Source organism: Canis lupus, chromosome 27, assembly GCF_011100685.1.
Source record: "Canis lupus familiaris isolate Mischka breed German Shepherd chromosome 27, alternate assembly UU_Cfam_GSD_1.0, whole genome shotgun sequence".
In the NCBI taxonomy this organism is placed as follows: domain Eukaryota; kingdom Metazoa; phylum Chordata; class Mammalia; order Carnivora; family Canidae; genus Canis; species Canis lupus.
In genome coordinates, this window is record NC_049248.1 from 39,479,783 (window position 1) to 39,545,939 (window position 66,157).

At 38.9% G+C, this 66,157-nt stretch overlaps 1 protein-coding gene across 1 annotated transcript; it reads right to left on the reverse strand.

The window, feature by feature from the left end:
• Positions 1-11,462: 11,462 nt before the first annotated feature.
• Positions 11,463-59,445, reverse strand: RPAP3 (RNA polymerase II associated protein 3). The gene is made up of 17 exons (XM_038577453.1): positions 59,336-59,445; positions 56,117-56,296; positions 55,211-55,351; positions 51,609-51,731; positions 50,673-50,800; positions 32,914-33,035; positions 32,128-32,198; positions 30,869-30,994; positions 29,780-29,907; positions 27,508-27,629; positions 25,918-25,988; positions 25,700-25,801; positions 18,276-18,508; positions 16,876-17,062; positions 15,969-16,066; positions 15,394-15,494; positions 11,463-12,775 (listed from the first exon to the last, which is right to left on the reverse strand). Exons 2-17 carry the CDS (start codon positions 56,267-56,269, stop codon positions 12,690-12,692), a joined length of 1,992 nt encoding a protein of 663 aa, XP_038433381.1. The 5' UTR covers positions 56,270-56,296; positions 59,336-59,445; the 3' UTR covers positions 11,463-12,689.
• Positions 59,446-66,157: the final 6,712 nt, after the last annotated feature.

Genomic DNA, 66,157 nt, shown 5'->3' on the forward strand with positions numbered 1-66,157 from the left:
TTCCCAAAATGAATGATAGACACCTACCCTACCCTTTCCCTGGTCCAGAGCTTCTGAAGCATTCTGGAATACATTCCAGAACACATTCTGATTAATTTGCTAGGGCTACCATAACAAACTACCACAGACTATGTGCCTTAAACAACAGAAATTTATTTTCTCACAATTCCAGAGGCTAGAAGTTGGAGCCTGTAGGGTTGATTTCTTCTGGAGGACTCTCTCCTTGGCTTGCAGAAAGTTGTTTCTTCCATGTATCTTCATATCATCTTCCCTTTGTGTGTCCTAATCTTTTTTTTTTCATAAAGACAACAATCATATTGGATTCGAGTCCACCCTAATGACTGCATTTTAACTTAACTATCTTTTTAAAGACCCTATCTCCAAAGACAGAACATGAAGGGGGTTAGGACTTCAACATATGAATTTTGGGAGAACGCAATTCAGCCATAACACCTTCTTCATGCCCCTTCACACAAATTCTTTCTATAACTCCTTTCACCTTCAGCTTTCCAAAATGTGTTGATATCTCATTTCCTAATGCCCTGCTGCCTTTCTTTTTGCTGTTTATGGTTTATTCATTTGTAATCCTTTACTAGTATTTTAGTAAGATCTGAGGAGAGAGGGGAGGAAAAATGAATGTGCTTAAGCCATCATCTTCATCCGGAAGTTCCCACCCATCCTCTTAATTACCTCTAAGAAGTCTTCTTGCTGATATCAGGCAACATCAATCTCTCCTTCCTCTTAACTCCTAATCCATTTAATACAAAACTGTCATCTGCTTCAGTTATTAGCCTTGTGAGTCCACATCTAGGTTTTTTTTTTTTTTTTTTTTTTTTTATGATAGTCACAGAGAGAGAGAGAGAGAGGCAGAGACACAGGCCAGAGGGAGAAGCAGGCTCCATGCACCGGGAGCCTGATGTGGCCAGGATCACGCCCTGGGCCAAAGGCAGGCGCCAAACCGCTGTGCCACCCAGGGATCCCCACATCTAGGTTTTAAGCTTCTTACAGCGATGATGGCTTTTTATATTTCTATACTGAAAATCCTGCTCAGAGATTAAGTGTTCATTATTTGCCTGATTAAAAAAAAGATTAATTTTATGAATTTAAAATATGACCCTATTCCTATGACTCAGATTCAGTGTTTTACTATTGTTTTAATGTAGTGAATCAATGAATACATTACATCATGGATTTCACAACGCACCATCCTATTATACACACCAGCTTAAGGGAGGAGGTCGAAGAGTTCAAATCCAAGTCCCCCAAAACAAAAAGCACACTGCCATCTCCTGGATCAAAGTTAATAATGCAGCTCTTTAAAAAATGACAATAATCCAGCTCCAGCTGAGCAGCAGATCTACAAAAAGTAATTATACATGAAAATGAGACTCTGCTTTCCTTCTAACAAACATTATGGGCAATGTCATTAAGATCAATATTGGTCACTATAGTAACAAAAATCTTAGTCCCTGAATTCAGATCATTTACATCTAGTTAAGTTGACCTGTTAATATTATCATCCAAGTTCATCTAAAGAGCCTTATTCCTTTGTATGATTTATTCTTTTCCTGAATTTCCACCAGGTCTAGTCTCAAAATTCACCATGTGTTCAGTTAATGACAGCTTTGTTCTGCTTTGCTGTCAAAAGCAATGACAAATCAAGTGTGATGAAGAAAAGTATGGCAAACAGGCACTGACTTTGAAGCATTGCAGACTGCCAGTCTCCAGTTTACCTGACAGACTATACACTCAATTTGAACATTCTGACTTACTCTGGTTACCCAAACCAGGCTTTCTTGGATGCAAAATAAGGTAAGGAACGGTGAGTAAAAAGGGCTAAGGAAAATCCCAGGTTTTCCAGGTTCCCACTGTAAGACACAAAACTAACTAAAGCCAATAGCAACATTTGGGGAATCACAAGCATTCTCTGCATCCCATGTATACTGGGTTTTTTAATTCCTATAGGAAGGTTCTTCTATTGCTCTGAGAAAGACAATTCGTGTTTTGGTCAAGCAAATCTAAGGTTAAGCACCTACACATTCTTCCTGGGAAGTCCTGAAAGCAGGTGTGATCCAAGCACAGGAGCAGAGGCTGCAGACTCTGAGGCTGAGCCTTCAAATGTAAAAGCCACCTTCATGGAGTGAACCTGTGCAGAGGCTATTACAGGAGGATACCTGGTTTTTGCTTCATCTGGCATAGGCCAGCTGGGAGAGGAGAATTCTGGATTGAGGAAGGGCTGCTATGTAAGGAAGCAATGGACTCCCAGAGCTGGGATGCTTGATTGAAAGTTCCCTCTCTGTCCTCTAATGCTCTGATGCCAGCCTCAAGTGTTCCCACCGGGTCTGGTTGAACTTTTGCCTTCTAGTACCACCTCCATTTGGGAGGTTAACAGAGAGGTCTGTGCCTACACTTGGGGTTGAGCAGGCTTCAGGAGGAGCAAAAGCCAGAAAAAGCTACTAGGAAGCCATGGCCAGGAAGCCTGCAGCAGCTGCCCACAAAAAGGATGAATTTGCACGTGTGTGCACACTCCCTGGGGTGGGCTGTGATGGGAACCAGTGGAAGAGGATGCCTTCCAGGGACACAAGTAGGAGGCTCAGGCTATTGTTTGGGGCGGAGGGGGGGGGGTGGCGGGAATCAAAGAAATGGATGACCTACTAGAACTGGAGCCCTTGGAGGTCTTGTGGTGACAGTTACAGAAGTCTATCTGAAGCTGGATTCTGCAACTTGTGGGCTTCAGATGGCCTTGTGCTTTGGTTTGCAATAGGGCTGAAGGCAGATGGGGCCACTTACGGCATCCTACTGAACTTCACCTTCCACTAACCTCAATCTAGCTATTACTGGGGCAACAGAGTACCTAATATGGAACAGACTCAGGAGAATGCTTACCCTGGAGATCCATTATACGCACATCAAGGTTGTGAATCCACGACCTCAGTGTCTCCAGGCCCCAGGCAAAACTCTGAGCCTGAGGGAGGTGGACAGGATTCATTTGCCTTCCTCTTCTCCTCCTCCATTTCCCTAGTTAGATCACTCTCTTCACTTCTGGAACTTCACTTCGCTACTTGGAACTCCACCTGGGCTTTAGCCTCCCAAGCCTGTCTTTGGATTCCTTTAGCATCCTCTCTCCAAGGCCTGAGGGTAGTATGGATTTTATCAGTTAAAATCATCTCTGCCAAGGGACCAATTAGCTCTTTCATATTATAATGCCTGGGCCAAGAGGTCCAGGATAGGTTGTTCAAGCACTGCAGGAAGACAGTGGGGAGATGTATTTGGCAAAAGGGCCCCTCTGGTGCTTGTTGGTGACTGTCTAATCCAGGCCCAGGGCTGAGAACATGACCAAGCCTATAACCAAGCAGAGTTTGTACCACTTTTAGACTCTAGGGTTGATACTGCCCCAGGTCTTAGATGATAGGCTCTTAGGGCAAAAATCAGGTCAGTAGCAACTTCAACTGGAGAAATAGACTGGCACATCACTTAATTGCTAGGCAATAAATAGATGAGTCCTTCCTTCCCTTTGGTCCTCTTGCCATCCTAATAAGCTAATTCCTGCCCAGTGGACAGTGACTAATCACAAAGAACTCAAGGATGTTTAGCACTCACAAAAGGCTTGACACAAAGAGTAGAAAAGAGGATTGAACATGGTATAATCTTCAGGGTATTGAACCAATGACCACAAACTATGACAAGCTCTTCTCAACTTGGCCTTCTCCTGCGGCAAATGCACCACTTTACCACAAACTAAGATCTGCCCTGACTTCATAGTTATTATAGTTTTTGCTCTGATGTTCTAGAACATGCATATCCCAGTGCGAAATAAATACACAAATCATCATATATTTACTTACTTAAATGGACTCCTTAAAGCAAAAATCAAAACAATTCATTGGGGATCCCTGGTGGCGCAGCGGTTTGGCGCCTGCCTTTGGCCCAGGGCGCGATCCTGGAGACCAGGGATCGAATCCCACATCGGGCTCCCGGTGCATGGAGCCTGCTTCTCCCTCTGCCTATGTCTCTGTCTCTCTCTCTCTCTCTCTCTCTCTCTCTCTGTGACTATCATAAATAAATAAAAATAAAAAAAAAATTCATTGATGATGGAAAATGCGAGGCAAGGAAAGTAGAAGAGAAACGGACCTGAGTATCATATACAGCTCTTTAGCCATTTCCCACCACATGTACACACACATACATGCATGCACGCACATGTACCTCTCCCTTTTCTGTCCTAAGGACAAACATTTCTACACGCTCCTTTCTGATTGCGTTTTGTGACATCTCTTCCCTTCAAGTCTAGTCTGTTATTTATTTTAGATCCAGGTCCTGCGTGCTAAAGTATTGAAGGGGAGAATATCCCCTACACACACCCCACATCCTCCTAGTCCCTAGAAAGACTTCGTGACACTCTAGAAAAAGGGACTCTACTTGGGATAGGAAAGATGGAAGTTCTGATGTGGCCACAGTTGGACACTGACTCTGACATGTGCTCCCTGGCTGGACATTTATTTGTCCAGGGGCCTCACAGGCTCCCTGCATGACCAGACCCAGGGATGCCAGACAACTATGGCCAGGACAGAATGAAACCAATGGCTCATAACAGAACCAAATAAACACTAACATTCTTTCCTGTGTGCCAACTACCCAAGCCAACCACTATGGTGCCCAGCACAGAGGAGGTCTGCAGGACCTGTGTGTTAGTCAACAGAATGAACTGGAGAATGCATGCAGGACCAGACTTAACAAATTGTTGGCCATACTCCATTCCTTCACCATATCCTCCTCCCAGGTTCCAATACTGGACAACACCATCAAAGGTCAGACCCTTACTTTCGCTAGAAGTGCTAGGAGGAGACTTCTACAGACACTGAAGAGTCAACATCTTGCTAAGAAATTAAAATTCATTCATTTGGATTCCTGTCAGAAGCTGTCTGTCATGTTTGTGCTATTTTCTGAAGATACAGTGGGTGGCAGTGATACCAAAGAAATGCCAGCTGCCAGCCTACTTCTCCAGCCACCCTGCTTTTTGTGTCATCGTGAAGATTGCGTGGCCTTGACTATAAAGTAGAAGGAAGTGTTCAAGTGTCTAGGTCAGACTAACCTCCATGTGACTCCCAGCTTCACAGGACAACCTCTTTCTGAGCCGGTTTCTGACTGCGATAATATGTGCAAAGCCCCCAGTACAGTGCCTAGCACACACGAGTGCATATAAATGGCAGCTAATCTTATCACAAAGCCTGTTGGAACTGTGAAGACCAGTAAAACAGAGTTCCACATGAGAAACAAAATTCCTATTCCCTTTCCACACTCATTTAGAATTCAAAGAACACTGGAGGGGGGTTGTGGAGTTCTCTGAACATAATCCTACGAAATAGAATTAAAATAATCCCCATTGATGATGATGAAAAGGTCTTTAATGCTGAGGCAAGTGCTTTGAGCCAGTTAAAAGGCTATTCACCTGGGCACTTCATCTCATTCCATAGTCCTTGAATTCATTCATTTATTCAGCAAATATTTACTAACTTCATATTATGTGCCAAGTAATGTGCTTTGGAAGCCAGCCTTTTGAAAACACACTGCATGTCTATAATCCCTCTGATATGCAGACTAACTCTAGTTCCCAGCGAGTCCACACTCCATGGTTTGTAGCACTAAAAGTTGAGTCATAACATCGTTACTGGATTCCATGAGAGGGGACCTGATAGAAATTTCTAGAACCACCACAGCAGTTACATTGCTATTTACATGACTTTGGGCAAGTAATCTGACCTAAGAGCTGCCCTACATATAGTTTCAAGGGTCACAGAGGATCAACGGATTGTCAAGAAAACTACACCGCACCAGAGCACAATGTGATAAAACCTCTATCCTCTACTATGGCCTGATTCTTCAGGACAGAGTTCCAGATGTGTTCTAAATGGTATTGCCAATTCCATCCCGGTTCCTTATCAGTAGGATGAGTCTGAGTCATCCATCCTGGTGTGTTTCCACCACTCTGGCTCCAGAATGGCTATTTTTACAATTCTCCTTTTGTAAGACCAAATGAACAGGTTGGCTTCTCCCTGGTGTTGGTGGACAAGTCAGAGCAACAACTATCTGGAGCTTTCCTCACCTTTCATTTGATCAACGTTAATTGAGTGCCCACTCTGAGCTCTGCTCCATGCAGGGCTGTCTCCATCCCGAGGGAGGAAGCAAGCCTGGGTAACCAGAGACTCATTACTAGAAGAGCTAGATCGGGTCAGAGAAGCATTTGTTACATTTCAGAGACCTATTAGCAGCTGAGAATCTTTTATTATTGATGACATTTTTACATATTTTTCACTATTTCTTACAGTCTCTACCTCACCTTTATTAATCTTCTCATTTTATCCTGTTCACCGGCCCCACACCACCCAAAGGACACCCTAGTTTTATGAAACGACTTTTCCCCCACCATGAGCCTCAGGGTCATCGTCTGTGTGTTCATCAGCTTTGGTGATTTTAAAGGTCAGTCGGTAAGAGCAGCAAGGAGTAGATTAAAACAGAACTCAGACATATCTTCCTCCCTGAAGAGATAATAAATCAAAGGAAGGGTTCTAATGAGGTAGATTTATAGTTTTATCCATGTCGTTGGCATGACTGTCTGCTTCCTTTGATTTTTCTTCTCGGACTCCTCAGGCTGGTATCTCAAAAACGTGAAGTTCAAATGCTACAGTGTCCTCATAGGAAATACAAGAGCTTCCAGGACAACTACCGGCTGACAACTCTACTACTTACTGTTCACCCAAGGTATCTCCAGAGGGAACAGGACTGGACCTTGTTGTGCTTTCCGGGAACTGTCACAGCAGTTTCCATTCCACCACTTTATCGTCCATCTGCAACCCCTGGCAGCTAGGATGCTGTCACCCAGGACGCTGTCACCCCTCTTCCACCCGACCAGATCCTCTGTGCCCTTCCAGGCTGCTCAGAGCCCACCTCCTCCACCCAGTCTTCCCTGCTTTGCCCTGTACCTCCAGCTCCGGAATCATCAGGTCCCTCCGCTGGGTCTCTCATCACACACAGCCTCACTGGCTTTGCGGCCAACAACACAGTACCGGTCACTGCAAAATCACAGTCCTGAATCCGTGAGCGACAGGGAATTGTGTTTGACCTCCCAGGTTTGCCTAACTGGCTGCAATCAGAGGTGAACAACAACTAAAGGAGTGTCTTCTTAGATATGCTCCCCTTGGATGTGTGCCTGGGGTGGGGGTGGGGGCGGGGGAGGCGGGCACGGCAGCCAGACACACAGAGATCAAGCCCTCTGCACCTCGGATCTGCAGTGCCCTCCACAGCTGCATCCAGTGAGACACCAGGACAGGGCTGTTCACACATACAAGCTTTATTTGTGTTGTTGGCAGGGTGCGTGTGTGTGTCTTTTTGTCTCTGTTATTAAATATAGATATTTTAAGATAAATACAGATGAGTAATACTTACTGAATAAAATTACCCAAAGGTCTTTTTTGCTTAATTTCAAATTCATAGTGAGCATCAGCTAAAGAAGGTTTCCAGATACTTGAGGTGCTCCTACTTTAGGAGCAGCCATTTCCACGACAGGGATGTAGAATTCAGACCCCTCGCTAGCAGGTTTGAAACAGGAATGCGCACAGCCTGCTGTATAAACCTAAAAGTGCTCCATCTTGTTAAAAGTCTATGGCTAGACAGGCTGTTGTTAGGGCTCATTTAACGTGAAGCTTTCCAATTCCCATGCTTCAGGGGAATATAATTGAATTTTTAAACCCGTATATAACTCAAACAATCATGTTAAAAAGGATTACTGATCAAGTCCTTTGGTTGCCCCAAATTATTACTTGACAAAATATAACCAAACTGATTTTGGAATCCTATGTACAGCTTCATTTTCCTTCTCCTTTTCAACTGATTCCTCTAAGAAGTTGTGAATAGTGTAATTATCTAGTGAATCAGAAGTTTTGCTTCATTTTTTAATGCCACCTGCTTCGTAACTTTAGAAAAACTGAATCTCTCACATCTTTTTCAAAAGCAAAGCTCCTGAAAGTCAACTTTCCACACCATTTCAGCTTTTTAAAAGAAAACAAGGTTTCTTTACCTCTGAAAGATTAGCTGTTGTGAAACATTTGCCACCCAAGCCATAGCAGCAGCAGCCCCAAGAGAAAGGAGGAGATGACATACAATAAAACAAATCAAAAATTTCTTCATGGAGTTGTTTCAGTATCACTGAATCTTACTGAGAAACCCACCGCTTAGCAAATGGTATGATACATCTGTAGCTCCCTAGACCCAGGATTTGTGTGATTTGTGGGTCCTACATTAAATAATCACAGTGAGAAGAAATGCACCAATAACAACATAGATCCATCAAAAACATGAACTCAGCCTCTGTCTTAAACAAGGCCAATGCTTGCACCAACAACATATAAGACAACATCAGGACTTTCATTTAGCTTAAAATCTAGTATGGAGTCAGGATATGCTTGCATGAAAAATGGGTGAAAAATGAAAGGAAAACGTAGTCAATCAACTCAGACTCTTTCTCCCACTTGTCACCTCCCATAATGTATGGAATTGCTTAAAACCCCCAGGGCAAATCAAGGTGCTCCTGACCACGTCACATGATCTTCAGCTATGCCAATCCCTCTGCCTAGACACTTGCCCTCCCAGCTGTGCACCTGGACCATCGTTCTCGTACATCAAGTCTCCTATCACCCTCTGCGCCTCCTCCTACCCTGTCCCACCCTGATTCAGAGCTGTCCCCTCTGTCCCCTCGATGCCCTCTCCGAACCTCTACCAGGACACTCAGAACACTGTACTACAGCTGCTGGTTCACGACTCCCTAGCTACTACACTGGGAGTTACCCGAGGGTAGAAGCTCCATCTCACTTTCCTTAGTGCTTAGTCCCGTCACCCTCTGTGGTCTCTACCCAGTAAATGAAACCACCATCCCCTGGGAAAAAATTCTGGGCATGGTCTTTAATGCTTCCTTCTGCTTCTCAACTTGTGTATCACCCAAATACCCAGTCCACACCAGGTCAAGATGTTGCATTCTCTGGAAGCATTCACACAGTATCCAGGTGTGCCATTCACTAGACAGTGTGAACAGGTGCTCCCTGGAGGTAAGCCCTCTCCCTCTTATGGCTAGGTTCAGAATACTCTAGTTCAGAATATCATAATCTCTTACCTTAATTACCCAAAAAGGCTTCCACAAGATCCCGATTCCAGTGTCCCCATGCAGCTGTTCTTCCCACAGCAGCCAAAGTAAACTTGACAAAAATCATATTTGAGACTCACTCCTCTGTATCAACCATCACTAGTTTGCCAGCTCCCTCATGATAAATCCAGATGTCTATCATCTTGGCTCTGCATTTCTTACAACTATCTAAGCTCCCACTCCATGCTCCAAATTAAAGCTTGTCAAACATGTCTTGTATTTGGCATTGGCCATTCCTGCTATTTCCCATGACCCGCTGGCACTACCTGTCATAGCATTTATCATACTGTTTCTTTGTATCCTCCAATGCCACTTTAAGCTTTGTGAAGGTAAAATCCATTTTTAGTGCCTGGCATTACAAGTGCACTCAATAAATACTTGTTAAATTAATAAATGAATGAAAGAATCAAACAAAAGTTTCATTAACATCAAATTTTTTTAATGTCACTTTAAACAGAATTCTGACAAAGGTCAAACATTAAGAAAATGTAAAAATGTAATCTGAGCCTTGGTACGGTGTTCAGAAATGCCTTCTGTTAACACAGATTATAGATTTGTAGGTCGGGAGAAAAATCCTTCTCAAATGCATCAGCACGAATTACTGATAGTGAGGACTTGGGTATACTTTACCCATTTGTCGAAAGTAAAGCAAATAAAACAAAAGACTGGGAGGAAGCCAATAAATGGTAGGCATGGTATTTCTGTCAATCATGCAATAATGATTTAAATGATGCTATCAAGTATTACAGTGAAGAACTACATTTTTAGAAAGAGATCACTTGGGAAAGTCCTGCTTTTGTATCTTTACGTCAATTAATGACATTACTATTAACCAAAGTAACTCAGCGCTATGTACCAGGCACTGTAATAAATGCTTATATGTATTAGCACTTTTATCTTTCCAAGAATCTTTGAAGTAGGCACTTACTATTTTTCTAATTTTATGTAAGAGGAAACTGAGGCTTAAGGAGGTTGAGCAATGTGTCCAAAGTCACAAGCTAGTTCAGTGCAAATAGGATGTACACTCAGGTCATGTGAGTATACAAAATGATTCTCTTTACCATAGTGCTATTTTGCAGTAAGGCTACAATATGATATTCCCTAAAGACTATACTTTATTTCAACAACTTTTAGGACAGGAGGGTAACTGTAGTAATAATAACAAGAGTAACTTAGTAAGTGCTTACTATGTATCTGAGCGCTGTTGCAAACACAAAGGTGTCCATTCCTTTAATCCTCCCAGTCATCTGATGAGGTAGAAAGGATCAGTATGCCAACTCCCAGCTTAGGAAACCAAAGCACAAAGAAGTGATTGGTCCAAGGCCTAAAGCTATTTGACGCCAGAATTCAAATATAAGAAGTCTGATTCCAAATCCTTTTGTGTCTTAACCACTAATGTGAAATTGTCTCTGGGGAAAAATAGGTTAACAAGAAAAAACAGTAATAATAATTAATGCAAATTCTAAAGTATATCTTGGGATCTATACTTCTGTCCAGTCTTCACAGAAGTAATAAATACTGCAGCTTGGAGTAGTTCAAAGAGCTGCAGACTACAAGTAGAAGACAGCACATTCTGAACCTGTCTTGCTGTTTTTTAGCTCTGTAATGACCCTCTGAATCTCTTATGTTAAAAATAGCAATCAGTCAGCAATAGAATGGATAAAGGAGAGGTGGTATATGTATACACTGGAATACTACTGTTCAGCCATCTAAAAGAATAAAATCTTGCCATTTGAAGTGACAGATGGAGACAGCATTGTGCTAATAATAATGAATCAGAGAAAGACAAATAACAAATGACATATCTGATTCATATGTGGAATTTAAGAAACAAAATAAATGAGCAAGAGAAAAAAAAAAGAGAGAGAGAGACAAACCAAGAAACAGACTCTTAACTATAAAGAATAAACTGTTTACCAAAGGGGAGGTGGGTAGGAGGATGGGGGAGACAGGTAAAGGGAATCAAGAGTACACTAATCATGATGAGCACTGAGTAATGTACAGAAAAGCTGAACCTCTATATTATACTCCTGAAACTAATATAATACTATATGACGACTATACTGGAATTAAAACTAAAAACTTAAAAAAAATGGCAATCACACTACCTGCCCTGACTACTTTGTAAGTTTCTTCTAAGGATCACATAAGAAAATAGATGAAAGAACTTTCTTGCCTTTGGAAAGTTTTTCTGTATAAAATCAACTTAATGACTTGGGAAAAATTCAAGTCATTCAAAATTCAATACTTATAGCTCATGTATAAGCTATAGATAAAAGGCTCAATTTTATTACCTTTTCATATGCCATGATACATTTAGCAAAGCATAACACTAATAAACTCTATGCTAAGTGCATTGTAAAATACTGAAGCTATACAAGTTATGATCATTTCAATAATTTATACCATGAATTAGGGAAATTTTCTTTGTAAATAGATTATTACTCAAGCAATTCTAAGCATACATATGATGCAACAAAAATAACCAAGAGAATAAAATAAAAGTCTTAAATTTGACAGTCTTATTGATGCTGATAACAGCTAGAGGATTGTGACCTAATATTTTAACAACCTGGTAGCCTCTAAAATTAGCTTGGTTTTAACGACATTTACAGCAGCCCCAAAATTTGCAATGTGCTATTTTAGACATTTACTGAAGTTGATTCCTAAGGTAAAATTCAATTAAATTATATAAATATCAATTGAGCACCTAACTATGTGCAAAAAAGGGCTGTGCCAGGTACTATGCAAAACAAGAATGAGAAGAATTTTAGTTCTGCTTTCAAAAGTTTACACACACCACACTCATACACAATATATATCCATAAGCTATATGCTAATTACTACTTTAGACAGTCCTAGATTTAAAATTTTTTCCACTTTGCTTTAGATTATTATATGCCTTTAGATGACATATAATGTGAATATCATGAGGGAAAAAAACTGCAGGATGAAAATATAAGGATGCTATGACTCTTGAAGTAAGCCAATTTAAAGAGTATAGTTAGGTCTCCATTCAATGTAAATACTAAAAATACACATCCTGCAACTAAATAGTTCTATGTTAGTAAACTAGCCCAATGATATTATTTTTTAAAAAATCTGTTTATCTACTTAACAATCGCTATACAACTATAACTTTATTCATATGCTAATGAAGCAACCTTGTCCTGTGGCTACAAAAACTTATGAAAATATAAAAATAATGTTAAGATTACAGACACTGAAGAATGCATCTAGATTTAAAATTTGAAATGACATAAAATACTGAACGTTACAAGTATACATCATTATATTTTTATTTTTGGAAAATGACTTATAAATAGTTCACTTGAGTACATTTCTCATGACTTGACTCACTGTACAGTTAATTAAACTGTGCCTAAAGATAATCTTTTCCTGTATGATTCATTTTCTTAAAAAGCAAAATACTTTATTTTCAATTAAAAAATTTACATGAAAGTCAAAGACAGTAATTTCACAGTAAAAATGAAAATCAACCACCATATCTTTTCTTGAGTTCTTCAATAGATTTATCCTTCAATCCTGATTTGTCTATGTGATTGAACAATACATGTGCAACTGAAAAAAGAAAAAAATGTTATTTTAATCTTCATTGTATAAAAACTAAGTGAATCGAAATTTAAAGAGAGTAATCTGACTTGTCAAATAAAACCTTCTATATTAAAAAAAAAACTTTTGTATTTTAAAGCAATAACCATTAGGATTATTTATAAATTCTACTTCAGATATTTATTTATGCATTTATGTATTTATGTATTTATTTATTTATTTATTTACTTCAGATATTTAAATAGCTAATCTGAGAAAATTATACAGGAATCTAATGTTTCTTACCAAAATATTTTGTAAAAACATTTCCCCTACTTTCTCAATAACATTAATCTTGCAGATTAAACTTAATTCATTCTATACTACCTTAAACATTTTTGCCCTTTGTAACAGCTATATTTACTTAATATTTTAATTAACTGTTTTTCAAACTGAAACCATTTTATCTTAGAAGAAAATTTTGTACCCACTACTGTAAATGGAAACTTAGTAATAACATTTACAAAATCATGTTAGCTATACATTTTTATAATATCCAATAATATATATAACTATTAAAAATAAAACAAAACTTGCCTATAAAACACCTTTCCTACCACTGAATGGTCCACACTCAACACTTTGGGAAACTCTATAATTCAACATGAACACTGGCTACCGGTCGTTAATGATAAGGAAAGTAACAACAGCAAACAGCGACTGAATGCTTAGTTACAGTCCAGGAACCATTCCAGGTGCTCCCCCTGTTTAGCTCAGCTGATAATGGTCACCCCACCAAGACAGTACTGCTGTACGCCAGTCTAAAGAACCAATTCACATTCTTTAGTACATCTGCATTATCACATGACAGTAGCAAGAAATTCACTTATTCAGTGCATTTACACTGACAGGTTGCTATTCACTAAGCACTAAGAACAAGGTACACAAAGTTCCTGCTCTCATGGAGTTTTCATTCTATTAAGGGAAAGAAAAACAATAAACAAATACATGAAATATTTGCAGCTAGTTACATATTATGAAGAAAAATAAAGAAGGGTAATAAGCCAGAGGGTGATAAAGGGAGGCAGGCAGTTATTCTGAGTAGGTCTGTGGAGGAAAAGTATCTCCAAGGTGGTAACTCTTAGGTGGAAACTGAATGAAGTGAAGAAGCAGGCAAGGGGAAGAAGATATTCTAGGCTGAGGAAACGGCCAAATGCAAAGCACTGAAGGCCAATAAGTTTACCAGCTTGGTATACCAAAAAATATAAAGTCTGTGTGGTAGAGCAGAGTAATTGAAAAAAGGTAGTAGAAGTTGTTAAAATTGTAAGAGAAGCTAGTATTTTTCAGAAAGCTTCAGTATTTTCAGACTGTTTCCGAGTAAAGATAAAACATCTTTTAGTTTAAACTCTATTTTAAAAACTTATGTAAAATGACATGTCCACTTCTCTTAAGTATAATGTAGCATATATTTTTCTTAGTAATTCAGACTCATTCACTATTGCTGCTAGAAACATAAAGAAACAAGAGAAGGAGCCGGACCCGAGTATGTTTAGTCTAGGAGACAAATGAAAATGGTGCAGTTTCTGCTATTTTTAAGACTAAAAACCTGGTACTCTTGCATTCTAATAATTTTTATTTTTCCTAAAACTAGAGTAAAGCCCAAAACTCTTAGTAATTGAAGTTCCTGCACAGTTTGATTTTACCTAAGGTTTCCCTAAACTGACACTTCACGGGAAAGACCGTGCTGCAGAAATAAACAGGGAGTATAATTCTGCAGGCTCATCACTGCCAATTCTCCCCCCGACTCTACAATCCAGCTGCACTGTACTTCTTTTAATTTTCTTCTTTTTTTTTTTTTTTAAGATTTTATTTATTTATTCATGAGAAACACAGGGGGCGGGGGGGCAGAGACACAGGCAGAGGGAGAAGCAGGCTCCATGCAGGGAGCCCAATGTGGGACTTGATCCCGGGTCTCTAGGATCAGGCCCTTGGCTGAAGGTGGTGCTAAACCACTGAGCCACCCGGGCTGCCCTTCTTTTAATTTTCTGAAGTCAATCTGCTCTTTCCTGCCTCTGAACTTCTGCATACATCATTCCCAGGGTCTAAAACTCTTCCCTACTCCTTTCATTTAGCAGGCTCCTGTACTTCTTTGAGGATTCAGCTTCAATCAAATATACACAAGGAAATGGGTTCTCAAAGAATGGGGTAAACCTCCCTGCACCCATGCCCAGTGACATGCTTCTGTGGGAGGTACCCTTCACATGTTCCACGACAGCAAGCTCTCAACCATTACACTTTAAGGCATTGTCAAGCAGTAGAGTCCAGACTATAAAGCCAGAATGTATAAGTTTAAATCCTGGGTCTGGCTTCCTACCTAGGTGACCTTGGTCAGGTTCCTTACCTCTCTGTGCCTCAGTTTCCACCTTTGTAAAAGGGAATTGATAATCACACCTTTACCTCATAATGCTGCTGTCAAGATTCAAAGATTTGATTTTATGTAACTGTAATTCAATTTAACTTAATTGTAATTTAAATTTAACTGTATCTTATACACAGTAAATATTCAGTAAATGTCCACTATCATGTGCTGAGTAAATAAAGGAACATGTCATAAAGAGATCTGGAAAAGCTTTCTTCACAGAACTTACTTTTTTTCTCAGGTTCTGACATAAACATCACTGCCATATCAAACCTTTTTAGTTCAGAAAGTTTTTGTAAGATTTCAAAGATGAGTGATGGCTCTTCTTTCCTGAAATAATCCAAATATAAAACAAATGGTTAATTAAAAGTAGCTCACACAATTCTGTTTTTCTATCATAATATTTCTAATTATACATAAATAAGAAGTCTTCATTTATCCTTTTTCCCTGGATACTGTCTATATTTTAAGGGCTCAAATGAAGAGCTTTATCAAGTCAATTGAAGAAATTATAATATTCTTAAACATGAGGTTTATTAATTTGCTATCACATTTGTCACTTCACCTCCCTTTCTTTAAAAAAAAAAAAGTTGGAAAGTCCTTTTCCCTCCTACCTAATCATTTCCCTTTTTTTTGCTTGTACTTGTCACCTCTTCACAACTTCTGCAATGGTGAAATTTACTAGCAAGCTAATTTTGCTATACAGAAGGTAATAATAGGACATCAAGGAAAATGACTTTGCCAGATCACTAGAAATAGGATAACATTACAACACACAGGTATAACAAAAAAAATTCCACTTACTCAATGTAAAAGTCATGCAGAATTTTAATGATTTGGTTGAATACATCTGGATCTAGATTTTTCTGAAACAACTTAGGATACATGGATGGCTCAATTTGCTTGGAAAAGACATAAAGAGAAAATTACAACATGGCAACATTCACATATCACATATTATGTATGCAACAACTGCTTAGGGGAATATAGGGAAGAGTAACTATTATGCACTAGTCCTTACTGAATAATAATGAGGTCACACTGCAATGTAACTGTGATAGAAGAACGAAAGTCAGAGGAACTCTTAAGATAATCACTCTGTTCCAGGCAGAGAAAAATCTCATGTTTCCTGAGACAGGAAACTTCAGAGAGCTCTCAAGGAGCAATAAAAATAACTAGACAGTTTAAAAACCAGAATTACATAGGATAATGCAGTTAGAAGTAATTGTGTATTTTCTATGCAATAGAAAATTATAAGGGATTATTACTATAATCACACTTGAAAAAGATAATGCTAAGATCCATTATTTGGTAAATTTCATAAGATCTGATTCTTTTTCTTGGAGCAAATAAGAGCTCATTTTCAAAAGAATGATGGTCTAAATATTGCAAGTAGTGCTTGGGGCACATGGAAGGCACTCAGTGTATTTTAATTTCTTTCCCCATCTTGAAGAATGAAGAATTAAGTTTAAGTTCGGATTTTTGAAATGAGCATTTAGTTATTTTACCACAGATTTAACATAGAACCTATTTCCAAAGGTTTCCTGGTTGCAAATATTTCAAATGGTCTGGCCAAGGTTATACATGCAGCAGGCAAGGGTTCTACAATCATATTATTCAAAAAGCAAATACAGTACTATTATCATACAGTAACAAAAGAAGTTCTTTGATCTTTTACTTAAACTAGAACTACTAGCTTCCTCTTCCTTACCTTCAAATACTGATACAGCATATCTGGAGAATTTTTCAGTTGTCTGAAATCAGATTCAAGCTGGAAGGAGTTAGCAGGAACTGGAGGAAGAGCAGCAGTGACAAACTGAGCAGGTGTTCTGTCTATGTCTACAGGAATCTTCTCACGGAAAGACTGACATACACCCTGTTTCAACTTGACTTGAGGTCTAAAATATTTCAGAGGCATCAAACAGTTTAGAAAAGAACCATAAATAGATACAGCTTACATAAGGAAACATCAATAGTGAATTTTCAATTTCTGACTTTATTAATATATTTTTGTAACTGTTTATAGTCTATATGTAGTAAATTCTTTCAGCCGGTAATAACATATTTTCGGCAAGAATAGATTATGCTTTTGCCAATTTTCACATGCTGCCTATGTAATGACTATTCTCATCTGTTGGGACTAATTTAGCCTGGCCACCTTTTGAAGTATACCATTTCTACAACCTGCATTACAACATATCACAGATACAACTCAGCCTTTCAGAAATCTGAATTATCAAAGTTTGAAGATATTCCAAGATACCAAGAGATGCTTCCTCTTTTTAAAAGGTCTGCCCATTTAGTGTTTTCCCAAATTACTAAATATCACTATCACTTTAAATAAAATCACTAAAATTCAACATTAAAAAAAAAACTTTAGTAGGATTGCTGAGTGGCAATACAAGAATGTATGAATTAAGTTTCAACATCCCCAAATAAACCTAATTAATCTAGATCTTTTATATTCTCATCATTAACCAAAAACATGACTATTTCTAAAAATTCTACACATAAAGAGTTCACAAATAATCTGAAATATTAGTGGTTAGAATAATAATGAATAAATTCTACATTTATGAAGCTTCCTTTTAAAACCTTAAAGATTTTTGCTGAATTAAAAAGTGAAATGCATATATTGCAGTTCTAGAGTAAAAATGCACAAAATCAATTTGTTCAAGATACCTTCTTACCTCCAAATTCCCCACTCTGGTATAGGAACAGTGATCATACCTTAAGCAAAACCTCTCCTCCAGGTAAGTACAAATAAAAAAGAAAATCTAGAATGTGAAGTTGAGCAGTTCAAAGAATTACGGTAACACGTACAAACCAGAAGTCTCGGTAGTAGTATCAATTTTCTAGTGAACTATTACCATTCTCGATGAGTATCAAGAATTTTCTTCTGGGGCACCTGGGTGGCACAGTCAGTTAAGCGTCCAACTCTTAGATTAGGCTCAGGTTATGATCTAAGGGTCGTGAGACTGAGCTCCACATCAGGCTCATGCTTAGTGCAAAACCTGCATAAGACCCCCTTCTCCGTCTCCTGCTGCCCCTGTCCCTCACTCTCTCTCTTTAAAATAAATCAATCTTAAAAAGAGTGTTTCTTCTACTCACGGCTGGGTTGAAGTATCACTGATTTCTTCTACTTTCAATACTTTTGCTTTGGGAATATCACTTGTGGGCAAAAGGTCATCTTGGCTCGAATTCTTCTTACTTGGAGCACCTGCATTTGCTATTCCATTTGCCAGATTAGGATTACTCTGTGGAGCAGCAGTAGTGCTTTCTGGCACATCAATAGTCTGTATCAAATTACCAGTTTCTTCAATAATAACTTTCTTGAGTGGTTTCTAAAATAATTAAAATCAATTTTTTAAATCCACATATAAAGGTTTCCTATTTTAGGGTCACAAATTAAAAGGTTGCAGTGTTCTCACAATTACCATCTGCTTCATATTTAAAGAATGTACTTAGATTTTATTTTCATAGACTAACAGTTTTAAGTAAATTCAATCTGATGGCTAGACAGACAGGAGTCACACCGAGAATACAAAGAATAAAAAAGAGGCAGCCCAGGTGGCTCAGCGGTTTAGCGCCGCCTTCAGCCCAGGGCATGATCCTGGAGACCCAGGATCGAGTTCCACGTCGGGCTCCCTGCATGGAGCCTGCTTCTCCCTCTGCCTGTATCTCTTCTTCTCTCTCTCTGTCTCTCTCTGTCTCTGTCTCTCATGAATAAATAAATAAAATCTTTAAAAATAATAATAAAAAAGATGCCTAGCACCTACCATATGTTAAGTCTGAATGCAAGAAAGAAGAAATGTATGTATATATAATCACAAGGCAATGGGATGCATACTATAAAAGGTGAAAGCATAACATACTAAGAGAACACAGAGGAAGGAAGACAAACACTGGCATCAGGAGAGTCTTCACAGATAAAGTACAGATGAATGGTAATGTGGAAGGGCACAGCATGGTCAGTAGAAAGATGAGAAGTCCAATTGGACTAGTGCAAGGGGAGGAGTGGTGGGGATAAAGCCTGAAATGAAAGGCTGCTTAAAGGCACCTTATAAAAGAGCTATGCACCACGTCAAGGAGTTTGGGCTTTATCCCAGAGGCAACAAGGCCAAGAAAAATTATGGCCAAACCTACAGTGGGCTAACTCAAGGGAAGCAGAACAAGGTCTGGCAATAACCAGTATTCTGTAGGAAACAGACTAACATTAAAACCTAAATGGATTTAAAACAAAAAACACTTAAGCAGATTTTCTAAATATGTAGCTGCTGGATAAAACCAGCCTAAGATTAAAGATTTGCCAAATACATTCACAAAGTTGGTAAGACTTGACCATAATGGTTTCTAATTTAATAAAATAATTAGGGTTCACTGTTTATTTCAATCATTATAAATGTCAAACATGTTTAATTTCTTCTGAAGTTTACATATAATACTATTATTTTTAATAAACTTTTCTTCAATATACTCTAAGTGTTCATTCCAACTGTATGGTTGAATTTTAAATTAAGAAGTTATAAATATAAAAACTTTTGACATATATATCAAAATCAGTGTTAAATCCAGATATTGTATTAACATAGCTAAGAGAAGACCTAACAGTAACAATCGAGCGTTACTGGATGAATGAACATAAATTTTAAAAGCTATTAGCAAAACTGTTAACGGAATCCTACTAGCAGTTCTAGTTAAAGCACAATCATGTTAAGCGGAAGCCTTTGCCTTGCTGAGAACTCTCAACAGCAAGTTTCCTCTGAAGATATTAACCAAGAATGGGCATGTGTTAGTGCTGCACAACAGACTATAATTTCCGACAGGCAATAATCACTGGATTAAATCAATACAGTCCTATGTAAAACCAAACCCTTTTACTGACAACAGATATGTAAACATGATCTTAATCTAAAAATTTCCTAATCAGTGGTCTCTATTAAATGTAGACCAGTGGGTACTGGGAGCTACTGAGGGCTACCGAGGGATGGGAGGGATGAGGGGATGACAGTATGCTGGTTAGCAGGAATAAAACACAAAATGTATCACTACAGAAAGATTTAAGAAAATATGATGATTAATCCTTTTTCAAAATTAAAATTTAGATGCATAACATTTTATTTAGCTCTACGTTATGATCATTTCAAGAAAAGGAAGAGAAAAATAAACAGGGAGAAAGAGAAAGGAAAGGACTGAGGAGGAAGGTGAAGTTTTGCTATAGGAAAACAGAAAAATGAAAGTAAAACAAAATAAAGCATTTCAGCAGAGACTATAAGATAAGGAGACCCTTCATTTACTATCCCCTTCCCGGGAACCCCGGGTCCCGTGTGATCTACATCACTGTTCTCCTACACTCTCTCCAGAGAAGATTCACCAAAAGTACTCCCAGGATGTCAGCATCCTGGTCTTAAAACATAGACTTCCCTGGCCTAGGCTCTCAATTGACTCAAGTGCTCCTAGGACACTCTCCACTTCCTGGGCCTTCCTCCCTTTCCTAACCACTTTCCCCAGTGGTCAGGTTGTCTCACAAATGTGTGACTGAGACAGAAATTCATATTCATTTCACCTAAAACTTCCTTAGAATTAATGGATATCATTTCCTTTGATCGAAACTAACCTGTGAGTTATCCTCAAGGAGAAATGGTAAGGATCACACAGGGATTAGATAACTTGCCCAAAATTTCAAAGTTTATAAAGTGGGGCTCAAATCAACTCTTAAGAACATTATGTTCAATTGCATCTTCTATTTTTTAAATAATGCCCACATTTTTATTATAAAAATAAACAGCAATTTTCCCTCTTCCTGGTAAGATACTGATTTTGTTTGGGATCACTTACAGAATGGTTTGTGTCCCAGATCCTTCATTGCAGAGAGGTGTTCTATTTGAGATCTTGTCACGAAGACTTAAATAAATACATGTTGCATTTTCAAATTACTAACATTAATTGATTTTTAAAGTGAGGGAGAAGAGAAGCCAACAAATGAATAAAAGCTCCTAATTCTGGGCACAGGACATCACATATACAGATATTTGATTTACAACATGGCTGTGTTTTTATAATTACGGACAACAAGGTCCGTCAAAGCCTTTGTTAAAGGCTTTTCTAAACCTTGTGAATCATTCTTTTATGAAAACCTCTTACAAAGATGTAAAAGCTTAAGCCACTTTTTAAAAACCATTTTTAATTAAACACATAAACTTTATTGAAAAGAATAGCAGCACATTAACATAATCTATGAAAACAAATACAATATATAAAAACAACTAAATTTATGCCTGCTCCTGAAGTAAACATTGTCTCAGAAAATCCAATAAAGTCACAACAAGAACACTGGGGGGCATCTGGCTGGCTCAGTCGGTAGAGCATACAACTCTAGATCTCAGGGTCATGAGTTGGGAGTCCCTACGTTGGGTATTGGAGCCTATTTAATTTAAAAAGAAAAAAAAAGAACACTAGAAAAGCATTAAATTGGGCAGCCCCGGTGGCGCAGCCATTTAGCACCACCTGCAGCCTGGGGTGTGGTCCTGGAGACCTGGGATCAAGTCCCGCATTGGGCTCCCAGCATGGAGCCTGCTTTTCCCTCTGCCTATGTCTCTGCCTCTCTGCCTGCCTCTCTCTCCGCCTCTGAATAAATGAAAATTTTAAAAATTAAAAAAAAAAAAGAAAAGCATTAAATTAATAAATTCTGTTACTAACCTGAAATATGAACTTGACAAAAGACTTTGCCTTTCTTCCTTTGCAAAAGGAAGATAAAATATCTACTCTGACTTCCTTATAAAATTGTTAAGGCTCTCAAAGCATCCACCATGCATAAGTTACTTCCAGAAGACTGAGAGAGGATCATGACCAGTGAGGGGCACACAGGGAGATTCTGGAGCTGACACTTTTCAATTTTTTACCTAATTGGTGATTTCATGGGTGTTCACTTATAATTTTTAAATCTTAATTTGTCTCACTTACTCTTTTGTATACATTATATAAATGTTAGAAACTACCATTGATATCATATATCTAAGTATATATATAAAGTTAGGTAGTAACTTTAAAGATTCAGCAGAACACAAATTGCTAAATTCATGCCAGCTACTTTCTGTTCTAACATTTTTGCAGGGAAAAAAAACTGGCTTTGTTGGACTTAATGAAAAATAATACAGTGTACAAAAACAATGTGCAATGTATATTTTTAAAGACAATTTGCTTATATTAGAGTTTTGCCTTAGGTGCTAATTATTTTAAAAAAAGAAAAAGATGTAGATATGGTATTGAGTGTTTTATAATGTAAGGATAAACCTGGCTGAGGATACTGTAACCATCCTCAAGTTTCTCAGGACACACATATGATGGGCTGTGTCATTTCCCCATACTGAGCTGGAAAGCAGGGGTTTCTTGCAGAGAAAGAATGAGGTGGTTTACAGAAAGACAGATGTACACCACTCCTGCAGATGTGCATTGTACAAAGACCATATGCTGGGTTCTCTGAGCCAAGAGGCACACCTCTGACTTTCTCCCCAGCTGACTGAGCCCCAAGCAGCCCGCAGTTGTTTGATGAGTTAGGAAACACCTAAGCCAGGGTCCTGTGGTGTCTTCACCAAGTATAGGACAGGTGTCCCCCTTATCCTTGGGGATCACCTCAGCATGTGGGAAATGCTCTGCTGCCAGTCAGGGACCTGAGAGTAGGAGAGAGTTTAAAGCAGTGGAGAAATGAAAGGAGGGTCTGTTTTATTTCTGCATAGTCTATGCAAATCAAAATAAACCTCCATCTCTTCCAGGGCCTTTATGAGATCCAAAAGCTGGTGCCTCTCCCCTGGGAACAGTAGCTCTGTCTCTACCAAGGACACAGAGAAGGACAAGGTAAATGCTGTGGCCATTTTTAGTTGTACTTCTTCTGGGAAATCATCTTTTTTATACATCCCTCTCTCCTGGTTTTACCTCTGTTTTGTGGGTTGTGTGAGATGTCTGCTATGTTATTTATTTTTAAAGTGCAAACTCAACCCTACAGGCTTCTCGATTTTCAGCTTGTCATCTCGGTTATGCTTCCAAAAGCCAAAAGTACTTAAAGCCTGAGGACCTTAGGGAGTTGATTATATATTTCTAGGAATAACACAAACAAGACGAAACCACCCTCGACGCTGAAGCCTCCTGGCCTGGCTGACTCCTTCCAGAACTCCTCTATGCAGGATTGTTGTTGTTGTTTCCACCTTTCCTGTTTCCAGTGAGGTGGCCGACCTGTTTAGAATGTCTGCGGTAATCCTCACCACTGGAAAAGGTGAGATGCCATCCCTCCAACTTTACAGTGTGTGCTTTGTGCAATTTTGAATGGTCTCAGGTAAGGGAAATTTCCTAACTCATCACTGCTCCACCTCCTTGGTAAATGTGCTATACAGAATCCCACCAGTTGTACCCTAGGTAAAAATATTCTGAATTGTTAGAGGTGACATATTTGTAGAAAACATACATTAGAAATGAAGTCATGAAGAGAGAAAAATCAGTTAACTGCAGGGCCAGATGCACACAAAGTCCTTCGGCTGTGTTCATATGAGCAGTTTCTGCTGTGCCCTGAGTCACTGTTAGAACTGATACTGCCTCTCATAATACATCATTAGGGTTTAATACTAGAAATCAAAACACATTTGTGTTATTTATTCTGTTGTTCTGTTATTTAGAATTTTTGCCTCCTTTTTCCATAAAACGTAATTACTATGTGTCTCATGGTGTATTTAAAATAAGACCTACCTACCTATGAATTAATAAGACAAACATAGGGGATCCCTGGGTGGCGCAGCGGTTTGGCGCCTGCCTTTGGCCCAGGGCACGATTCTGGAGACCCAGGATCGAATCCCACATCGGGCTCCCAGTGCATGGAGCCTGCTTCTCCCTCTGCCTGTGTCTCTGCCTCTCTCTCTCTCTCTCTGTGACTATCATAAATAAATAAAAAAAATTTAAAAAAAAAAAAAAAAAAAAAAAAAAAGACAAACATAGCTGAGCTTAGCTGACATTTATAAGTAACATATTCCTCTCAGAAAACACTCAGTTTCCCTCCAAAACTCTAGGAATCTCCATCTCCCAGAGGTCTCTGAGGCCACAGAACTCCCAGAGAAAGTCCCCTTTATCAAGAAGGGAAGCAAAAGGTGGTCATGGGCTAGCAGGTAGAACTTTTCCATAGCAGTGATTATGATTCCACGTGTGGAGAATGGGCTTTTTATTCTCATTCTTTTTGTTCTCAACAAATAACCATCTCCTGCAGCCACGGAGGAGGAGGGACGTAGGGTTATCCTAAACACAGATGCCTGCCTGTCTGGAATATGCTACCTTATTAGTTTATAACTTCTGTTAATCCTCTAGGATGGAACCCTTGCCATTCTACATTTGCACACATGGGCAGTGACTTGTAGTGACAGTAATTTAGCCTCTTGGTGTCTATTCCCTCAAGCTGTATGTGGCACCCAGTGGGATGGAGTGCTTTCTGGCGTGATCCTGCTCTCTTGGAATCTGGTGGGGTAGGAAAGGTGGCAGGTCACACCTGCTCTTTTGGGTTTCAGCTGTTGTTGGTATTAGTGGCTCTTTTGTCTCTCATATCAACACAGCTTTCACTTCTGCTCTGCAAGTCAATATGGTTACAAGAGGACCTCCTCCTTTACCAAGGCCATCCTGCGCGTCCTACTGCATGGGCCCCTTCCTTCATCACCACCCAGGGCTATGAACCATCTCTGCCTCCTGCACCTTGGTGGTGCTGGGGACGCACCTACCACCTCCACCTGATAAATGATCTGAGCAGTGGATCACATTCATCCTTATTTCTGTTGTTGTTAACCTTAGGTACTGATTTTAGATCTAACCCCACATAGGATGCAAGGCTATTGTAATAAAGTCATAATCCTATATGAAAATGGTACTAGAAATTAAAAATAATTATTATAAAATGTAAAGCTACCTCAAATTCCTTTAATATCAGAAAATATATAGGAATGTTTAAATTCGGGCAGCCCGGGTGGCTCAGCGGTTTAGCGCTGCCTTCAGCCCAGGGCCTGATCCTGGAGACCCAGGATTAAGTCCCATGTCAGGCTCCCTACATGGAGCCTGCTTCTCCCTCTGCCTGTGTCTCTGCCTCTCTGTGTGTCTCTCATGAATAAATAAATAAAATCTTAAAAAATATATATATTTAAATTCATAGTGCTAAATTAAGTCACTGAAAAAGTCATCCCAGAATTCTAAAGAGCTGAATTTCCCCCAATTTTATTATGTCAATAATCCTAAGAGTATTTTTTAAAGATTCTAAAACGAGTTTATTAATTCAACAGTTTGCTTCCAACTCTTATTAATATAACACTGATATAGGGGCACCTGGGTGGCTCAGTGATTGAGTGTCTACCTTTGGCTCAGGGGTCCTGGGATCGATCAGGCTCCCCACAGGGAGCCTGCTTCTCACTCTACCTATATCTCTGCCTATATCTCTCATGAATAAATAAAATCTTTAAAAAAAAAAAAACTGATATTAAAAGGAAAAAAAAATGAAAGAAAAGTGCTTTACTTACAGTTGACCCAAGATGAGATGGATTATCAATAGGTTTTATCACATTTTGCCTTTGTGTAGAATCAAGAAAAACATCATCCCAGTGTCCTTTCTCAATTAAGTCCTTGAAAATAAATATGTAAGCATTGACTACCAAATATTCTCAAGTTAATTATATAACAGATAACGTGTTTCTGTTTCAGAAAATAAGGCCATATTTTGGTGAAGAGAATACATTACCTTTTTAATTTTGGAAAGTTCAGTTACTGCTTGCTTATTCCCAGGTTCCAAAAGTAAAACAGTCTCAAAATCTAAAGTGAATTTTTAAGTAGAATGAATTAGTGAAAATACTTTACAGAGTTCAAGACATGACACATTTAGTTAATAACCCAGATTAATCTCTAGAAGTTTTAACTCGGGACACTAGGAAACAGGTGAGCAATAATAAGAGCTAAACATTGAGTGCTCTTCTAGTTACTTTATGCAACTTTTCATGTCACCCTCATCACAACCCCACTTTCCAAATGATACAACTGAAGCCTAGAGGTCCTCTAACTTACCAAAGTTCACACTATTAATAAATGACAGGGTTACTCACCGAATGTAAGTCAGCATCTAAGAGAGATATTCCATGTAATGGAATATCATCTGGCCTTAAACCTTAGACATTATGCTAAGTGAAAGACACCAGACACAAAAGGACAAATACTGCATGATTCTATTTATATGGGGAATCTAGAATAGTCAAATTTATAGAAACAGAAAGTAGAATAGTGGCTACCAGGGGCTAAAGGAGAGGGGAATGGGGACTTCTTAATCAGCAGATTTTCACAATTGGATGATGACAAAGTTCTGAAGATGTTTGGTGGTGACGGGTGCAAACAGTGTGAATGTACTTAATGCCACTGAATTGTATACTTAAAAATGATTAAGATGATAAATTTTATAGTATGTTTATTTTGCTACCATTTTTTAGATGCACACACTACAGCTGAAGCCAGGCTTACAGAGAAATTCTCAGATTTAAATGCACATATCATTAAGAAGGAAGGCTGAATATCAATTATCTAAGTACTGAATGCAAGATATTAGAAAAACAGCAAATTAAACCTAGTAAAATAGGGGCGCCTTGGTGGCTTAGTTGGCTAAGTGTCTGCCTTCCATTTAGGTCATGATCCCAGGGTCCTGGGATGGAGCCCCAGAGTTGGGCTCCCTGCTCAGTGCGAAGCTTGCTTCTCCTGCTCCCTCTGCCCCTTCCCCTTCTCATGCATACATGCACACGCTCTCTCTCAAATAAATAAAATTGTTAAAAAAAAAAGTAAAATAAAATAACATAAACCTAAACACAATTGAAGGAAAGAAATAAACAGCAGAAATAAATGAAACAGAAAACACACACAATAAAACCAAGCTGGTTCTTCAAAAAGACTAATAGAATGAGTACTTAAAAGACAGGTCCTGGAAAAATAAAATAACTAGTACTGAGACTAAAAAGGAGCATCCTTGTAGATTTCACATTATCCTCTAATCCTTAATGGCTGATTCTTTCTTTTTGCCTTTTCCTTCTCACCTCTAATTCAAATTACTCATTAACTCTGATTGACAGCTAGCCAGATGAGACCACACACCATTCAAGTAAAAGATAATCTGGTCCACCACGGAAGCTACATTCCTTCAAATATGCAAACTACCCTCCATCTGAACCGTGAAAGAAAATTTACTTCTGCGAGTTCTATATCCTTGAACTATGGAAAAGCTACACAAGTCCCTGCTTCTGTAACTTGGGAGTCTCATGAGGACAAGTGATAGCAGTTATAAAAATAGTCATACCTTGTTTGGCCTCATTTAACTTTCCCAAAAATGTTCTTGCTGTTCCTCTTCTGGCAAAAGCTTTAGAGTATGAGCCATCTAATAATATAGCTTGTGTGCAGTCCTTTTCAGCTTCTTCATATCTATCCAACATGACAAAATTAACAACTAGAAAATGCAGTTTATAGAGAAACTTCACATAAACTGAGTCTCTAATGTAAAAAGCAGTCACAGTGTTTTAATTAAAAACTCCCAAATCTGTCTTTGACCCTCCTATATGTCAAAATGACATTAATGAATTACTGTTAATTTATTTGGCATGGTAATGGTATTGTGGTTATCCTTTAGGGATAAGATGTCATAATGTCTCTGATATGCTTTGTAATGACTCAGACAGGGGGATAAATACTAATTATAATGACAAAAGTATGGCTTGTTAAAATTAGATGATTTGGTTCATGGGGCTTATTATATTACATTTATGAAATCTACAAAACTTTCATAATAAAAAAATCCCAAAAAAAGAGAATCACCTATGATTACATTCTCCCCCAAAGCCTAGATGAATGCCATCCTATCCTCAAAACAAAGACCTTATAAGAATGAAGTAAAAATTTCTAGTGAACTTAAACATGTCTTAATTCTCTTTAATTCTTTAATTCACTTTTCAACAAAAGAAAGGATATGTATCTGTGCAAATATGTGTGCATATGTTCCACCAATATATTTTCTACTTTGCTGATTATATCATTCTCTCATTCAAGACATGTGCATGCCCCCCCCCCCCCAGTTTTCAGGGTAAAATACTTTACTGACTCTCCAGCACTGTACCCTGGGTAATAGCCATAATTATCACTTGCCTTTTCCAGAAGTTACATTAACTTTTCTACTATTGTGCCTTTAAATCTGTACTAGAACATTCAACCTTTCATCTCACTTACCCTAACCAACAGAATATATCGCTAATTGTGTCTGTTAGTTTAAGTGAGGATAAATATACAGACAAAATTTACTTCTATGACAGGAATTCCTAACCTGAAGTCCTTTGAGAGATCTGAAAAGTTGGATGGGAAAAATATTACATCCTTATTTTCACTAACTTTTAAATAGGATTTAGCTCTTCTTTCAATTATAACTGTAGACAACAAACCACAGTACCAAAAGTAGTAGCTATGACTTTGCCCCAATAAATATCATAGATACTTTCATATCACATTACAACTATTACAGACATCTCAAAATATTACAGTAGTAATTAAACCTGTTATTTGTATATGATCACAGTATCCCTGTCTATAAATGCTCCTAGGACCTAACTGTCCAACCATAAACAACTAACTCTACCCCTTCTAGTCATTCAGATACCAAAAAGTAAAGTCATATGCTATCACATTGGTAACACAATCATCTGTGTTACCTTTTTATTTCCTATCCACACTTATTGGTTCATCACCAGGTGGAAGATGTCATGGATCAGCCCAAATTTAAATTTTCATATTATGAAAAAAAAAAGAAAAAAAGAAATTTTCATATTATGTCTTCAAAACAAATTTAGCTTTAAATCAGCCTCTATTTTAAATGTAGTTTCTCATTTTGTTGTGTCAATGAAGTATATATACCACTAGATATAGTGTGCAAACTGTAATATTTTACATTTGTAATTTCAAATGTATAATTATGCATTCAAATATATTATTGAGAAAGGTTCCCCATCAGCCAAATGGGTCAATGGCACCAAAAAAAGTTCAGAATCCCTATTTTAAATAATTACAGGTTTTTTTTTCTTAAATCCTGTCACTAGTATATAAAATATTATTACAACAGATATAAAGAACTGTGAGACAGTTTCTGCCATCAGATATTACCCTGCTGATTGTCCAACTTAGAACCCCTAAGAGTGCAGCCAGAAACAGCTGATTAGTATCACAGGACCAAGTTTTAGCTGTATATATAATCAACCAGCTGATCTCAATGGCAATAACTCTCTTTTGTTATGTATGTATGGATATGCATATATAAAATACTGCCAGATAAGAACTTGAAAATAATTTTTAAATCACTCATAAAACTATTAAAGAAATGTTAAATTGTGTAATGCCATACTATTACAAGTGGAAAAATAATAACAAGAGCAAACATTTACTAAATATGTGCTGATGATACTCAGTTCTTCGTTTAAATTTAATGCTCAAGAGTAAATAAATTATATTTTAATTTATTATTTATCTAATATGCCAACTTATGGTAAATTTCATTTTCATCCTAAAAAACATTAACTATAACGGAGACTTACTTCTGAATCTTTAGATAGGCCATTGCTCTGTTAGCTGGAAGAAGGGCATTAGTGCCATCTGCTGCTATCCCTCGAGTATAGCATTCAATTGCTCTTTCATATTTTCCCTCTTTGAAAAATCCATTCCCCTATCATTTTGGAGAGAAGTGTAAAAAAGAAAAAAAATATATACAAAAAATTAGCTGAATTCAAATCTTAAGTAAACACTACAAGAATACCCATCAATATTATATCAGTAACTAAAATATATTTTAATGTTAATAATCTAGTCCATGATACATGTTCTAGAATCTGTTTAGGTTGTTTTTTTATAATGGCATTATTCTCTTTTCAGTACTAAAAAAAAAAAAAAAAAAAGAAAGAAAAAAAAAGGTATACCTCTATACTACTTTGCACTATTAACCATTTTTCTACTAATTATTATACAAAGCCCTAAATTTAAAAACACACTCAATAAATACAGACCCAAATATTATACTCTTTAGTTATAATGGAAGCTGTACAATAGAATTTCATAACTCAAATAATTTTTGGGAAAGAACAGAGTACCAGAATTGTACAGCTCATTCTTTGGTTAACATCAACAGGGCTAAAATAGGATAAATTAAACCATACTGGAATGTGTATACCAGATTTCACTCTAACATTTATAATCAGTCAGGTTTATCACAATTAATGTCATTCCAAAAAAAAATCTTCTGTGGGTCCAAGAAAAGCTAAAAATATGTTAAACTGAATCTTGACTTGGGATTTCTAAAGGAATTTTGATCAGAAATAGTCCAGTGTGAATGGAAAAAAATTCTCTATCAAAATGAACTGTAACTTATCTCTGTGTTAAATGTATAACCACCTACATGTAAATATGTTAAAATACTCAAAAGTAATTTGCTCCCTAAACTATGTTATTTTTTTAAATTATGTGTTAAGTCACCAATTACTCAAATTTTGAATTAGTAAGCTCCGGAGGTTTTTAGTATAACTTTCAGTGCCTACTGAAGAATTTTAATATTACAGAAGATAGAAACAGGATACAAGAAATGAAGAGTAAACTCAACAAAACATGTATAGCTTGAAATCCCTCTGATTTACCAGATCTTTCTCTGAAATGGCTTGCTGCTTATTCTGTTGCTCTTCAATTTGCTTTTCCTCTCTTTCAGTTGATTTAATCATTGTATCAGCTTCCTTTGGATATAAATTTTCTTTGGATGTTAAAGCCTAGGAGACACAGTAGTTAGCTAAAATAAAACAAGTAACGCAAGATGCATATATATTTAACTTTAAAAAACTAAATTACTCAGGTGTATTAGAATTTGTCAGTTCAAATTAATATTGAAATAATAGTTTTTACTCTAATTCAAAGTCTAATTCAAGTTAAAAAACAAAATAGTGAATCTAATATACATCTTATTCCAAATAAAATAAATCATATCCACTAGTGGTAGTTGTTCATTTATTTATTCAAGAAATATTGATTGAATTTCTACACAGGCCAGGCACTATTCAGGTAACTATTTTCAAAAATAAACAGATAATTAAGACCACATCACCAAATTTCTCAAATTTAGCATAGTCATTATTTAACCAAATACAAAAATACAAAAATATATAACAATTCCTAATTATAAGCAAGCTGATAGATTTGTCAGATTTTACTGCAATAAATCATGGCAATATTTAAAAGCACATTTTTCCCAGTCATTGTCATTTTTTTCTCAGTTTCAATGGATGGCAAAATGATTGTAACTGACTCAACAGCAAAATGAAAGGAATATGTAACTGTACAGTATCATTTAACAGCAAATTTTATAGCTAAATTATAACTATTTTCTCACTGTTAAAAATTAGCAGTTTTTTCTAAAACATTAAGGATGGAGCAACTTAAAAATTACAAAATCAAAGAAATATATGAAAGTTTAGTACAGAAATCAAAGCACTAGCCAAAAAAGAAAACTTAGTGGGATAAAGAGAAATAATTCTATCATCTGGGAAAATATAAAGCAGCAGCAGTTCACAGACCTCAGATGACTTTTTTTTAAGATATTATTTTAAGTAATCTCTACCTCAATGTGGGGCTCAAACTTACAACCCCAGGATCAAGAGTTGCATGTGCTACTGACTGAGCCAGCCAGGTGCCCCTCAGACGACTTTTTAAGAGGACTCCTAAGGATCTTTAAATACCATTCTACTTCCTCTAGCTTGCAAATCTGTTTAGTAAAACTATACGGTACAAAGAATTAAAATTAGAAAAAGTCTCTATTAAGTCATCTATAGTACAAAGACTACACAAAAACCTCTACTTCGTCAAATAAAGGTAAGTAATGCACTTTATTTAAGTAACTGTGATTTACCTGATTAATTTTCCTGAGTTCATTCGTTGCTTCAAAGTTATTTGGTTCCAGTTCTAATACTTTTTCATAATCTAAGTAAATTTAGAAGATAAATATTTGAAAGATAGGGTATTAAAAAAATTCTATAAAACAATAATCATTTGCTACATGTGACAAAGAGGCAAGTGTTTTACAGAAAAATTCAGAGTAAGAACTGCTAATCAATAGTATCTCTGTTCTCCCCCAGGACAAGCAAAACCCTACAGAATCCGTGACCAATCACCTTCACCCACCAGCCCCAGGAAGGATACTTGCTATCGTTAAGTTGCATGTCATAAACCCAAGAAGTAGCAGAATCCTATCAGGTTATCAACTTTATTCAGATTTTGTAATTTATAGTATATAAATCTATTTTATGGAATAATAAAAGGCTTAGAATTTACAAAGAAAAATGTGTTAAAAACTTTATGTGCAGTGCCTCTGCCTCAAAAGATCCAACAAGATGTTTTAATCCTTATTTTACAGGTAAGAAACTGAAAATCATAGGAGATCCATAACTTTCCCTTTGGTCACACAGCTAAATACATGGTGGAATGAGAATTTGAACGGAAGTCTGACTGGTGGCAAATAACGCATTCTGTCACAAAGTATCAAGATATTTTTATATAGCAAAAATGAGCCTTATTCAAATACACAAAGCTCTTAAGGTAGTAATGGTGATTGTCTAGTATCTATGATTCTTTGTATAACATCTGTTAAACTGTTAAAGAATTTTTTAGATAATAAGGACTTGGAAAATATTAATACCTTTTTTGGCATCTTCTAATTTTTGCAATGCAAATCGAGCAGCACCTCGTCTTGTGTAAGCCTTCGTATAACTTCTATTCAAGGCAATTGCTAAATTACAATCTGACTCAGCAACAGCAAATCTGCAATTTAAAAATATTAAAGTTAAAAAATAAATTAATTAATTAAAAATTAAAAATAAAAATATTAAAGTTAATAAAATTCAATTGTTAAACTAGAACTTCATAATTTGTTTCTGAAAATCCCAGAAGGGGATTAAGTTCCCAATTAAAGGTGTGTTTCCCATCTTTTTTTATTTACTTAAAGCTACGAAAGGCATTAATTAGTGATGGTGAGATGTTAAGTAATGTTCCTTTAAAGCAAGGAACAAGAATGTCCACTATTACTGCTTTTCTGTCAGTATTGTGCTAGAGGTCCTGACTAATGTAGTTTCACAAAGAAAGAAATATAGCCAAGGGAGGAGCAAGATGGCGGAGGAGTAGGGTCTCCAAATCACCTGTCTCCACCAAACTACCTAGAAAACCTTCAAATTATCCTGAAAATCTATGAATTCGGGCTGAGATTCAAAGAGAGACCAGCTGGAATGCTACAGTGAGAAGAGTTCGCGCATCTATCAAGGTAGGAAGACGGGGAAAAAGAAATAAAGGAACAAGGCCTCCGAGGGGGAGGGGCCCCGCGAGGAGCCGGGCCGAGGCCGGGGCGAGTGTCCCCAGGACAGGAGAGCCCCGTCCCGGAGGAGCAGGAGCTGCACCGACCTTCCCGGGCGGAAAGGGGCTCGCAGGGAGGTGGAGCAGGACCCAGGAGGGCGAGGATGCCCTCGGGTTCCCGGGGACACTGACAGGCACCTGCGCGCCCAGGAGAGTGCGCCGAGCTCCCTAAGGGCTGCAGCGCGCACGGCGGGACCCGGCGGGACCCGGAGCAGCTGAAGGGGCTCGGGCGGCGGCTCCGCGGAGGGGGCTGCGGGGCCCCGGGAGCAGCTCGGAGGGGCTCGGGCAGAAGAAGAGGCTCCGTGCGGAGGGGGCTGCGCGGTTCCAGGAGCAGCTCGGAGGGGCTCGGGCGGCAGCTCCGCGGAGGGGGTTGCGCGGCCCGGGAGCGCGAATCCACCAGCGCAGGCTCCGGAGCACAGGGCGCCGGGACACAGCCCAGGATCCGGCCTCCCCCCGGACAGGCAGAGGCCGGGAGGGCCCAGGACAGCAAGGACGCTCCTGCCCCAGCTGAGCAGAGCAGCGGCCCCGCCCCGGAGCCTCCAGGCCCTGCAGACGGAGTTCCTGCCGGAGCTGAATCCAGGTTTCCAGAGCTGCCCCGCCACTGGGGCTGTTCCTCCTGCGGCCTCACGGGGTAAACAACCCCCACCGAGCCCTGCACCAGGCAGGTGCACAGCAGCTCCCCCAACTGCTAACACCTGAAAATCAGCACAACAGGCCCCTCCCCCAGAACACCAGCTAGACTGACAACTTCCAGGAGAAGCCAAGGGACTTAAAGAACACAGAATCAGAAGATACTCCCCGGTGGTTCTTTTTTGTTTGTTTGTTTTTGTTTTTGTTTTTGTTTTTGTTTTGTTTTGCTTTTTGATTTGTTTCCTTCCCCCACCCCCTTTTTTTCTCCTTTCTTTTTCTTTCTCTTTTTCTTTTTTTTTTTTTTTCGTTTTTTTTTCTTTTTCTTCCCTTTTTTTTTCTCTTTCTCTTTTCTTTCCTTCTTTCTCTCCTCTCTTTTTCTCTTTTTCCCAATACAACTTGCTTTTGGCCACTCTGCACTGAGCAAAATGACTAGAAGGAAAACCTCACCTCAAAAGAAAGAATCAGAAACAGTCCTCTCTCCCACAGAGTTACAAAATCTGGATTACAATTCAATGTCAGAAAGCCAATTCAGAAGCACTATTATACAGCTACTGGTGGCTCTAGAAAAAAGTATAAAGGACTCAAGAGACTTCATGACTGCAGAATTTAGAGCTAATCAGGCAGAAATTAAAAACCAATTGAATGAGATGCAATCCAAACTAGAAGTCCTAACGACGAGGGTTAACGAGGTGGAAGAACGAGTGAGTGACCTAGAAGACAAGTTGACAGCAAAGAGGGAAACTGAGGAAAAAAGAGACAAACAATTAAAAGACCATGAAGATAGATTAAGGGAAATAAACGACAGCCTGAGGAAGAAAAACCTACGTTTAATTGGGGTTCCCGAGGGCGCCGAAAGGGACAGAGGGCCAGAATATGTATTTGAACAAATTCTAGCTGAAAACTTTCCTAATCTGGGAAGGGAAACAGGCATTCAGATCCAGGAAATAGAGAGATCCCCCCCTAAAATCAATAAAAACCGTTCAACACCTCGACATTTAATTGTGAAGCTTGCAAATTCCAAAGATAAGGAGAAGATCCTTAAAGCAGCAAGAGACAAGAAATCCCTGACTTTTATGGGGAGGAGTATTAGGGTAACAGCAGACCTCTCCACAGAGACCTGGCAGGCCAGAAAGGGCTGGCAGGATATATTCAGGGTCCTAAATGAGAAGAACATGCACCCAAGAATACTTTATCCAGCAAGGCTCTCATTCAAAATGGAAGGAGAGATAAAGAGCTTCCAAGACAGGCAGCAACTAAAAGAATATGTGACCTCCAAACCAGCTCTGCAAGAAATTTTAAGGGGGCCTCTTAAAATTCCCCTTTAAGAAGAAGTTCAGTGGAACAGTCCACAAAAACAAAGACTGAATAGATATCATGATGACACTAAACTCATATCTCTCAATAGTAACTCTGAATGTGAACGGGCTTAATGACCCCATCAAAAGGCGCAGGGTTTCAGACTGGATAAAAAAGCAGGACCCATCTATTTGCTGTCTACAAGAGACTCATTTTAGACAGAAGGACACCTACAGCCTGAAAATAAAAGGTTGGAGAACCATTTACCATTCGAATGGTCCTCAAAAGAAAGCAGGGGTAGCCATCCTTATATCAGATAAACTAAAATTTACCCCAAAGACTGTAGTGAGAGATGAAGAGGGACACTATATCATACTTAAAGGATCTATTCAACAAGAGGACTTAACAATCCTCAATATATATGCTCCGAATGTGGGAGCTGCCAAATATATAAATCAATTATTAACCAAAGTGAAGAAATACTTAGATAATAATACACTTATACTTGGTGACTTCAATCTAGCTCTTTCTATACTCGATAGGTCTTCTAAGCAAAACATCTCCAAAGAAACGAGAGCTTTAAATGATACACTGGACCAGATGGATTTCACAGATATCTACAGAACTTTACATCCAAACTCAACTGAATACACATTCTTCTCAAGCGCACATGGAACTTTCTCCAGAATAGACCACATATTGGGTCACAAATCGGGTCTGAACCGATACCAAAAGATTGGGATTGTCCCCTGCATATTCTCGGACCATAATGCCTTGAAATTAGAACTAAATCACAACAAGAAGTTTGGAAGGACCTCAAACACATGGAGGTTAAGGACCATCCTGCTAAAAGATAAAAGGGTCAACCAGGAAATTAAGGAAGAATTAAAAAGATTCATGGAAACTAATGAGAATGAAGATACAACCGTTCAAAATCTTTGGGATGCAGCGAAAGCTGTCCTAAGGGGGAAATACATCGCAATACAAGCATCCATTCAAAAACTGGAAAGAACTCAAATACAAAAGCTAACCTTACACATAAAGGAGCTAGAGAAAAAACAGCAAATAGATCCTACACCCAAGAGAAGAAGGGAGCTAATAAAGATTCGAGCAGAACTCAACGAAATCGAGACCAGAAGAACTGTGGAACAGATCAACAGAACCAGGAGTTGGTTCTTTGAAAGAATTAATAAGATAGATAAACCATTAGCCAGCCTTATTAAAAAGAAGAGAGAGAAGACTCAAATTAATAAAATCATGAATGAGAAAGGAGAGATCACTACCAACACCAAGGAAATACAAACGATTTTAAAAACATATTATGAACAGCTATACGCCAATAAATTAGGCAATCTAGAAGAAATGGACGCATTCCTGGAAAGCCACAAACTACCAAAACTGGAACAGGAAGAAATAGAAAACCTGAACAGGCCAATAACCAGGGAGGAAATTGAAGCAGTCATCAAAAACCTCCCAAGACACAAGAGTCCAGGGCCAGATGGCTTCCCAGGAGAATTTTATCAAACGTTTAAAGAAGAAATCATACCTATTCTCCTAAAGCTGTTTGGAAAGATAGAAAGAGATGGAGTACTTCCAAATTCGTTCTATGAAGCCAGCATCACCTTAATTCCAAAGCCAGACAAAGACCCCGCCAAAAAGGAGAATTACAGACCAATATCCCTGATGAACATGGATGCAAAAATTCTCAACAAGATACTGGCCAATAGGATCCAACAGTACATTAAGAAAATTATTCACCATGACCAAGTAGGATTTATCCCTGGGACACAAGGCTGGTTCAACACCCGTAAAACAATCAATGTGATTCATCATATCAGCAAGAGAAAAACCAAGAACCATATGATCCTCTCATTGGATGCAGAGAAAGCATTTGACAAAATACAGCATCCATTCCTGATCAAAACTCTTCAGAGTGTAGGGATAGAGGGAACATTCCTCGACATCTTAAAAGCCATCTATGAAAAGCCCACAGCAAATATCATTCTCAATGGGGAAGCACTGGGAGCCTTTCCCCTAAGATCAGGAACAAGACAGGGATGTCCACTCTCACCACTGCTATTCAACATAGTACTGGAAGTCCTAGCCTCAGCAATCAGACAACAAAAAGACATTAAAGGCATTCAAATTGGCAAAGAAGAAGTCAAACTCTCCCTCTTCGCCGATGACATGATACTCTACATAGAAAACCCAAAAGTCTCCACCCCAAGATTGCTAGAACTCATACAGCAATTCGGTAGCGTGGCAGGATACAAAATCAATGCCCAGAAGTCAGTGGCATTTCTATACACTAACAATGAGACTGAAGAAAGAGAAATTAAGGAGTCAATCCCATTTACAATTGCACCCAAAAGCATAAGATACCTAGGAATAAACCTCACCAAAGATGTAAAGGATCTATACCCTCAAAACTATAGAACACTTCTGAAAGAAATTGAGGAAGACACAAAGAGATGGAAAAATATTCCATGCTCATGGATTGGCAGAATTAATATTGTGAAAATGTCAATGTTACCCAGGGCAATATACACGTTTAATGCAATCCCTATCAAAATACCATGGACTTTCTTCAGAGAGTTAGAACAAATTATTTTAAGATTTGTGTGGAATCAGAAAAGACCCCGAATAGCCAGAGGAATTTTAAAAAAGAAAACCATATCTGGGGGCATCACAATGCCAGATTTCAGGTTGTACTACAAAGCTGTGGTCATCAAGACAGTGTGGTACTGGCACAAAAACAGACACATAGATCAGTGGAACAGAATAGAGAATCCAGAAGTGGACCCTGAACTTTATGGGCAACTAATATTCAATAAAGGAGGAAAGACTATCCATTGGAAGAAAGACAGTCTCTTCAATAAATGGTGCTGGGAAAATTGGACATCCACATGCAGAAGAATGAAACTAGACCACTCTCTTTCACCATACACAAAGATAAACTCAAAATGGATGAAAGATCTAAATGTGAGACAAGATTCCATCAAAATCCTAGAGAAGAACACAGGCAACACCCTTTTTGAACTCGGCCATAGTAACTTCTTGCAAGATACATCCACGAAGGCAAAAGAAACAAAAGCAAAAATGAACTATTGGGACTTCATCAAGATAAGAAGCTTTTGCACAGCAAAGGATACAGTCAACAAAACTCAAAGACAACCTACAGAATGGGAGAAGATATTTGCAAATGACATATCAGATAAAGGGCTAGTTTCCAAGATCTATAAAGAACTTATTAAACTCAACACCAAAGAAACAAACAATCCAATCATGAAATGGGCAAAAGACATGAACAGAAATCTCACAGAAGAAGACATAGACATGGCCAACATGCACATGAGAAAATGCTCTGCATCACTTGCCATCAGGGAAATACAAATCAAAACCACAATGAGATACCACCTCACACCAGTGAGAATGGGGAAAATTAACAAGGCAGGAAACAACAAATGTTGGAGAGGATGTGGAAAAAAGGGAACCCTCTTACACTGTTGGTGGGAATGTGAACTGGTGCAGCCACTGTGGAAAACTGTGTGGAGGTTCCTCAAACAGTTAAAAATATACCTGCCCTACGACCCAGCAATTGCACTGTTGGGGATTTACCCCAAAGATACAAATGCAATGAAACGCTGGGACACCTGCACCCCGATGTTTCTAGCAGCAATGGCCACGATAGCCAAACTGTGGAAGGAGCCTCGGTGTCCAACGAAAGATGAATGGATAAAGAAGATGTGGTTTATGTATACAATGGAATATTACTCAGCTATTAGAAATGACAAATACCCACCATTTGCTTCAACGTGGATGGAACTGGAGGGTATTATGCTGAGTGAAGTAAGTCAGTCGGAGAAGGACAAACATTATATGTTCTCATTCATTTGGGGAATATAAATAATAGTGAAAGGGAAAATAAGGGAAGGGAGAAGAAATGTGTGGGAAATATCAGAAAGGGAGACAGAACATAAAGACTGCTAACTCTGGGAAACGAACTAGGGGTGGTAGAAGGGGAGGAGGGCGGGGGGTGGGAGTGAATGGGTGACGGGCACTGGGTGTTATTCTGTATGTTAGTAAATTGAACACCAATAAAAAAAAAAAAAAAAAAAAAAAAAAAAAAAAAAAGAAATATAGCCAAAAAGACTGGAAAGGAAGGAATAAAACTGACATTCTCGGATGATATAATCATCTACCTAAAATAACTCAAAACAATCTAGAGACACTTAGAAATAATGAAAGTTTGCAAGCTGGCTGCTTTACTTGAGATAAGCAATAAAAAACAGAAATAAATCTAACAAAAGATACGTAAGACTCATACACAGAAAATTTGAAGCCTGTCCTCACAAACATTAAAGAAGACTTAAGCGGAGATATATAGCACATTCATGATCTATAATAAGTCAGAGACATAGCAATATAATTCTCTCCAAACTGAGCTATAAATCCAAAGCAATTATAATCATATTCCCAACATAATTTTTCAAAGAATTTGACAAGATGATTCCAAAATTTACACTGATAAGCAAAAGTCTAAGAATACCCAAGACACTCCTGAAAAATAATAAGGTAAGAAAACAAGCCCAATGCCAAATATCAAGACTTTTAATGCTTTAGCAATTAAAGATAGTATGGAAAAGGCATAGGGATAAGCAACAGATCAATTGGAAAACAGGGATTAAAAAAGAGATCAGTGCAAACTTGACATAGAAAAATGGTGGCACTGCAGATCCATGGGAAAAGCATAGATATTCAATAAAAAGACTGAAACGATTGAAATATTCATATGAAAAGATATGAAACTGGAATTCTACCTTCAGCATATATAAAGATTTAACCGTGAAAAGTAAAACATAAAAACTTAGAAGAAAATACAGAAGACTATTAGCTCAGAGAAGGAAACGTTTTTTTAACAAATCATATTTTTAGAAGTGCTATCCTTTAAAAAAAAATCAATAAATTGAATATATTAAAAATTAAGAATTTCTGTTCACTGAGACTTCACAGAGAGAAAAAAAGCAAAGACACAAATTGAGAGAAAATAATCAGTATCCAGAATAAAGAATTCTTAAAAATCAAGAGAAAAAGAGCCTAAAAGAAAAATGACCAAAGACAAAACAGACATTTCACAGGAAAAAAAGAAAAAAATACAAGTGGTGAATAGATAAGATGTTCAGCTTTATTAGCAATTGTGGGTATGCAAATGAAGACCACAATGAATTACCATTTTATATCCAGTAGATTGAAAACAGTTACGAAGCCCGATTCTACCAGTGTTGGGAAAGATATGGAACAAGCATTCTTACACAGTTCTAATGGGAATAAAAACTTATACAACCACCTTTGTACTATTTGTACAATTGGTCATCACCATCTGAAGTCAAACGTACATACATCCTGTGACCTAACCCCAAGAAACATACAAAAATGTTGACAGTATCTCTATTTTAAATCAAGAAGAAGGGATCCCTGGGTGGCGCAGCGGTTTAGCGCCTGCCTTTGGCCCAGGGCGTGATCCTGGAGACCCGGGATCGAATCCCACGTCGGGCTCCCGGTGCATGGAGCCTGCTTCTCCCTCTGCCTGTGTCTCTGCCTCTCTCTCTCTCTCTGTGTGACTATCATAAATTTAAAAAAAAAAAAAAAAATTTAAACCAAGAAGAAAAGAAGGGTGTGAATGGTGGCGGGGGCACAGGTAGGAAAGGAGAGGCAACCAAAAACCCAGCAACAGGAGAATGGATACAGAATAGTACCTCCCTAAAAAGGAATTATATGTAACAGTAGAAATGAAAGATCTATTTTTTTTTTAATTTTTATTTATTTATGGTAGTCACAGAGAGAGAGAGAGAGAGAGAGAGAGGCAAAGACATAGGCAGAGGGAGAAGCAGGCTCCATGCACCGGGAGCCTGACGTGGGATTTGATCCCGGGTCTCCAGGATCAGCGCCCTGGGCCAAAGGCAGGCGCTAAACCACTGCGCCACCTAGGGATCCCAGAAATGAAAGATCTATAGTTACATGCAAAAGATGAACAAATCTTAGGATTATAATATTCAAAGAAATATGCAAGCCACAGAAGACAACATTACATATATCAAAGCTCAAAAATAAACAGTTACACTATATTATTTAGGAATATATACATATACAATGAATTTTTTTAAACCAAAAGAATGATAAATAGGCAATTTAAAACATCTCAGTTATTAACCAGAGAGAAGCAAGGGTCAGGATATGGAAAGGAACCTAAGGTAGCTTCAGAAATAGTAACAGTAATGTTCTAATTCCTAAGTTGGGTGGTAGGGGCATGTGGGTTTATTTAAAATTATTTTCCATAACTTACACGTACTAAATTGTAGATATATTACAAAATGTAAATATTATAATTTGTCAGGATATTCAAAGACTTAAAAATGTCATTTAAACAGTAAAAACTCAGATACCAATATAATTTGTGTTTTGAAATAATAACAGATAAAAATTTTAACATTCAAGAAACATCTTGATGGTATTTGCCTTTTTTTTTATTTTTTTTTTTAATTCTCATGATAAGTCAGTTCTCTGGTTATCATAAGACCATAACTCAGTCATGTTCTTCAACATTAAGAAAGTATTTAAAGGGTCAGTATGATGTAAGGATAAAAATTAAAACATATTTTAAGTTCACTATAATGAAAAGTCTCTAGGTTAAAGAGTGGATAAATGATTTTTCAAAATAAGGCAATTAATACCTAAAAGTTTTTACCCAGCTAACTTTCCTTTCTTTTGTGAATTAGGTAAGAATAGCATAACTCAAATTTTTATTGGAGGAACATCTTGGTAACATGAACTACAGAAGCATGGTCTGAGCCTCTGAAACCATTTGAACCATTAAAATGGTTTGAACAAAATAACTCAATAAAAAGAAGTGAGCTGTGAGAATTTACAGTTGAAAAGAAATATATGTTTAATCTTTTACAGATACTTTATCATGAAAGATTTTTTATTCAAATTTTTTTTATTAAGACAAATTTTCTAGAGTAGTTTTAGGGTCACAGCAGTACTGAGGGTAAGGTACAGGTATTTCTCATCTGTACTCTCTGCCTCCACATATCATAGTTACCAATATCCCACATCAGAGTGGTACATTTGGAAAAGTGATGAGCCCATGCTGGCGTATCATTATTATCCCAACTCCACAGTTTACATTCCAATTTATTCTTGATATTGTACATTCTATAGGTTTGAAAGAGTATAAAAGGGCATGTATCTATCATTATATTACCACAGGGTATTTTCATTGCCCTAAAAATCTTCTGTGCTGTCTATTCATTCCTCTACCACCCCTAACCCTTGACAACCACTCATCTTTTTACTGTCGTTACTTTGCCCCTTCCAGAATGTCATACAATTGAAATCATGAAATCATACAGTATATAGACTTTTCAGATTAGCTTCTTTCACAAAGAAATATGCATCTAAGTGGGGAGCTAAGATGGCAGTGTAGGCTTGCCTCATCCTTCCAACTCAGCTAGATAAATATCAAATCATTCCGAATACCCACGAAATCAACCTGAGGACTGACAACTAGACAGACAGAAGAGGCTACATCGAGGAAGGTAAGAAGTCCAGAGATGTGGTTTGGAAGAGAAACGGATGATCTTGGGTGCTGTGGAGGGGAGACAGCCCTGGTTGGGGTGGCGAGGAGAGAAAGAGAGAAAGAGGAGAGTGCTCAGGGATACGCACAGAGAGAACAGGTCCCCAAAGCCATTGGTTTTAAAAATGAGAGGAGCCGATTTTTATGTTTTCGCAACCAGCAGTGCTCAAAGACTGGAGTTTCAGAGGTCAGGCTTGGCTGGGATACAGCCCTGAGGGTGCTGCCCTACTCCTGGAAAGAAGGCAGGAAAACCAACCACCCCCAACCCCCCCACAGAAAGCATCATCTGTGGTTCCCTTAAGGCACATAGGGAGAGACTGTTCACTCTTCTTGGAGCACATTTGAGAGATGGCATTCGCAGAGATGCCTGTCGAGGGACAAAAGAACCAGCAGGCACCATTTCCCTCCCCCCGCCCCTTAGCATAGTTGCAGAGATACCAGCTGAGGGCTGCTAACCTGGACATTGACTGTTTAGCCTGCTTTGCTCCAAATCCCATGTCCCTGCACTCTGGCATGACTACCTTTCTTGGTCAAATCTGCATTTGTCCCAGCACAGCAAGACCATCCCCAGGAGATGAGCGCAGGCCCTTGCCACTGCAGTCTCTAAAGTTTGGAGTTATAAAAGTCAGCAGGCTTGGCTGGGACAGAACATAAAGTATACTGCCCTGCTCTAGACAGTCAAGCAACCGGGAGACAAGACAGCATGAAAACATCCAAGGGGAAACTGTTTGCACTTCTAGGAGTATTCCCTGAGGGTAACAAGGACAGAGACCCCACTCAGGGACAAAGGTGCCATTTCCCTCCCTATCTTTAGCATAAATCAACTTCAGTAAACAGCACAGCACCAATATTGTCTGCCTAACCTGCTTAAACCAATCCCGCCCCCCTGCATTCCACTGGTACTGCTTTTCTCAGGCAAGTGTGCCTAAGTCCCAGCACAGGAGGCTCCTTCCCCAGAACACCAGCAGAAACCCCCATACATACCACATCTACCAATTATAGGCTTCAGTTCTTGTGGAAGTAGCATCAGGTCTCATTTAACAAGCAGACCAGAGCACACCAAGTTAAAACTTGCCTCTCTCTGGCCAAGGTTCAAACACTGCCCACAGCAACCAAGGAGAACCTCTGCAGGAGACTAACCTGAGGGATAGAGCAGCCCAAACACAGCAGCAGAGTGCACGTATCACACACCAGAGATACTCCCTGAGCACCACACCCTGGACACTATATGACCTCTTCTCCATAAAGCCATTACTCTCAGGAACAAAAACACATAACAGGCTTTTCTAACACACAGAAGATAGAGTCTTAGACAAAATTCCAACACAGAGGAATACATCCCAAAAGAGAATGAGAACAGGTTATGGCTAGAGATCTAATCGAAACAGACATAAGTAATATGCCTGACGAAGCATATAAAGCAACAATCAAGGATACTTGCCGGGCTTGAGAAAAGCATAGAAGAAATCAGGGAGACCCCTACCACAGAGATAAAAGAGTTAAAAAACAATCAGAATGAAAAATGCAATAATTGAGATTTGAAAAAGACTGGATATAATGACCCCAAAGATGGAAGAAGCAGAGGAACAAATAAGTGATACAGAAGACAGAGTGGAAAATAATGAAGCTGAAAAAAAGCGAGAAAGAAGAGTTATGGATCACAAGAAAAGGCTTAGGGAACTCACTGACTCCTTCAAATATAATAACATTCATATCACAAGAGTGTCAGATGAAGAAAAGAGAGAAAAGAGAAACTATTTTAGTAAATAATCACTGAAAACTTCCCTAATCAGAGAAAGGAACAGACATCTGAATCCAGGAGGCACAGAGGACTCCCAGCAAAATCAACAGAAACAGGCCAACGCCAAGACATACTGTAGTTAAATTTGCAAAACATAGTGAGAAAGAAAAAGCCTAAAAGCAGCAAGACAAATAAAGGTCCCTAATCTCCAAAGGAAGACCCATAAGGCTAGCTGCAGATCTCTCCACAAAAACCTGGCAAGACAGAAGGGAGTGGCATGATACATTCAATGTGCTGAATGGGAAGAATATGTGGTCAAAAAGACTCTATTCAGCAAGGCTGTCATTCAGAATAGGAGAAATAGTATTTCCCAGACAAATAAAAACTGAAGGAGTTCATGACCACTAAACTAGCCCTGCAAAAAATATCCCACTCTTTGAGTGGGAAAAAAGACCAAAATTGACAAAGACTAGAAAGGAACAGAGAAAATCTCCAGAAACACAACAGAAAATGACACTAAATTCCTATCTATCAATAATTACTCTGAAAGTAAAATGAACTAAATACTCCATCAAAAGACAAAGGGTGTCAGGATGGATAAAAAAAAAACAATACCCATCTATGTGCTGCTTACAAGAGACTCATTTTAGACTTAAAGACACCTGCAGATTGAAAGTTGAGGGGATGGAGAAACATTTACCATGCAAATGGAAATCAAAAGAAAGCTGGAGTAGCCATACCTATACCAGACAAACTAGATTTTAAATCAAAGACTGTAACAAGAGATGAAGAAGGGCACTATATCATAATAAAGTAGACTATTCAACAAGAAGATCTAACAACTAAAAATATATTTATGCTCCCAACATGGGAGTGCCCAAACATATAAGATAATTAATAATATAAAGGAACTCGATAATAATACAATAATGGTAAGGGACTTTAACACCCCACTTACAGCCATGGACAGATCATCTAAGCAGATAATCAATAAGGAAACAAAGGCTTTGAATGACACAGTGGACCAGGTGGACTTAACAGACATATGTAAAACATTCCATGCTAAGGCAGTAGAATACACATTCTTTTCAAGGGAACAGATCACATACTAGGTCACAAATCAGGCCTCAACAAGTAAAAAAAGACTGAGGTCATACCACACATATTTTCCAACCACAACACTATGAAACCTGAAGTCAACCACAAGAAAACATTTGGAAAGAACACAAATATATGGAGGTTAAACACCATGCTACTAAAGTATGAATGGATCAACCAGGAAATCACAGAAGAAATAAAAGAATACATGGAAACAAATGAAAATGAGAACATAACAGTCCAAAACCTTGGGGTACAGAAAAAGCAGTCCTGCAATATAGGCCTACCTTAAAAAGCAAGAAAAATATCAAATACACAACCTTACTTTACACCTAGAAAGGTGCTAGAAAAAGAAAAAAAAAATAAATAAAACCAAAAAAATAAAAAAAAAAAAACAAAAATGAAGCCTAAAGCCAGCAGAAGAAGGGAAATAATAAAGATTAGAGCAGGAATAAATGATATAGAAACAAACAACAACAACAACAAAAAAAAAAAACCAGTAGATCAATGAACCAGTAGTTCTTTGAAAGAATTAATAAAATTGATAAACTCCTAGCCAGACTTATCAAAAAGAAAAGTTTTGAAAGGACCCGAATAAATAAAACAGTAGACATAACAACCAAGACCACAGAAATACAAACAATTATAACAGAATGTTATGAAAAATTACATGCCAACAAATTGGACAACCTGGAAGAATGGATAATATAAAACTGAAACAGGAAGAAAGAAAAAACTTGAATAGACTGATAGCCAACAAAGAAACTGAACTAGTAATCAAAAATCTCCCAACAAACAAAAATCAAGGGCCAGGTCATTTCACAGGTGAATTCTACCAAACATTTAAAGAAAAGTTAATACCTGTTCTTCTCAAACTATTCCAAAAGAACAGAAATGGAAGGAAAACTTTCAAACTTATTCTGAGGCCAGAATTACCCTAATTCTAAAACCAAAGAGTCCACTAGAAAAGAGCACTACAGACATCCCTGGGTGGCTCAGCAGTTTAGCACCTGCCTTCTGCCCAGGGCGTGATCCTGGAGTCCCAGGATCGAGTCCCACATCGGGCTCCCTGCATGAAACCTGCTTCTCCCTCTGCCTGTGTCTGTGCCTCTCTCTGTCTCTGTGTCTCTCATGAATGAATGAATAAAATCTTTAAAAAAAAAAAAAAAAAAAAAAGCACTACAAGTCAATAACCCCGAAGAACATGGATGCAAAAATTCTCAACAAAATACTACCAAATTGAATCCAACAGTACATTAAAAGAATCATTCACCATGAAAACGTGGGAATTATTCCTGGGCTGCAAGGGTGATTCAATATATGCAAATCAATCAATGTGATACATCACATTAATAAAAAAAAAAGGATAAGATCCTCTCAATAGGTGCAGAAAAAAACATCTGACAAAGTACAAAATCAATTCATGATAAAAATCCTCAATAAAAAAAATCCTCGGGATCCCTGGGTGGCACAGCGGTTTGGCGCCTGCCTTTGGCCCAGGGCGCGATCCTGGAGACCCGGGATCGAATCCCACGTCGGGCTCCCGGTGCATGGAGCCTGCTTCTCCCTCTGCCTGTGTCTCTGCCTCTCTCTCTCTCTCTCTGTGTGACTATCATAAATAAATAAAAATTAATAAAAAAAAATCCTCAATAAAATAGGAATAGAGGGAACATGCCTCAAAATCACAAAGGACATACATGAAAACCCACAGCTGACATCATCCTCAAGGGGGAAAAACAGATTTTCCCCTACAGTCAAGAAGAAGTGAGCGATGTCCACTCTCACCACTTTACATAGTACTACAAGTCCTAGCCTCAATAATCGACAACAAAAAAGAAATAAAAGGCATTCAAATCAGCCACTCCTGCAGATGACATGATACTCTCCACAGAACACCTAAAAGCCTCCACCAAAAAGTTGCTAGAATTGACACACAAATTCAGTGAAGCCGCAGGATACAAAATCACTGTACAGAAACTTGCTGCATTTCTATAAACCAATAATGAAGCAGCAGAAGGAGAAATCAAGGAATTAACCACATTTACAACTGCACCAAAACCCATAAGATATCAGCAATACACCTAAACAAGAAATGAAAGATCTGTACTCTGATAACTAGAGAACACTCATGAAAGAAACTGAAGAGGACAAAAGAAATTGAAAAACATTCCTGCTCGTAGATTGAAAAACAGCTATTGCTAAAATGTCTCTACTACCCAAAGCAATCCACACATTTAATGCATCCCTATCAAAATACCATCAGATCTTACAATCCTAAAATCTGTATGGAACCACAAAAGACCCAGAAGAACCAAAGCTATCTTAAAAAAAGAAAAGCAAAGCTGGAGCATCACAATTCCAGACTTCAAGCTATATTACAAAGTTGTAGTCATCAAGACAGTATAGTACTGGCACAAAAACAGACACATAAATCAATGGAACAGAATAGAAAACCCAGAAATGAACCCACAACTATATGGTCAATTAAACCGATAAAGCAGGAGAGAAAGAATATCCAATGTAAAAAAAAGAGAGTCTTTTCAACAAATGGTGTTGGAAGACTGGACAGTAACATGCAAAAAAATGAAATTGGATCACTTTCTTACACCATACACAAAAATAAAATCAAAATGGATGAAAGACCTAAATAAAATAAAAAGCTTCTGCACAGCGAAGGAAACAATCAACAGAACTAAAAGGCAACCCACAGAATGGAAGAAGATATTTGCAAATGACATATCTTATTAAGGGTTAGTATCCAAAATATATTAAGAACTTCCGGGACACCGGGGTGGCTCAGCGGTTGAGCATCTGCCTTTGGCCCAGGGCGTGATCCTGGAGTTCTGGGATCGAGTCCCACATGGGGCTCCCTGCATGGAGCCTGCTCCTCCCTCTGCCTATGTCTCTGCCTCTCTCTCTATGTGTCTCTCATGAATAAGTAAATAAAATCTTAAAAAAAAAAAGAACTTCTCAAACTCCACACCCAAAACCAAATAATCCAGTTAAGAAATGGGCAGAAGACATGAGAAGACATTTCTCCAAAGAAAACATACAAATGGCCAACAGACACATGAAAAAATGCTCAGCATCACACATCGTCAGGGAAATACAAATCAAAACTGCAATGAGACACCACCTTACACCAGTCAGAATGGCTAAAATTAGCAACACAGGAAATAACAGGTGTTGCTGAAAATGTGCAGCAAAGAGAACCCTCTTGCACTGTTTGTGGGAATGCAAATTGGTATAGCCCCCTTGGAAAACAATATGGAGGTTCCTCAGAAAGTGAAAAATAGAACTACCCTACATTCCAGCAACTGCACTACTAGGTATTTACCTAAAAGAAACAAAAATATTGATTTGAAGGGGTACAAGCACCCCGATGTGTACAGCAGCATTATCACAACAGCCAAATTATTGAAAGAGCCCAAATGCCCATCCACTGATAAATGGATAAAGAAAATGTGGTATATATGCAATGGAGTATTACTCAGCCACCAAAAAGAATGAAATCTTGCCATTTGCATCGATATGGGTGGAGCTAGAGTATATTATGCTAAATGAAATCAGAAAGAGAAGGACAAATACTGTATGACTTCACTCACATGTAGAATTTAAGAAACAAAACAAATGAACATGGTGCCGGCGGGGGGGGAGGGGAGACAAACCAAGAAGCAGAACCTTAAATATAGACACAAACTGAGGGTACTGGAGGGGAAGTAGGTGGGGGGATAGGTTAAGCAGGTTGGGTATTAAGGACACTTGTGATGAACAGTGAATGTTGTATGTAAGCAATGAATCACTAAATTCGACACCTGAAACTAATATTACACTGTATGTTAACTGAAATTTAAATTAAAATTTGGAGGGAAAAATATGAAGATCCCGTCCCCATTTTCAAGGAAAGAAGAAAGTTATCTTTTTATGATGTATGATTCCCAAATGCTAGTCTGTATGCAAGTGCTGGAATCTGGGACAAGTTTTTACCACTTTCTGATAAAAACTGGGAAAAGACAGGCCATGTAGTAAATTCTTATAAAGCCAAACTGATTTCACTTAAAAGACTGTTCAAAGATTATGTCCTTAATACTTCCAAATAGGGGATGCCTGGGTGGCTCAGCCGTTGAGCCCCTGCCTGAGTCCCAAGGATCAAGTCCCACATCGGGCTCCCTGCATGGAGCCTGCTTCTCCCTCTGCCTGTGTCTCTGCCTCTCTCTCTCTGTCTCTCATGAATGAATAAATAAAATCTTTAAAAAAAATAAAAAATACTTCCAAATAGCCTTTTGTTCAAGAAATTAATGACAGCCAATGGCTCTATGTTTTACTATGCTTAGTTACGAAAATAAAAAAGAACACAAAAAGAAAGAAAGAAGAAAGAAAGAAAGAAAGAAAGAAAGAAAGAAAGAAAGAAAGAAAGAAAGAAAGAAAGAAAAAGGAAAAGGAAAAGGAAAAGGAAAAGGAAGAAAGAAAAGGCAAAGAGAGAAAAAAGAAATATGCACCTGAAGGTTCCTCCATGACTTTTCATGGCTTAATAACTCATGCCTTTTGATCACTGAATATTCTGTCATTGTGTGGACATATGAGATTTTTTTTTTTAAATCAGTCTCCATATACATATAAAATAGTCACATACGTTATGGGAATCCCTTACTTTTTCAGTCTAAAGTATGCTGATGCTCTGTTTGTTGGCAACACAGGATTATAGGGATCAGCATCCATGCCTTTGGTATAGCATTCGATTGCTTCATCGTATTTTCCTTGTTTGAAGTATTTATTGCCCTGAAAAAACATATGAGTCAGATATATAATGACAGAGAACTGCAGAGCCATTTTCTTTCAATATTATGCATCTCTTTCTAACTCGTTAGCTCAAGTGTTCAAGGTTAACAGGAAAGAAGAGAGAATTAAGCAAAATGGTCTTTCAACAAATGCTGAAATTCAGTAGTCATTGTATGAGCACAATCCAAAAGCCCTGGTAGGAAAATGAGTAACATACCTAGCATTATGTACTTCTGACTAACAATAACCCACAGAAAGGTAACAAAAGAGAGGCATCAAGATGAAGCTTAATCTGAAAAGAGTTCCACCTTTTTGTAAAGCAATATATTTAATTTTATAATGAGGCTTTCTGAAGAGGGATGTTTAGTAACATTCCAAAAAGTAATCAAATATGGCCAGTGATATGGAGGAGTGGAATTTAATATTCATGTCAAGGTTCAAACTGATTTTAAGTTAGTCGACTACAAAAAATCCTAAAAGAACTCTGTACAGTCCACACATTTTACATCATTGAGGTTTAGTAATAATACTAATCTTATTTTTACAGTTAAGAAAACTGAAAAACAAATAATTAAAGAACTTGTCAGAAAAAAAAAAAAAAGAACTTGTCACAGGATCTGAACCCCTACAACCCGGTTTCAGAGCAAATATTCCTAATCAACAAGCTTTACTGCTTCTAGATACAGATACACAGCTAATAACTCAAAGTATGAACACCTCTCAAACTACACTGAAGAAATATTGGATCCACGTGATTTTCTACATATCCTGCTTACATGAAGGAAACTAATGCTAACCTAAAGAATACCTTTTCTTTAAGAGCCAGAGCCTTTTGTGAATCTACATGAATCCCATCTTCTTCTGACTCTGATTCTTGAGACACAGAATCATGGGTACTCTCTTCTTTATCAAGCTCATCAAGGATACTGTCCTGAAATTTAAGTAGGAGAACAGTGCTCATAATTACATGACCATTAAAATAAAAAAGAAAACATTTTTTAAAAAGTACATTCAATAGAACTTAGGTTGTTATGATCTAAGGACATAAAGGCCTAAGGTTGCTTTCAATCCAAATAACCTCTCATTGTTAGGATTATATCGAAAGAAAAATGTACCCTTGTTTAGAAAACCAAGATCCAAACCACTTAAAAAATCTAGCTGTGGACTCATGAAGTAAGCTAAGTCAATAGAGTTAACAAATCACCCCTAAATCACAAACTATTAGTAACAAGGTATTTATGGCTGAACATAAGCGAAGTTTGGAAATAACCCCAAACTAATGTAATAAACAACCAATAGACAAAAAAGGGTTTCTATAAAAACCTTTTTCTTCCTTATTCTTAAAACATCAAAAACTGCTTATAAAGCCCAGTAACTCCTAATCCTCACAAAAGCCTATGAGGTAAGTGTAATTCCCCATGTTTTTTACTGGAAGTAACCAAGACACAGAGGTTTGTTAACTCAAGGTCACGGATTTGAACTGAGGCAAATCTGCCTCCTCTGAAGAGCTCAATGACCATGTTATACTGTCTCTCAGTGAATTCCCAAAATACAGCCAACTCTACCAAAGAAAATACATAATATGCTAGTCCAACAAGTTTCAATCTCCTTTGGATCACATACTCCTTTCATGGTAAGTCATCTCATAAACCTCATCAGGATTCTTTTAATCATATTCTTCATATAGGATAAAATAATGGTTTTTAGTAAAAGACTTTAAACCAGTAAGTATTAAAGAGTTCCTTAAAGCTCATTAAAAACAAAAATTTTAATTATATAAACAAGATCTTTTTTGCATTTAATAAATACCATACTATTTTGTCAGTTAGTTGTCACTAATTATTGACAACTTAAAAAATAAAACCTATGCTCAGTTTCACTGAATGAACATTGAAAGAGTGAAACTCAGCTATGTGTTTTGGCATGAAGATTCTTCAAATACCACTAGCCAAAATTATCCAATACTGCTATGCTTGCATGTGTAGACCACTGCCAGCGGCAGAACACTAAAGCAGCTGCTCAGATCTGAACTAGAGTGGAATGGTAAGTAAACACCTACATCTCGTATAGATACACTAAAATGACATCAAGTAATGTAATAGGTCATGATGGCATTTGTTACAAAAGCAGGAGTTCAATTAGTATCTGCTGAATGAGTAAATGACTGTGTAGGAAGAACCTCTCTAAGAAATGATCTGAGGATGATTCCTTTCAGGAAAAAGCATTATAAGAAGATACCACCTTATGAAAAGGAAAAGCTATATAATGAGGGATAAGTCACAAAAAAGTGAAAGTAGACTATATAATACTCAGCAGAGAAAAAAATTATGTTCAGAAAGTATCATTTCCCACAGCAATAAATCCAAGACCTAAAATCATATCTCTCTTACATTAGGACAATACTGAAGCAGATGGCAAACTATTTAATTAGTAGTGCCACCTCTATCTTGAGTCAGTTAGCCTCGGTTTCATTAAGAAAAATGCAATTAATTTGGAAAACTATTGAGCAGTATCTTCTAAAACTAAACGTATATATAAAGTGACCTGGCAAATTCCCTCCCAGGTACTTCTATGCATCAAAAGACACATACAAGAATGTACATAGCAGGTTTATTCATAATAGCCCCAAACGGGAAACCCAAATATATGTAAATAGGAAAATGGATACACAAATTGTGATATACTCACACAATGGAATTCTGATCAGCAATGAAGAACAAATTACTGCTACTGATAATATGGATCAATCTCAGACAAAATTACCCAAATAAGCCAAACACAAAAGAGTGCATACTGTATGATACATTTAAATAAAATTCCCAAACTGGCAAAACTGATCTATAATATTAGAGATCACCATAGTGGCTACCTTTGGGAGGTAACCAACTGAGAAGCAAGGCTTCTGGGATGCTAGAAATGTCTTACATCTTGATGTGGTTGGTGGTTTCTCAGGTATATACAAGAGCAAAAATTTAAGAAACTGTACACTTAAGATTTTAGCACTGTACTGTATATACATTACAACCTCAAATAAAAATGTTAAACATAGGGATGCCTGGGTGGCTCAGCAGTTGAGTGTCTGCCTTCAGATCAGGGTGTGATCCCAAGGTCCACGATCAAGCCTCACATGGGGCTCTTTGCAGGAAGTCTGCTTTCTCCCTCTGTCTATGTCTCTGCCTATCTGTCCTGAATAAATAAAATCTTAAAAAAATAAATAATAAAAATGTCAGATATAAAAGTGCAAATAAAATAATAAACATAAAAATCAGAAGAGTGGTTATCTCTGGGGGTACAGGGAAGGAAAGAAGATGGGATGGGGAAGGAGCACACTGGTAGCTTCAACAGAATTGAAAATTTTTCTTTAAGTTAGATGGTGGGCTCACATACTCATTTTCTTGTTATGCTTTAGAATATGTATCTTCACTTACTTTTTTGTATGAATCGATGCATAATAAACACTTTTAGAAAGACTAAACAGGAATATATAGTCCAAATCAACCCTTAAGGTGGGTCAGAGTCTAGACTGAAGCTGGCCAACAGACCCCCTTTTGCAGGCTGGCTACAACGGCCGCTGGAAGCACTATGTAGAGGGTTATGAGGCAGAGTACTGGTGGTAATTCTTCAGTTACACCGTGTGTATGTGTGGGATATAGGAAGCACACTCTACACGTTGGCTATCCCTGGTTTAGAAGGGTGAGGCCCACCTTCTTAGGATCAAGATGGGCCCACTTTTATTGTCCCACAGCCACAGCCCAAGACTAGACACAAAGGCATTCCCTTTCAGCCAGTATCCAACAAATTCTTCAGCCTATAAAAAAGATATTGGCAGAGTCATTCCTTTCTGGGAGTTCTTACAATCTTCGAATTCTGGCTACTTAGGGGTTAGAGACGGTGAGGAGGAGAGATGTAGGTGCAAGTATAAATGGGTAGCACATGAGAGCTCTGTGGTGATGCAGTATTTTTGTATTCTAAATGCAATGGTGGTTACTCAAATCTACATGTGATAAAATGGCAGAGAACTATACATAAATTGTGCCATATCAATGTCCTGGTTTTGATACTGTACTATAATTAAGGAAGACAGAACCACAGGGGTAAACTGACTGAAGAGTACGCTGGACCTCTATGTACTATTTTTGCAAAAAGGAGAAAAAAAGAAAAAAGAAAAAACAGAAGAAAAGAAAAGAATCCTGGCTGTTTTAGCTACTACTCACTGAAAAGGGGCTACGGGAGAAAAAATAATCTAATTAACTGAAAAGCATTATAATTAAATTTGGATTTATGTAAAATAATCCAGAAGAGAAAGATAGAAGGGTAAGAACTTTACATTATTTTTCATTTAACCCATGACTCTTAGCTAACTCCAAGACAATTTTATTCAAATACTAACACATAAGTAGATTAACTTACCACATCAAGTTTTGCCCATGCCTCATAATCATAAGATTTTATCCTGTTTTTTGTGTTTTCATCTTTGGTTTTTTTAGAAGACTCTTTAGGTTTACCTTTTTTCTTTTTCCTAAAATTCCCATTTCGGATAGGAGGTAAATTCTAGGGATGGGAAAAAATAAACAATGTTTGAGCACTGCTCTGTTACCACTTTTTATAACTAGCAATATTTAAGATTCTCACTAAATTACATTTTCAGGAAAGTTCTTTTTATTTTTTAAGTGCTTAAAAATACCAATTTACCATCTTCACTTACAACAATTCATGCTTGAAAAGTTTAATTCATTCTTTGACAAATGTTGAATATGATATAGTCACAAGGAAAGTATTAGCTAGATATTTTAATTATACATTTAATTTGCAGTCCTAAATTCAAACTTCCAAAACTGCCTGCTCTTCAGCATTACTACAGTCAATAAGCAGTAGTATCATAGCAAATTGAACTGCCTCCACTTCACCAATAGGAAAAAGTTACCGTCTTTAAATGCAGTCTTAGGGCAACATTTGGTTGAACCTACATAAGTAATCTACATTTTATGCCAATACTAGATGTTAATGTATCATTAAATATATAATTATACACGATCTGTATTACATATATACACCCCTAAACATTGTATGATGCTATTTATTTACCTTAAGAATTATCACATGGTCTTCCTTTCCATAAGTACTGGCTACGCCTTAAAATGTCTTAATAGAGTTAACAGAGTTCTTACAAAGACTTTAAAAAGCAGAATTTTTCCAAATGTTGACAGGCAGCCAATCACTTCAATTTCCGTTTTTTCACAAAACATTTTAAAACGCTGTTCTTTATTTTAAATAGTTTTGCAGGACGCTACAGTAGGATTTAATTAAGAAATTTACCTCTTCAGGAACACCATTCTGTCTTCTTAGTTCCATATCCTTCTGTTTAATATCTTTTTCCCAGTTTTCTAAATCCCTCATAAAGTCCTGTAATTCTTCTGCATTTTGTTTCACCTGTAGTTGTAATTCAATTGCTTTATTTGTCGAAGTCATTATGGCCTGCAGAGTTCTGACCAATCTCTAAGAAGAATTAAACAGAATTATGTTTTGTTTTTGAAGCTTAACTAATGACTTTTTTTTACCACTTCATAAATGGCAACAATACATGCATAGAGAAGAGCCTAAAGTGATGCTGAAGAAAGAAAACATCAATATATTATTTTTTAAATGAATCAATGTTTGCTTAATGAACAAATGAAAAACAGTCCTGTCTGGGCATCACTGCAATGCAATATGAATGGAAGGCAATGAGAGAGAAATCACTAAAATTAGCAAGTAGCCCATGGTAGCAGACTCTCTGCTCATCTCTAGTTTATAAATTAATCTTAATTATCTCCTCTATTCCTTTTCAAAATTTATTGCACTTCTGCTGAGCGGCAGGCCCTGTAAAAACAAGTAAGACAAGGTCCCAAGTCTAGTGGAGAAGGAAACAAAATAATGAAGTACTGAGCCACAAAATATCATGGTAGGCAGGGTTTCTCAACCTTGGGGCTATTGACACTTGGGGCCAGATAATTCCTTGTGGTAGAGGATGTGTCTTATGCATTGTAAGATGGTTGGCAACATCCCTGACCTCTTCCAACTAAGTAGCGATATTCCTTCTCCCCCCAAGACCGTGACAATCAAAAATGTCTCCAGACATTGTCAAATGTCACCTGGGAAGCATAACAACTCCTGGTTAAAAACAACTGTGCTGGAGACACATACACATGCTGTGGGACTGAACACAGAGGACTGGAATAAAGCAGATGGTGGATAGGGTGGTGGGTTCAAGAAAAGAGTCCCCAGAGGTGCTATAACCAGCTAAGTTTCAAAAAAGCCAGCCAAGTGATTAACTATGGAGAGGCGGGCAGGCAGACTGAAGGACTAAGAAAGAGAATGGAAGAGAAGGCTGAGGTGGCTATGGGACAGATCTCAAAATGCCAAGCCATCAGGTTTGACCCAGGGTCTAAAAGCTATGAAAAAGTATCACAGAGGTAAAATAAAAGGTACCTGATTACTGATTCAACTGAGCAGCTAGAGAGCAGAGTATTTAACCAGTGTCCTAGACTTCAGGTTCAGAGCCTGTTGAAATTAGCAGTGTCATTTGAGTCAGAATCACAATTTTAAAAGGAAAAAGAGGGGGGTAGCCCCAATGGCCCAGCAGTTTAGCACCGCCTTCAGCCCAGGGCCTGATCCTGGAGACCTGGGACGGAGTCCCACGTCAGGTTCCCTGCATGGAGCCTGCTTCTCCCTCTGCCTGTGTCTCTGCCTCTCTCTCTCTGTGTGTCCCTCATGAATAAATAAGTAAAATCTTAAAAAAGGAAAAGAGGAGGGGTGCCTGGCTGGCTCAGTTGGTGGAACACGACACTCTTGATCTTGGGGTTATAGAGTTTGAGCCCCACGCTGGGTGTGGTTTACTGAAAAAAAGATTTTAAAAATCTTTAAAATAAAAAAAAAAAGGAAAGGAAAAGAGGTTTCAGGGTTGGAGAACACGAAGACAGACAATATTTCGGTTTGAGATCTGTTGAATTGAGTCCTTATGGGACATCAGGATGACCTATCCGGTAGATAGTTACACAAGGTAGAGATATAAATTTAGGTGTCAGTAGCATAAAGGTGGAAGTTACAATCATGGATTTGGACCTGCTTAATCACTGTGACTCCTGGGTTGGGTTGGGGTGGGCGGCGGGGGAGAGGAGCCTGCAAAACACTACCATTTAAGGAACCAGCGGGGGAGAAGATGCCAATACAGGAAAAACTGGGCAGCAACATCTAGAGAGCTGGGAGGAAAACTTGGGAGAGTACGGTCCCGGGAGAGAACTTTCAAGAAAGCCTTCGAGGTGAGAGAGGCTAGCAGTGCCTATGGACACGAAGGTGGCATAAGGGTGCATTGCATTTAGTCATATAAAGATTTATTGAGAATTTTAATGAGATGTAAAGAAACAAATGGAAATATAAAATGAGCTGCTGAGTGAATGAGATTATATGGGGATCAGCGTAATTCTGTCTTTAACAATCTGAGATTGCTCCTGACTGTAGTCCGGTGGAGGAGGGAGGGCCAAGAGAATCAAGGTGAAGGAGATAGAGGAGAAAGGATGAAGGATGGGGCAAAGCCTCCAAAAAGGTGGGAGCGGGGAGTCAACGCTTAAGGGGAATGCGGGAACCGAGATTAGAAAAATCACTTTTGGGGCAGCCCGGGTGGCTCAGCGGTTCGGGCGCTGCCTTTGGCCCAGGGAGCCCCGGGATCGAGTCCCACGTCGGGCTCCCTGCGTGGGGCCTGCTTCTCCCTCTGCCTGCGTCTCTGCCTCTCTCCCGTCTCTGTGTTTCTCATGAATAAATAAAATATTTAAAAAAAAAAAAAAAGAAAGAAAAATCACTTTTCTAATGGCTGTAAATGCAGACAGGTCTTCCGACCCCTTGTCTGGCCTTAGAACCTACACTAAATCTGGGCCTCTTTTCAAGCAGTGCCCAAGTCTGAGCACATAGGTCCGTCACTACAACAAAACAGGGCGGTTTGGCGCCGCCTTCGGCCCAGGGCGTGACCCTGGAGACCCTGGATCGAGTCCCGCGTCGGGCTCCCTGCATGGAGCCTGCTTCTCCCTCCGCCTGTGTCTCTGCCTCTGTGTGTGTGTCTCATGAATAAATAAATAAAGTCTTTAAAATAAATAAATAATAAATAAATAAATAAATAAATAAATAAATAAATAAATAAATAAATAAATAAATAAAATAACAACAACAACAACGCGGAGCCGGAGTGGGGCGCAGCGAACCAGAAGCCTCCAGGGCACACCCACGCCGAGCGGAGGCGGGCCCGGCCCCCCGCCCCCCGCCCCCCGCGCTCCCCCACGGAGGGAGGGTCCGCGACCGCAGCGCCGCGCGCCGGCCCGAGGGGAGGGGCGGCCGGTAGACCAGAGCGCCCACCCCGGGCGCGCCGGCCGAGCCCCTTCCGGGACGCTCCCTCGGGGGAGCCGCCCGCCCTCGCCCCCCGCCTCCCCCGGGGGCCCACGGCCGCGCCAGGCCGCCCCCAAGCCTCGCCGCCCACCGCAGCCAGCGATAACGGCAACGCCGGCTCACCTGACTCGGCCGTTAGCGCCCGCAGGGCCGGTGCCCCGGGCCCTCAGCCACGCTCGCCGGCCCCGCCTTCCCGGCTTTCCCACAAGCCCCCGCGGGCCGTCGCCCCGCCCCCTGCGTCCCGCCCCCGCCCCGCCCCCCCCCCCCCGGCGTCCGGGCGGAGCATGCGCAGAAGGTCAGGCTTGGTGCGCCTCGCCTCGCGGGTGGAATTAGGAGCCCCGGCAGGTGGTGTTGTTTTGTTGTTTTGTTTTTTTTAAGATTTTATTTATGTATTCATGAGAGACACACAGAGAGAGGCAGAGACACAGGCAGAGGGAGAAACAGGCTGCATGCAGGGAGCCCGACGCGGGACTCGATCCCGGGTCTCCAGGGTCACGCTCTGGGCTGCGGGCAGAGGCTCAACCGCTGGGCCCCGCCCCGGGCCGCCCCCGACAGGTGTGTTTTTTTTTTTTTTTTTTTTTTGAACTAAATGAACCCCTTACTGTGGTATTTTCTTTTTTTTTCTTTTTCAATTTTTATTTATTTATGATAGTCACAGAGAGAGAGAGAGAGAGGCAGAGACACAGGCAGAGGGAGAAGCAGGCTCCATGCACTGGGAGCCCGACGTGGGATTCGATCCCGGGTCTCCAGGATCGCGCCCTGGGCCAAAGGCGCCAAACCGCTGCGCCACCCAGGGATCCCCCGACAGGTGTTTTAACGCCGAATCCTCCGCCTCCACTGCTTCCGCTGTGACAAGCCCAACCCTGCAGAGCCCTCCTCGTGACTCGTTCTGATTCCCAGAATAGTGGCGCCTTGAGTATCAACTCGGGATCCCCTGGAAACCGATTTTAGCCCGAATCCTGCCTTGCGGGTGTCTAGGGGGTCACGACTTTTGTAAGCATGATAAGCATCCGAGAAAGTCACTGATTGGCTACCGTGAACAGACGGTGTCATCCTGGAACTCTGACAATTGTGCAGGGCCTTTTTTTATTTTTTTTAATTTATTTATTTATTCATGAGAGACGCAGGGAGACAGGCAGAGACACAGGCAGAGGGAGAAGCAGGCGGCGGGACTCGATCCCAGGACCCTGGGGTCACGCCCTGGGCTGCAGGCAGAGGCTCAACCGCTGAGCCACCCCGGGGGACCCAACTGTGCAGGGTCCTGTGGGGTTGTTGGGTTTTTTGTTTGTTTGTTTTATTTTGTTTTTTTCTCCCCCTTTAAGTACTGGTATTTTGGCAAACCAGTTCTCGAGTCTGACTCTTTTCCCCTTTGCAAGTAACCTCTCCTTTTCTGAGTATCTACCTCTGAGTCTTTCCAGGACGTGTGTCAGCATTAAGGTCTGTCTTTCAGATATGCCCTGGCTTACAAAGAAGGAAGAATGTGAAGCTTTTAACACCTCTTGCTTCTGCGAACCCTGTGAGTTTTCCTTCATTTTCATGACAACTCTTAAGACTGTAAAACTAAAATAATGTCAGCAGTCCACGAAAACAAACAGAAGCAGACAAACCTGTCAGGTGGAAGGTGATGTCAAACATTAAGCCCCCGAATCCAATCTAGTGGGTCTCAGCCTTGGCTGAACTTTGGAATCATCTACGGAGCATTAAAAACAAAAATAGGAGGGATCCCTGGGTGGTTCAGCGGTTTGGCGCCTGCCTTCGGCACAGGGCCTGATCCTGGAGTCTTGGGATCGAGTCCCACATGGGGCTCCCGGCATGGAGCCTGCTTCTCCCTCTGCCTGTGTGTCTCTGCCTCTCTCTCTCTGTCTCTCATGAATAAATAAATAAAATCTTAAAAAAAAAAAAAAATAGGGATACCTGGGCAGCTGAGTTGGTTTAGCCTCCTGCTCTTGATTTCGGATCAGGTCTTGACCTTGGGGTCCTGGGATGGAGGCCCAGTCAGGCTTCATGCTCAGCAGGGAGTCTGTTTGGGAATCTCTCTCTCCCTGTCCTCCCTGTCCCTCTGCCCCTCCGTCTGTGTGCTTTCTCTCTCTCTCTCTCTTCAAAATAAGTAAATAAATCTTTTTTTAAAATACCGATTTCTAGGTTTGTCCCCAAAGATCCCGCCTAGTGCAGCCCAGGCATCAGGATCTTTAAAACACAAAGATACAGCTGTGCCTTTGAGGCTGGGAATCACTAATCCAGATAATGGTCCATGAAAAAAACATCCTGGGTCCTCTCTTACAAGGGCACATTATTAGCTCATCTTTCCAACTGTAAAGTTATATGGTATCTTTGTATTTTAACATTACGGTAGTCAAATCATTAAGTGTGTCTTTATTTACTAATGGAATGAGTCTTGGTTTTGTGTTAGATAACTGAATTTTCAGGATTATTTTGTGTCTTTTATTTTGTGTTTTAAAATTAATAATAGATAATTTTAAAGCAGATATTGATTTATGGGTGTTCTTAACAAAAGCAGCTGTATTCTTTTTAATGAACTTTTCCAGATTGAGAGAGAACTGGGCAGCCAGATGCTCTAGTAAAACCTCCTAGGCCCTTGGGTGAATCCTCCCTTCTCTGTCTCCCTCTGAAGTCACATAATAGTTTCCTAGTGAGTACAGAAGCAAAGTGAAAGGAGTTAGTGGAATGGTCTTGATGGCCGTTTTACCCAAATATGAGGGTTGTTTTGTTCCACAAAAACAAAACAAAGACTGTGCCTCAATGACAGACTTCTTTCTTGTGAGCTCAGACATGGGCCATCTTAAGTTCTTTTCTAGATTACAGACCTCCTCACTTCTTTCTTTTTTAAGATGATTTATTTATTCATTCATTCATGAGAGACACAGAGAGAGGCAGAGACACAGGCAGAGGGAGAAGCTGGCTCCCAATGGGGAGCCTCATGTGGGACTCGATCCCAGGACCCAGGGATCACGAGCTGAACTGAAGGCAGACACTCAACCACTGAGCCACCCAGGCGTCCCTAGACCTCCTTATTTCTGTTGATGTGCCTTCAAATAGTTTTCACCAAGATTGATAAATTATGCCTTTTTTACATCTCTTTCATTAATTTCTTAGTGTGAATAAACTCCAGTTATCTCGGTTGTATTTATTTTTTTTTAATCTCGATAGTCATTTCTTTAAAAAAGTATCGCTTTCCATAATGAAAAAATATTTGAATGTTTATTATGACAAGTGTTAAATGCTGCAATTAATGATGATGAAGAGTGTTAATTTTGTCAATGGTGTCAATGTCCGAAACAGTTGTTGAGATCTTTCAAATAACTAAATAAGGAAACATTCTGACAGTTAATATGAATCTTAAGAAAGGGAATATTAGCTAAGTGGCTTTATTTAGCAAGAACATTTATGAACCTTGGGGCTTCCTGTTAACAAACTGTATGAGGTTTGATTGCATGTAAGATAAAGCCCAGCATAAGAGTGCCTTAAACATGAGAGAATATTTCTCTCTCAAATAAAAGAAGACTGAATATGAGCCATGCAGGGTTGGAATCATCACTCCAGGGTCAGACCCAGGCACCTTCTACTTGCTGCTCCATCATCTTCTGCACGTGGCTTCCCTGGTAACTCAAGATGGATGCTCACGCTCCCACTATTTCATCTTCAATCCAGACAGCAGGAAGGGGCAAAGTAGGAATAATGGTACCCTCTGGCTTTTAAGAACTCCCTTTTCCATACCACTGGCCAGAACTTAGACACATGGCCACTCTTGGCTGCAAGAGAGGTATTTACTCTTGGAAGTCATGTGCTCTTCTGAAAATTAGGAATTCAATGATCAAGGAAAAATAAGAGGAAAGCAGATATTGAAGGGCAACCAGTAACTTCTACCACAGGCCTTCATAAGTATTCTTTAAAGAATAACAAATGAATGAGGCAATACTGCTAGAAATCCAGGTTCACTATAGTCTGAGGAAAAGGCTTAAATTTTGTAACCCTATTCTGCTACTGAGAATATGACTTAGTCTAAGCCTTAGTGATCTAGGTAAAATTAAAGTGGTAAAGATAAAAATCACTAAGAGATTGAGAAAATGTATGTAAAATCCCTACCTAGCACAGCTTGGGACAGCTTAAGATAGTAAATATTAACTCCTGCCCCACTCTCCTTGACAAAGCTAAGGCCCAGCCCTTGGGATATGCTAACTCTCTCCTGCATCTCTGGCTCCTGTCTCCCACATGACTGCTTAGAAGACCTCTGCAGAGGGCTATAAGGAGCACGAGTACTAGGCATAAGTAAATGAAGGTTAAAGTTAATAGCAGGGAAGGTGAACTGCCTTTCTTCGTGAAAAATGAAATCTGGAAGAAAAAAAAAAAAGGTAGCTCAGTGGTTGGCCACCTGCCTTCGGCTCAGGTCATGATCCTGGGATCCAGGATGGAGCCCTGCATCAGGCTCCCTGTGAGGAGCCTGCTACTCCCTCTGCCTATGTCTGCCTCTCTCTCTCTCTCTCTCTCTCTGTCTGTGTCTCTCATGAATAAATAAATCTTTAAAATAAAAAAAAGAAAAATGAAATCTGTGTAATAAAGGAGATAGGTAAGAATTATTTTAAGTAATAAACATATTATTTTATATTCTTTATCTCACAGCATAATGGTAATATTATCCCCCATTTTACCATTGAGGAAACTGATTTGAATAATTAAGAAATTCGCCCATAACTTGGTGAGGTACCTGGGCATTCTGACTTCAGAGCCAGCACCAGTGACCACCGTGTTCTACTGACTCCTTATCTTGCTCATTGACTGTGAGCTCCCCTAAGGAAAGGCAAGATGAGGCCCTATTTCATCCATCTGCACTCTGTAACTCGCCTGAGGTGTTCCTTCATGCCTGGAATTTTCCTAGTATCTGTGACCTACATAATCTGCTTACAGGTAAGAACTCTCTTAGTTTAGTTCACATTAGTCAATGTCTACAACCAGAGAAGGATCCTTATGTTCCCTGTGGATGTTGGTTAGAGGGCTGGTTGTCAGGGCTGGGGATCACCAATCTCCATTTACTTCACCCTATAATGTACAATGCTCCTTCCACTCTTTAAGACTTTATTTTTTAAGAAGTTTTAGGTTTCCAATAAATTGAGATGAAGGTACCAAGATTGCCCATATACCTCCTGCCCCCACACATACATAGCCCCCCTCATGATCAACATCAGTCACCAGAACAGTACCATTTTGTATCAAAGATGAACTTATATTGACATCACAGTCACCCGAAGTCCGTAGTTTACCTAAGGATTCACTCTTGGTGTTGTACAGTGCATTCGGACAAATTTTTAACAACTATATATCCATCATTGTTCTATCATTCGGATTATTTTCACTGCCCTAAAAATCCTCTGTGCTCTTCCTATTCATCCCTCCCCACTACCTGCATCTCTGGAAACCACGGATCTTTTTTTATTGTTTCCATAGTTTGCCTTTTCCAGAATGTCATATACTTGGAATATGACAATATTCCGATATGTCCAATATTCCAGTATGTACAATATGTAGCCTTCTCAGATTAGCTTTTTCCCCCCACTTAGTAATATAAATTTAAGGTTCCTCCATGGTGTTTTTCCTGGCTCTATAACTCATTTCTTTTTAGTTCTGAATAGTATTCTATTGTCTGGATATACTACAGTTCATCCATTCACCTCCTGAAGAACATCCTGTTTGCTCCCAAGTTTTGGCAATTATGAATGCAGCTGCTATCAACATTCACATAGGTGTTATTGTAGGGGCATAAGTTTTCAAATCCTTTGGGTAGATACCAAGGAGAGTAATTGCCGGATCTTATGGTAAGAGTATGTTTTTGGTTTCTTTTCCTTTTTTTTTTTTTTTTTTTTTTTTTTAGAGAGAGAGAAAGAGAGAAAGAGAAGGTACGTATAAGTGCATCCAAGCAGGAGGGGGAGGAGAGACAGAGGGAGAGCGAGAAAGAGAAACTTAAGCAGGCTCTATGCCCAGCACAGAGCCCGACACAGGGTTTGATCCCACAACCCTGAGATCATGATGTGAGCCGAAATCAGGAGTCAGATGCTTAACCGACTGACCCACTCAGGCACACCAAAGAGTATGTTTTGTTTTACAAGAAACTGCCAAACTCTCTTCCAATGTAACTGTCCATTTTGCATTCTCACCAGCAATAAGTGAGAGTTCTTGTTGCTTCACATCTCTACCAGCATTTAGTGTTGTCAGTGTTCCAGATTTTGGCCATCTAATAGCTGTGTAGGGGTATCTCATTGTTCTAATTTGCATTTCCTTGATGAAATATGATATGGAGCATATTTTTTTAAAGATTTTTTTATTTCTTTATTCATGAGAGACACACAGAGAGAGAGAGAGAGAGAGAGGGGCAGAGACACAGGCAGAGGGAGAAGCCGGCTCCATGCAGGAGGCCTGATGCGGGACTGGATCCCTGGTCTCCAGGATCAGGCCCCAGGCTGAAGGTGGCGCTAAACCGCTGAGCCAGGGGATCCATCCCCCTCCCATGTCTATCATTAATGAATAAATAAATAAAATATTTTAAAAAACAAATAAATAAACCGCTGAGCCACCCGAGCTGCCCTATGGAGCATCTTTTCATATTCTTATTTGCCTCTGTATATCTTCTTTGATGAGGTGTTTGTTATGGTCCCATTTTTTCATTGAGCCATTTTCTTGTTGAGTTTTAAGAGTTCTTTGTATATTTTAGAAACAGTCTTTTATTGTGTATTTCACAAGTATTTTCTTCTTGTCTATGACTTGTCTGCTAATTCTCTTGATGTTGTTTTTCACAGAGCAGATACTTTGAATTTTAAGGAAGTATAGTTTCTCAGCTTCTCTTTCATGGATCATGTGTTTGGTGTTGTATCAAAAAAGGCATCACCATCACCAAAGTCATCTAGGTTTTCTCATATGTTATCTTCTAGGATTTTT

What these genes read in the sequence shown, in the direction of transcription:
- RPAP3 (XM_038577453.1), bottom strand. Translation starts at nt 56,269, where the DNA reads ATGACTTCGACAAATAAAGCAATTGAATTACAACTACAGGTGAAACAA. An exon ending in ATTAGAAGATGCCAAAAAAG is followed by an intron (nt 32,199 to 32,913) that starts GTATTAATATTT and finishes AAATTTACTTAG; the next exon opens with ATTATGAAAAAGTATTAGAA. An exon ending in CTGCATGACTTTTACATTGA is followed by an intron (nt 15,495 to 15,968) that starts GTAAGTGGAATT and finishes GGATTATTTCAG; the next exon opens with GAAAGAAGAGCCATCACTCA.